Raw genomic sequence first — 72089 nt, forward strand, 5'->3', positions numbered from 1 at the left:
TGCCATAGTTAACCCTTTTGAGCCTGAAGCCTGTTCTTTGATAACCCTATAATGACCTATATCCCTGTATTTGAATAGCTGATTGTTTGAACCTATACCTCCGAGAAGCACTTGAATCACTAAGGAACATACAAAAGTCAAAGTGTGGGGTGGTAGGGAGTTAGCGAAAAAAGGGGAATCAGGAATGAATCATTTGAATAGTGCACTGGCATTTAAAAAAAACAAGAAGCCAGTTGCACCTAAAGAAAAGTATGGGTCACCTGTGAAACAAAAATGTAGAGGAATGATTAGGCTGAGCAGGGAAATTGAGATAAAAGGAAGTGTGTATTAAAAGTCCTTAAGGAGGTTAGTTACTACATCCAAATGTATCCTACCCGGCCCTTAGCCTACATTACAACCAAATAAAGACCTCTTGATCTTTGACTAAAACAGCTCGATTAGTAGAGTACTACACTATGGGCAAGCTTATGGTGTGTCTGTGTGGCATGTGAATGTTCTTTGCTGAGAGTGAGTGAATTTTTTCTATCTTCGGTTCCTTGTGTTTGAATTTTATGTGTGTGGAATTTCTCTCAGACTTTTGATGTGAGGGAATGTGACTCGGGAAAGAAAAGTAAGTCTTCACCTCTGTTAGAGTAACTAGAGTGAGCGCAAGTGTGTCATGGCAGTAGAGTCTGCATCTGAGGTATGACCGGCACATTGCTTAGGTTGTTCCGTCAAAAAGGCGGGTGTGATATACTTGGGGTAATGCATCAAACGGTTAGGCTTAGAAGTATGGTTTAGCTTGCTCGAGGACGAACAAAGGTTTAAGTGTGGGGTGTTGATAATAGGTGAATTTAACTATATTCAGGCCCTAAATAACTGCCTTCTTGCATAGTTTTGATAATAAAAGTGATAACAAAATGCTCTTATTAGTGCTTTTCATGACTTGCAGGTTATATATGACTAAGGAAGGCTAGGGAGTACTTTTGGAGTCAAAAATTGAAGAAAGAGAGGCCATCCGTGAAATATCCCAAGTGAAGCACGCAAAAACAGGCTGAAGAATCAGAGAAATGATTCTGCCGCGGTTCCACCGCGACCGCGGCTGAACCGCGGTGAAGACTGCTCACGGACAGAAGGAGATTCAGAGGAGCTGTTTGGCCGCGGTTCCACCGCGACCACGGCAGAACCGCGGCAGGCGCGAGAAAGTTCAGGGACTAAAGTGCAAAACACGGGATTTTTAGCCCAAAACCCTATTTTAAACACTAGACTTCGCCCAAGAGACGCATGTATTGTTTTGGAGAGTATTTTTGGCAAGAAGAACAAGTGTGAGAGATCACCCAAAACATCTTGGTTTCTTCTTCTCTTTATTTTTCTTGCAAGTTTTATGATGAATATTGTTTTAGTTTATTTACCCATAGTTATGAGTAGCTAAATCCTTTGTCTAAGGTTTTGATGGAACCTATTGGGGGATGAGCTTCTTGTTTATGTGAATATAAATTGCTAGTTTCAATCTTTATTTGTTCAACTATGTTCTTGTTGTAGTTAATTGACAGGATCCTCAATTAGTTGTGCCTATTTAGTGTGCATAACTCGGGAAAGAGTGAATATTTAGGTTATTGTTGAACAACACTACTCCCAAAGTATAAGAGGGATCTATAACTGCGGGTTTAAAGGCGGGATTAGGGATAACAAAGCCTTGAGTGCAATCTGAAGTGAACTGTGTTAATTAAAGCTAGCTAGTGTAACTCGGGATAGTGCATTGAGTATATTACTGTGATTACTCGGGAGAGATTTGCGGTAAGATGAGCGTTCATGATTGATAGAGGTGTGTTGGTAAATTTGTATGAAGCATAAACAGAAGGGATTCCATCATTAGGGGAAATCATTACCTTAGCATTTTCTCATTATTGTTTACAACCTTAGCATTTTAGTTTACAGCTTGTTATTTACTTGCAATCTTAGTTAGTAAAGAAACCATCGACGGTGATTCAAACGTCTGGGGAAGTTGGTTCTCAAGAGTTTAGTTGTTCTAAAGATTGTGATTGATAGGTTAATTCTCTGTGGATTCGACTCTGGGCAGAATACTCAGGTTATATTTGCAACGTCCGCATTGTTCTTTTTATAAGGCATAGTTGGGCGTGATCAACCCCACACAAAGAAATTTGAAAAGTGGCAAGTCTTTGAGGCATGTAGAAGCGTAGTCCCCTTCTCCGTACTAATCATCTTATCACAATTTAAGAATGATAAAGTGGCATTTTTGAACTATTTCCAAGTTCAATCCGTAGCCATTTTCAACCATAATACTTAGCATAAATTGTTGAAAAATATATTTCTCGGGAAATATGGTTGATAGAAAGAAAGAAAATGAACCAAGGAAGTTTGAAAAGTAGTAAGGCTTTGAGGCGTGTAGAACACTATCTTTTGAGAATTATTTGGCCCTGGTCATGCTTTGCTATCGAGTTAAATGGCAAGTATTCTCCCAAGATACAACAAAGCCTAATGAATTCTACAACTAGCAACGTTGAAGAATTCTCTGATACTCATTCTAATTTTGGAAATTCACTTTGTAGATAGGAAATTTACAGCCAAATCTCTCGTTCAATGAACTAAGTTGGATAATTCCCGGTCAACTTTGTAGAATGATCAGATTTATGTAAATTCATCTATGTTGTTAATAATGATATTTACCTTTATAGAATGATCAATACATACTTATTTGAAACAACTACTAAAAGTTACATCTGTTTCAACCTTGGTGCACCTCCTACTGTATTTGCAGGTACGTTGTCTCAAGTGGAAAGAAGAGAAATTCTACATGGAGAATAAGAGACCTTGACCCCTAAGCTGACTTTAGATTTTTGCTTCTCATCGTGCATTATTTATTTATTTATGAAATTTGGTGCTTCTGCTACCAGTAGAACATGCAGGAATGTTGCTGACCTCGACCAAAGTTAAGTATGAAAATCTAGTATTTTCTGCATAGATATGCAAATCTTGATGATATGTACTAAAATTATGGTCTCAGGTCAGTGAGCATCACCTGACAACGTGACTTACATAGAGTATTGGTGCATATATACCTAAGAATTACCTTAAAACTCGAACACAACTGTTCCGAAATTAACTTTTTAGAAAACAAGTTAGTGAATAAATGCAGCAACCATGATATCATATAAGCTTCAGAACAAGTGGCTTCTCTGTGTAACATGACTTGCATATACTTAAGGAAGTGTAGATCGATGTAAGTGTTGAATTCATCGAGCAGAGAATGTAGCATAATCATCCAAGTAATAAGAAAATTTGACAAACATAAGAAGAAACGGAGACTTCGTGTGAAGAGGAAGCACATGAAAAGAGTAGATCATACGATTTGGCATATAATTGAGGGAGTGGATTATACATATGACTTCATATAGAAAAATACTAGGAGATACAACATTATATGAAAACTGATGAACACTCTGAAGACTATTCACTTTAGCTCTTAGGATAGGTTTACAAATGCAGGGAATCCATGATAGCTCTTAAAAAGGTATCCAGATAAACAGTATAGGCATATGAAGGATATCGAAAAACTGAACCTGCTTGTTACCGCATCAATCCTTTCTCTCAGGTTTTGTATGAGAATCGGTAAAGAGCTCGCATGGCTAATTCAGCTCTTATTTTCTTTAGCTGCACAACCACATCTCTCATGTTTATTCTGTCCTCTGGTAACTCTTCCAAACATAAGAATGCCACATGAATGATCGAAACCAACACCTGTTTGATTCCGCTTTGATCAAAGCCAATCTCATTGACGAGGTCTGCTTCTAGAATGTCAATTACAGCATCAGGAAATGAGAGAGATACCCATTTATGCAAGCTTAAGTCTCCTCCAAACATGTCATCTGTAGGCTTCTTTCTTGTGAATGTCTCAAGCAACAAAATCCCAAAGCTATAAACATCACTTCTTGTGGATATTTGCCCATCTAAACCATATTCTGTTGCAATAAACTCCCAATCAAACTATGCACACATATATATACCATGAAAAAATAATTGGAAATTGTTCTAGCCATGGCACTTGCAACGAAAAAATTGAGTTTTTTGGGAGTCAAAATGTACTACAAAATATTGCAAAATGCCACTGTCATAAAGTAAAAGTTTCTTGACTATGTGAAATTCCCAATGCAAAATCAATTATGACAGAGGGGATGAAAATCAAAGTTATGGTAGATATAAAGGAAAAAAGAAACCAGCATAGGACATCTGCAGTTCAAGACATTGTCACACCTCCTTTTTGCGCGCCCGCCCCGAAGGGTAAAATGCGCGATGGGAGTTTTTCCAATTTAAGTGACAATATTCGAAATGGGATTATTTATTTAATTCAGAGTCGCCACTTGGGAAAGGTTTGGCTTTTGGTGTCCCAAGTCACCGGTTTATCTTGAATCCCAAATCGAGGAAATTTTCGACTTTTCCAAATGAAGTTTGCGAACCAGAAATTCTAAGTAAGGAATTCTATTGACCCGAGGGAAGGTGTTAGGCACCCTCGAATCCCGTGGTTCTAGCACGGTCGCTTAAATTGTTATAATGGCTAAATATCTGATTTAAATACATGTTGTGACTTATGTGCTTTTATTAAGTTTAAACCGCTTTCATTATTACCATTTTTATAGAATTGCAATGTCGTGAAAATGCATCTTGAATCACGTCGCAATCAATGCACCCGTAGTTGTTAACACATCTTGACTCCGTTGAGATTTGGATTTGGGTCACATCAATGTACACCCGAATTTAAGAATGTAATTTAATTAAGTCGCACCTAAAGAGCCTAACGCGTTATTATCTTTGGGGAAGGAGTGAACTTTTCTAGACGGTCCATCCCAAACCTATGTGTTTATTATGATCAATTATTGAGGGCCTCGCAATGTGTATCTTTGTTTGACGAGGCTCGTCTCATTACTTTTTTTAAAAAAAAAAAGGACGTCCTAAAGTGACTACATTTCTATTATGTTCGTCTCTAATAAAAGAAAGAAAAATGTATGTTGATTAAATGGCCTGCTTAACTAATCCTGGCCTCTTATTAATAATCTGATTGATTATTTACAAAAATGAAGGATATTAGACTTCATGGAACATACTTTATTTTTGATGAAAATTACATACAATATTGGTGAAACGCTACAACTACTACAAACGCTCCTTGAATTAAATTTAACTCATTTAAAACAGGATTAATCAAGACCACTTACTAAAGGATGCTACTAATGATATTTGAAACTCGTCCTATGAACTGCCTAAAGAAGTAGAAACTCGAGAATCTAGAATGGTATTGTATTTTTTGCGAAATTAAAGAGAAATGTCCACCTTACATAAAAAATGCTAAAAAAATGAATTAATAATTATACTAAATGATAGCGCATTTCATAAATTATACGGCTATATCATGTGTACTGCTAAACCAACCATATCGCAATATTAGACCAGAATAGTTTCAATTGAGTACAAACTTACTAATGTTTTTCTATTAGGCTACAGATTAAAGAATTTATACAACTTTGACAATATTTGCAAAGCTGTAAACAAAGCAACAGACTATTAAAAATTCTTCAGATATTTCAATTCATGCCTTTCATGGTTACATCAGTAGGAAATGTGTACCTGGATGTTGAATATAATAGAAGAAGAGGAGAAATAAGTGGAGTAACAATGGCGACAGAAACAGCAGCAGTAACAACAGATAACAATAGAACAAATCCCAGTGCAAGATGCAACTATAGACGATGGAACAAGCAGTAACAAAATAAAAGCAGCAAACAGTGCAGTAGAAACAAGGCTCCAAGACAGACCAAATCCAGGAGAACAACCAATGCAAACCAACCAATAACTTAGTTGAGACTTGGAAGAAATCAGAATTGATTGAACAGGTTGAACAAATGAAAACCAAATAACAGTAGGAAGAAACAGTTTCTGATTTTTGTATATTTTTCTCTCTTGTTTATGTGTCTGTATACGCCTCTCTGCCTTTCCTCAACGATGTTTTCCTCTCCTTTCAAAATCCAGTATCAATTTTCAGTCTCCAAATCTGTCTGTGCTTTTTCTTTTTTAAAATTCAGTCTCTCCCCCTCTTTCAGTCTGAGTTCTCTCCTTTTATAGCCTAACTTCAGCCCCTTTTAGTTTGTTAAACATATCAGAAACCCCTTCCTTTCTTGCTGTTTTTCCACTCAACATTAAAATATGAAAACCTCCCATGAGATTCTTGACAGCCCTTTTAATTGGCTTATTAAACTAAAAGCAGACATGGGCAGCAAGAACATAATCTGACAGCATATGATGTCAAACTATTTTAATCTTAACAAAGGCCTTTATGCACATGTTGTGCACAAGTGCACATGCCCCCCAATTCAGACTGCAGTTACAGACCAAAACCCTTAAATTTCTGATTCAAGTACAACAACTATAAGTAGTTAAACTCAATTCCTAATTTGATTTAAGTAGGATTTCAACAAAAAAACCAATCAAATTATTATCATTCAAAGCTTTGAACTTATTGACGATGTGTATCGAAACCCTAATGCTGATTGAAGGAAAGAGTTCAGTTTAGGATTTAAAACCCTAATGCTGATTGAAGGAAAAAGTTCAGTTTAGGGTTTAAAACCTTAATGCTGACTAAAGGGAAGAGTTCAGTTTAGGGTTTAAAACCCTAATGCTGACTAAATGGAAAGAGTTCAGTTTAGGGTTTAAAACCCTAATGCTGACTGAAGGAAAAAGTTCAGTTTAGGGTTTAAAACCCTAATGCTGACTGGCTGGGGACAAAGTTCGAGGATACTAACTGACCTCTTTTTTTGAATTTTCTTGTTTTAGTAGAAGATAAAAGGGAATCTCTTGGAAACTTACCTTTCGAGTGAATTCCTTATTGCCAAACTGTTTCTTGTACTCATGTACCTTCTTCTTTGGGTGACACCTGCTTCTTGCACGGTTGTCTTGGATTATGCCTGTTTCAACTTCTCAAACAAAGAATAATTGTTAGTTCGGAAATGGCGGTTGGTTCGGTGACCTTGATTGTTCCCACTGCTCAGGCTTGTATTTCCAGATTCTGGGATGATTTGCCTCGTAAGGCTCTTTATGGTCCCGTTTTGCTCGGGGATTTTATTGGGGATACTCTGTGGGGATTTGTACAAGGCGGTCTTGCCGGGGATTTGTTGCAAAGCGGACTTGCCGGGATTTGTTGGGAAAGCTCGCTGGGGAATTTTACAAAAGTATGGCGCTGTGGGGGATTTGTACAAAGGGAAGTTCTGTGGGGATTTGTACAACAGAAATAAGTTCTGCGGGGGTTTGTACAAGGCGGACTTGCTGGGGAAATTTCTCTCCCTTTTTTTTTTTAAATGTAGTCGAACATCATGATTCATCAGGTTCGGACAAACATATCAACGAAACGGGGCATTTCCTTCGCGAAACGGAATTTCGTGAAACCAAACCTGCCACCTGTCCTTTCCGGTATATCTGAAAACTTAGGGTTAAAAATGAAAGGGATTTGAAGAAAAGCAAAGAAAGGAGAAAGCAAACTTCAAAAAAAAAAAGTGTCCCTTTCGGGACGAAAAGACTTATCTGAGGAAAACAATGCTGACTTTAAATGGACATGACATGCTCTTTGGACTGGACGTCTGACCTTCAATGAACTTGCATTCCCTCCCAAACCAAAATGGGTTTGTGTTTCAAACCGGTGGAACTTTGCCGAGACTTCCTGGGGTGAAGTCATCTTTTCGGCCAACAGTGCCCTTTGCGGGTTTTCGCTAGTTGACCTCTCTCGTTTCCCTCTTTGCTATCGCTTGATAGCACTCTTTACGAGTTTTTACTACACAAGCTCTCTCTTTTTGATTTTTCTACTCCCGTCGCCTCGTGGTGCCCGGAGGTTTTCACCGACGAGACTCTCTCATTTTATTTCTCTCAATTTATAGGGTACCGGTCTCCATTCGTGACGCTTTTTGGCTTCCCGTTACCTTTGGTAATTGATCTGAAAGGCTTGTGCTTGGCAAAGAAAAGTAGATGATACTAGCTTCTAAACCGCTTGACATGCCTCGGTTTCAATTTCAAGGTAAATGGGATTTTATTGTTGGTGTGACTGAACCTCAGGGAGAGGCTGCCTACGTATCCTTTCGGAATCAAGTCAGACGTAGTTCAGGCCTCAATCAATGTTTTGTTTTGTTTGTTTTTTTTTCTTTTTTTTTTTTGTAACCGGCTCAAAGGCTTGTAGAGAGAGTTGATAGTGGGAATAAAACCTTCAGCATTTCAAATGTGTCAGGATCGCTGGGGCATCACTCAGACATAGTATCTTTTTACTGCGTCCGCATTCACTGCTATTTCGGGATCATTTCCTTCAATGTCACCTAGGTACAATGCTCCTCTTGGAAATATCTTCCTGATGATGTATGGGCCTTTCCAGTTTGGAGCAAATTTCCCTTTTGCTTCCTGGTGATGTGGCAGAATGCGCCTCAGTACCAGTTGACCTACTTCGAAATTCCTAGGTCTGACTTTCTTGTTGTAAGCACGGGCCATTCTTCATTGGTACAACTGTCCGTGACAAACCGCGGCCATTCGTTTCTTATCAATCAAAGTCAACTGCTCCAATCGAGTCTTAATCCATTCGCTGTCCTCGATTTCTGCTTCAACAATGGTTCGAAGCGAAGGGATTTCTACTTCCGCTGGTATCACAGCCTCGGTCCCATAAACCAAAAGATAAGGAGTTGCTCCTACTGACGTGCGTACCGTAGTGCGATACCCCAACAATGCAAATGGTAACTGCTCATGCCACTGTCGGGAACTCTGGATCGTTTTTCTCAAAATCTTCTTGATGTTTTTGTTTGCCGCTTCTACAGCGCCATTGGCCTTTGGCCGATAAGGAGTAGAATTCCTATGCGTTATTTTGAATTGCTCGCATACATCTCCCATCAAGTGACTGTTCAAGTTTGCTGCGTTATCTGTAATGATAGTCGTAGGAATACCGAAACGACAGATAAGATTTGAGTGTACAAAATCCACTACAGCTTTTTTAGTGACCGACTTGAGAGTGACAGCCTCTACCCATTTTGTGAAGTAGTAGATGGCAACCAGTATAAATCTGTGTCGATTTGAAGCCTTTGGCTCGATTGGTCCAATGACGTCCATGCCTCATGCAACAAATGGCCAAGGTGCAGACATGAGATGCAATTCCGTAGGAGGTGCATGAATCAAATCACCGTGCACCTGGCACTGGTGACACTTCCGAACAAAGCTAAAGCAATCTTTTTCCATGGTTATCCAGTAATAACCTGCTCGAAGGATTTTTTTTGCCAAGACGTACCCGTTCATGTGGGGTCCGCACACTCCTGCGTGTACTTCGTGCATGATCTTTCTTGCCTCCTCGGCGTCAACACATCTTAGTAGGTTGAGGTCCGGGGTCCTCTTGTATAACAATTCACCGCTCAGAAAGAAATCGCTTGCATGCCGTCTAATGGTTCTCTTTTGATCTCCAGTAGCGTGCTCGGGGTATTCTTGCGTCTTCAGGAACCTCTTGATGTCATGGTACCAAGGCTGCGTATTTGATCCTGCCTCGATTACGTTGCATTAACCGTGTCTTTCCCTGATTTGGATTTCCAAGGGATCGACATGGGCGTTGCCCGGGTAGGGTAGCATTGAAGCCAGAGTAGCAAGTGCATCCGCTAGTTCATTGTGACACCTCGGGATATACCTGAACTCTATTGATTTAAAACGCTTGCCGAGGTCCTCCACGTGCTGTCGGTAAGGGATAAGCTTGACATCCCGAGTTTCCCATTCACCTTGGGCTTGCCGGATAATCAGGTCAGAATCTCCCATAATCAGTAAGTCTTCGACATCCTGATCGATCGCCATATGTATGCCTATGATGCAGGCTTCATACTCAGCTGTATTGTTTGTGCAAAAGAAACGCAGTCTAGCTGTGGCCGGATAATGCTGACCGGAGGGCGAGATCAAAATTGCCCCAATCCCTACACCTTTTACAGCTCCATCAAAGAACATCTTCCAAACATGAGCGTTCTCCGAGACCACTTGTACAGTGTTTATTTCTTCATCTGGAAAGTAGGTACTCAATGGCTGGTATTCCTCATCGACTGGATTTTCGGCCAAATGATCTGCTAGCGCCTGGGCTTTCATTGTCGTGCAAGTGACATAGACTATGTCGAATTCAGTAAGCAAGATTTGCCACTTGGCCAGTTTTCCAGTAGGCATCGGTTTCTGAAATATATACTTCAAAGGATCCAACCTGCTTATGAGGAAAGTAGTGTGAGCTTGGAGATAATGTCTCAGTTTCTGAGCCACCCACGTTAAAGCGCAACACGTTCTTTCCAACAGAGTATACTTGGCCTCGTAGCCGGTGAACTTCTTGCTCAAGTAGTAGATTGCTTGCTCCTTCTTTCTGGTTATGTCATGTTGCCCGAGGACGCAACCAAAAGAGTTTTCCAAGACCGTCAGATACAAGAACAGTGGTCTCCCTAGCTCTGGCGGGACCAAAATTGGGGTTTGAAAGATATTCCTTGACTTTGTCAAAAGCTTCCTGACATTCAGCCGTCCATTTGATCGCCGCATCTTTCCTCAACAGCTTAAATATGGGCTCACACGTGCTTGTCAGCTGGGCAATAAATCGACTGATATAGTTTAATTTGCCCAACAAACTCATCACGTCTTTCTTCGTTCTTGGGGGAGGCAGATCCCTGATAGATTTTATCTTTGTTGGATCTAACTCGATACCTCTCCTGCTCACTATGAAGCCCAAAATCTTGCCCGACGGAACTCCTAAAGCACATTTGGCTGGGTTCAGCTTCAAGTCATACTTCCTCAATCTCTTAAAGAACTTTCTCAAGTCTTGGATGTGATTATCCTGCGTCCTGGACTTAACTATCACGTCGTCCACGTACACCTCTATTTCTTGATGCATCATGTCATGAAAAATGGCAGTCACGACCCTCATGTAAGTAGCCCCAGCATTCTTCAGACCAAATGGCATGACCCGATAACAGTAGGTGCCCCAAGGCGTGGTGAAGGCAGTTTTCTCAGCGTCTTTTTCATCCATCAATACCTGAAGATATCCAGCGTAACAATCTACGAAATACTGTATCTCGTGTTTGGTGCAATTATCAACGAGGATGTGGATGTTGGGCAGTGGGAAATTATCTTTGGGACTTGCTCAATTCAAATCTCGGTAATCTACACATACCCGAGTTTTCCCGTCTTTTTCGGTACTGGAACCACATTTGCCAACCATGTTGTATACTGGACTACCCGAATCACTCCCGTTTTCAGTTGTTTGGTGATCTCTTCTTTAATCTTGTCACTAACCTCAGTTTTGAACTTTCGTTGCTTTTGTTGAACTGGAGGACAATCAAGGTGAATTGGCAATTTATGAACCACTAGATCGACACCTAGTCCCAGCATGTCATCGTATGACCAAGCAAACACATCTTTAAATTCAAAAAGAAGTTGAATTATCGCGTCTCGCGTTTTCTTGTCCGTGTGAATGCTTATTTTGGTTTCCCGGATTTCTTCAGGAGTTCCTAAATTAACCGGTTCGGTGTCATTCAGATTTGGCTTAGGTTTATTCTCAAAATGTTCCAACTCTCGGTTTATTTCCCTAAAAGCCTCTTCTTCATCATATTCTAGTTCTGGGTTCATTATTTCGCAGTTAAATAGCTCATTGTGATCTGGGTGTGAAGTCCGCAAGCATGTCATATTTAAAGCCGCATTATTATAACTGAAAGAAAAAGATAAAGGAAAAAATAACAAAATCAGAACAAAGGAAAAAAAAATGGGAAAACAATGATGATTTTTTTTTCATTTTCTTCTTGAAATCTGGAAGACAACAATGTTTACAAACTCAGAAATTCAGAACAACAAATAAAAGAAGAAAACATCCAAGTTATATCCTGGAGATAACTTGTGATGCAGGAAAGGTGGCAGGACAGGTCTACCCAGACTTCCGCCTAGTCGGGAATGGCGTGGCCTCCCAGTTTCGGAGTTTGGCGTTTTGCCCCATATATAGTATTTCGGCGGTGCTGGTGCCTTCTCCTGGCTGAACCATATGAGCCTCGTAGAGCATTTCTCTCATTGCCCCACATATCTCCTCGATTTCCTCAGCCGTGAAAACCTCGTCGTCTTCTTCTTCAGTGTATCTTGGTCCGACGAAAGTTTCATATAAATCCGGCAGTGGCCAAGGCAATTTCCACCCCTTATTCTTCCTTTTCTTTGCCCATTCTTCATCTTCTGGAGTGGGTTGAAAACCTATCCCAAAACGTTTTTTGGCGGAAGGCGGGGTGATGGGTTCCGTTATTCCCTGCAATGTTCGTCTGAGCCCTTTTCCTGGCCTAAATCCGTGCCGGATCATCTATTTAGCCACCATAACCGAGGCGTTAGACAAGAAAGGTTGGGGGCAAGGTTTTCCCTCTTCATGCTGCTCTGCTAACACAATCTCAAAAGCTTGATAGATCGTGTGTTCACTCCCTTCTCTTGGTTCAAGATATGGGATGGATGGGTCCCGATAAATAGCATGCTCGTCTTCTCCATGGACCACAATCTCTCGGTCTTCGTACTCAAACTTCACCATCTGATGAAGAGTGGAAGGCACAGCTCATGCCGCATGAATCCAAGGTCTTCTAAGGAGGAAATTGTAGGACGTATCCATGTCAAGCACTTGGAAAGTTACCTCAAACTCTACTGGCCCTATGGTAAAAGCCAAGTCTATTTCTCCAAGGGTGTCTCTTTTGATGCCGTCAAAAGCCCTCACGTAGACATTATTAGGGCGGATTCTTCCGGTCCCAATTTCCATTCTCTGTAGCGTGGAGAGCGGACAAATGTCAACACCTGAACCCCCATCCAACATCACTCGCTTGACGTAGTAGCCTTCGCATTTAACTGTTATATGCAAGACTTTGTTGTGTGCTACTCCCTCTAGGGGTAAATCGTTCTTGCTGAAAGAGACTTGGTTGATGGCAAAGAACCTCTCCGTCATCCGTTCCAGTTGTTCAACTGAGGTTTCAGCTGGTACGTATGCTTCATTCAAGGTCTTGAGTAAGATCTTTTAATGCTCGGTTGACCTCATTAGCAGAGATAGCATGGACACTTGCTCAGGGAATTTGCGCAGTTGATCTACTACTTCGTAATCTGGCATTTTCATTTGTTGGAAGAAAAATTCCGCTTCTTCAATGCTTACAGGCTTCTTTGGCGGGAAGCGTCTCCGTGTGGCATTGTTCAGCTCTTGGGTGTTTAAATACCTTCCAATGAAAGTACTTTCCGGAAGTTCCCCGTGACTTCTTTACCTTTGTACGTTACCAACGTCCTTTGATAATTCCACGGCACTGTGGACGGGTTGGTCATCGGCTTTTGTGGCACGCGTCCGATAACCACTGGCTCACTCAGCCGAGGTGGTTGAATCGTTCCCCGGACCACATAGTCCCCTTTCGGTATGTACATAGGTTTTGCCTTTTTGACCTCGAAGCTCTGCGGCTTTTCTGCTCGATCTCGTGGGATGTAAAGAACTCTATTCTTCACAGGCACCGCTTTCTTCTCCACCTTCTTTTCGGGCTCGCATTTTATAGTATTGGCCTTTTCCCCTTTTTCTCATTTCTGGGCTGTTTCAGGCTTTTTCCCTGCGTCAACAATGGCGATTATAGCTTTCAAAGCAGGGTCAAATTCTTTGTCTTCGCAAATCATTCCGATCAGCGGCCCATTATTGTGAGCAGGTAATGGATTGTTAGTCACATTTGGGACCTCCTCGTCCCTTAGCACTATTTTCCTTTGCTCTATTAAATTCTCGACCACTCTTCTCAATGACCAGCAGTCATTTGTATCATGCCTCTCGGCCCCTGAATGATAGGCGCATCTGACACCGGCTTTGTAAGAAGGTGATGCCGGGTTGTGCCTTGTCTGAGGGACTGGCAGCAGGAAACCCAACTGGACTAGCTTCGGGAACAAAGTAGAGTATGGCTCACCGATAGGCGTGAAAGTTCGCCTTCTAGGTGGTTCCTGAAGACGGAAATTATTTTGCGGAGGCTGTGGGTTATAGTGGTTGCGGTATGGAGGCTGATTTCTGGGAGGTGGAGCTTGGCCTCGGTTGGCTTGTTGTGGCGGATGGACATAAGGATGGGTGTTCATAACCATGTATGGTTGAGGAGCATATGCCATGTTTTGGTGAGGGTAGTAGTGTTGTGGAGTCCTTTCTGGAAAACGGGGCCTGGGATTACGATATTCCCTTGTTTCTGATGCCGCCATAGCCGTTTCCTCCTTTTTCTTCCCTCTTGCCATTCCTCCAGACCCGCTTTGGACGGCTTGGGAGGTTGCCCTTATGGCTGCTTGACTCAAAATCCTACCCGTTTTTAGCCTATTCTCCACCATCTCTCCAATCTTAATCGCTTCTGCGAACGGCTTTCCCATAGATGACATCATGTTTTGGAAATAGTCAGACTCTTGAGCCTGGAGAAAAGTAGTGACCATTTCCACCTCATCCATGGGAGTATTCACCCTTGACGCTTGCTCGTGCCACTTAATAGCATACTCTCTGAAGCTTTCTGAAGGTTTCTTTTCAAGTTTGACAGAGAATTTCGGTCTGGTGCGATGTCGATGTTATACTGGAATTGTCTCACAAAATCTCTAGCGAGATCATCCCAGACATGCCATCGGGACATGTCCTGGTCCATGTACCATTCCGAGTCTATTCCTACCAGACTTTCCCCGAAATATGCCATTAGCAATTCCTCTTTTCCGTCGGCTCCCCTTAATTGGTTGCAATATTTCTTGAGATGAGCAATGGGGTCACCGTGCCCGTCGTACTTCTCAAACTTTGGGGTCTTGAAACCCACTGGTAGGTGCACGTGAGGGAACATGCATAGGTCGGCGTAAGAGACGCTTTTCTGTCCGCTCAAACCTTGCATGTTCTTCAAACTCTGTTCAAGGCTTCTCATTCTTTTGGCCATCTCATTTTGTTCAGCAATTCTGGGGTTCTGATCCTGCCTAGGTGCAAGATCGCACTGAGGCTGTGGAGGATTAGTGCTGGTAGCAAACCTAGTTGGTTCCATCGAGAAAGATGGGGCTTGGAATGTAAGCGAGGACGAATCAAAAGTCGGCTTGTATGCAGCAGGTTGTGCCGTGATCGGGCAAGGTGGTGCAGTAAAGATATTTGTGTTTACATCTGTCGTTGACACTCGAGGATAAGATTCAGAGGGCGATCCAGCAGAGAAGGCTGAAATGGCTGGGTATCCGAATGGGGTAGCAGGATAACTTATGGGGACATTAGAAGTCCCGCTTGTCCTGGAGAATAACTCAGGGAATCCAGGGACGATGCTTGGTGGCTCTTTTCCATTATTCCAGTCATCAAGCATTTCCAGCATGCGTAGCCGCAAGATTCTATTTTCCTCCGTAGTTGCGGATTCGGGCGTGAGGACGGCCGAGATAGAACTTTCCTCGAAAACAGGGATTGTTGGCAACGGAATCTCCGAAGACATTTCTATACTTCCTTTTGACCTTGTGAAGTAAGTGTGAGCACTGCCTCCTGTCTTAACAATAGGTAATTGAACACTCCCTTTCGACCTCGTAAAGTATGAGTGTGAGGCCAGACTTTCACCAAACCAACCACCTTTTCCAAAAACCTAGAAGGAACTCAATGACAAACGAACGGTTAATTCGAATCAAATAACAGATAGGCAATCTCACGTTGGGTCATGATGCACCTATACAGTTAAATGGATTCCTACATGTTTGCGATGAAAGCATGTGTCATTCCGGCATTCTTTTAGGCTTTTTATTATTTTCCCCTCTCTTTTTTTCAATTTTTCTATTTGGTTAAACCGCGACCGGATCCGATGAGGATTGCCTACGTATCACGATGCCACGTGAATCAGATCATTACGTAGTTCAAAAACACAAATGAGCGTAAAAGAAGCAACCTTTTTATTGTTGAAACGGTCTATTACAAACTACATTTTGCAAAAGAAAGAGCAAACTTTGAAAATAAACCTAGACTCAAATAGACTAAAACAAACTGATGGGAAAAAACAGGCAGAAGATGCTTGACTTATGAGTACATTATGGTTTTGAACATTGGTGGCCGCGGGGCATCATTCGGCCTCGCCGCGGTCCTAGGTGTGAGATCCCTTTCAAGTTGCTCCAACTCGTGCATGGTCTGCTTGACATAACCCATCACTGCTGAGAGAACGGTAATGCTGGTCATGTTCTCACACCGTAAACACCGTCTGATGATGGCGTGGGCAATGGCCCTGATCCTATCTCTGGTCTGTTTCTTCTCTATGAGTAGGCGTCTTATCTGATCACTGCACGTCTTGAATATCTGAGAATCCTGTATATGCTGATTCTTTAGTCGCCGCACTTCTAGTTTCATCTGGCTTAACATGTCGTAACAGTATCTGCTCTCAATTTGGAAATCCTTGGCCTGATTAGCTGCTTTGATTTCAAGTGTAGCCATCTCTCTCTTCATTTTAGCAACAGTTTTCTCGTGGTCGCCTTTCAATTGATTCAAGTATCGGCGATGCTTATTTGCTCTTGTATCCCACTGTGCCCTGAGCTCTGCTGTGACGTTTTTAGATTCCTCTAAACCCTCTTGCCATTCCCTGACTTCACTTTTTAGACTTTTTATCAACTGCTCGTCTGATCGACGCCTTGGCTGTTTATCCGCATCCATCCTAATCTGTTTGATCTGGGCTCTGAGCATTTCATTTTCCTGAATCAACCTGTTCCGCTCTCCCAGATCGGTAGCAACTTGCACGTTGTGCTCATATTTCAAGCTTTCCACTTGTTGCTTTAACCTGCTGATTTCGGCGCAATAGCCTCTTTCTTTTGCTAACCAATCCCACTGCCTTTGCGACGATTCGGCGAAATTCAGGATGTGAGGTCTCTTAGCCGGCCTTTCATGCTCAAGTTCCCTTCTATACCATGCAAGGTAACCTAGCGCCGTCTCACCTTTGGCTCGATCCCGCACGTAAGTATCTGATTTCAAATATTGACACTCACTCCAGATTTGGCGAATTTTCGCTTCTGGAAACTGTCCGTCAGGACTTATCTCAATTTTTGAGCGCTAAGATCTTCCTCATGCGGTACTGTCTGGTATCTTCCGAGCTGTCTCAAAACTCGGCAGGGCGCGTAAGGTTGAATGCTCTTAAGCCCCATTAGTAAGAAATGAGTTCTAGTTGCTGGCATATATATGACTTCGTCAACAGGCAACCATCCCAGTGTCCACCGTATTTGACTGGCAGTAAGAGCTTGAAGGAATGAGGTCCATGCCATAACTCCTTTAGGCAGACTGATCTTTTTGGTTCTCATGTAAAATTCTTCTATGCAAGTTTTCTCCGAGGAACTATGGCTCAAGAGCTCGGAACGATGGCAAAGATGTTCAGTCATCCACATTTGTAGCAGCAAGTTACAACCTTCGAAGAAATTCCCCCCGGCTTTGCAGGCTGTGAGAGCTCGAAAGATATCAGATACTATCATAGGCGCGAGAGCACTATTGTTTTGAGTGAGCAAAGTACTGACTACCCCAGATATTTTCAGATCAATATTCCCGTCTTTCCTCGGAAATATCAGAAGGCCCAAAAACATCACCATGAAAGCTACCCGTCTGTGCTTGTCCCACTTCTGACGAATACCTTTGCTACACAGTTTGTTGATCGGATTGTTGAATCCTCCTTCATGACCGTACCTGTCATATATGAAGCATGGAGTACAAAAACCGGCAGCCAGATCCGGGTTGTGGACCGTCCTGGGTATCTTTAGTGAATCTAAGAACCGATGCACCATGACGACCCTTGGGGCGACCAGGTATTTTTGCTTTAATGGAAGTTCAGCATTTCCGATGTACCCAGCCATTTCTTCCAGAGTCGGGGTGAGTTCAAAATCGGAGAAGTGGAAAACATTGTGCGTCGGGTCCCAGTAGGTGACCAAAGCTCTTATGATATCCCCTCGAGGCAGGATTTCCAGTAAACCCGTGAGACCTTTCAGATACTTCTTGACCTTGTCTTGCCCCTCAGCACCTAAATCATTCCACCATAGCCGTAACTTGACAGGGATTTTGGTCATTATTGAAAAATGTTCATTTTGCATCGTGCTCATCCTGCACATTTATTAAGGTGATTTTAACAAAATAACTTGACTCAAAATATTTTACAAGGAGGATCAAGTTTTCGAACACGGCCTTTCAGCACTTCGGGGGTGAAGATTTTAAGGCTGTGTGGGTCAATTGGACAAAAATCCTAAACATGACCCAAAAGGTGGCTGTTTATGCAAAGTCAGCCTTCCGGCGTCCCTTTGGGAACATTCGGCTATTTATGATAAAACAGCACCACCTGACTTATTTTGACACATCATTTTTTTTGGTTTTGGCTATCTTAGCAAAAGCGGGGTTGAACCCGATGGGGGTTGCCTACATATCTCACATCCGGTGAGAATCAAACCGGCGTAGTTCGGTACATCGTGAATAGAGAAAATCAATTAAAACCCTTTTGAATAAATTTTTTTTTTTGGGGGGGTTTTAATAAATCAAACTAAAAGACAAATTTTATTTTTTCTTAGAAAATACCGGTGAGGTTTTGACATTACTTGGACATTGGTTTTATTTTTCAAAATAAGTACTTATCTCCCTACACTGCTATTTTTTTTTTTTAAGTTTTCCTTTTTTTTAGGAACCGGTCAGCACGCAGATCCGAAGCAAATAAATGCGCAAAACAAAATGGGATGCAGCAGGATGGTCTTTTCGTTTCAGGTTGCCTGTCTTAGACGGACCCAACCCCTGTGTTGAGTCCCCTATGTCAAATGCAACATGATGCAAATAAACGTTCCTACTAGGGATACGGCATGAAGTTTCGTTATACTAGGTTTATAACCTGGGTATATGTTCTAGACTGTGTACCCGAGCGGACAACTCGAGTCGAGGAAGGGGCTACGTACCGGGGACCCGCGAGATTGTCCGGCTTTGTAACTTGTCCGGCCTCTTTCTTATTTCAGGTATTGACACTAACAGAATAGGGAGTCTCGACCAGCGAGCTTCTCCCCGGAGGTAAGAAGAGAAGGGTTTCGGTACAGTTTATATATAGTTCAAATAATATCAAAGCGGTAAAAGCATCATTTAGCACCTTGAGTTAAAACATGTAATAAAATCAGATAATAAATAAAGCCAAATAATAACAATTATTCTAAGCTCGAATTCTTAACCCTAAACCAGTGGTTCTGGGTCTAGAAAATCCCCAGCAGAGTCGCCAGAGCTGTCACACCTCCTTTTTGCGCGCCCGCCCCGAAGGGTAAAATGCGCGATGGGGTTTTTTCCAATTTAAGTGACAATATTCGAAATGGGATTATTTATTTAATTCAGAGTTGCCACTTGGGAAAGGTTTGGCTTTTAGTGTCCCAAGTCACCGGTTTATCTTGAATCCCAAATCGAGGAAATTTTCGACTTTTCCAAATGAAGTCTGCGAACCAGAAATTCTAAGTAAGGAATTCTGTTGACCCGAGGGAAGGTGTTAGGCACCCTCGAATCCCGTGGTTCTAGCATGGTCGCTTAAATTGTTATAATGGCTAAATATCTGATTTAAATACATGTTGTGACTTATGTGCTTTTATTAAGTTTAAACCGCTTTCATTATTACCATTTTTTATAGAATTGCAATATCGTGAAAATGCATCTTGAACCACGTCGCAATCAATGCACCCGTAGTTGTTAACACATCTTGACTCCGTTGAGATTTGGATTTGGGTCACATCAATGTGCACCCGAATTTAAGAATGTAATTTAATTAAGTCGCGCCTAAAGAGCCTAACGCGTTATTATCTTTGGGGAAGGAGTGAACTTTTCTAGACGGTCCATCCCAAACCTATGTGTTTATTATGATCAATTATTGAGGGTCCCGCAATGTGTATCTTTGTTTGACGAGACTCGTCTCATTACTTTTTTTAAAAAAAAAAAGGACGTCCTAAAGTGACTACATTTCTATTATGTTCGTCTCTAATAAAAGAAAGAAAAATGTATGTTGATTAAATGACATGCTTAACTAATCCTGGCCTCTTATTAATAATCTGATTGATTATTTACAAAAATGAAGGATATTAAACTTCATGGAACATACTTTATTTTTGATGAAAATTACATACAATATTGGTGAAACGCTACAACTACTACAAACGCTCCTTGAATTAAATTTAACTCATTTAAAACAGGATTAATCAAGACCACTTACTAAAGGATGCTACTAATGATATTTGGAACTCGTCCTATGAACTGCCTAATGAAGTTGAAACTCGAGAATCTAGAATGGTATTGTATTTTTTGCGAAATTAAAGAGAAACGTCCACCTTACATAAAAAATGCTAAAAAAATGAATTAATAATTATACTAAATGATAGCGCATTTCATAAATTATACGGCTATATCATGTGTACTGCTAAACCAACCATATCGCAATTTTAGACCAGAATAGTTTCAATTGAGTACAAACTTACTAATGTTTTTCTATTAGGCTACAGATTAAAGAATTTATACAACTTTGACAATATTTGCAAAGCTGTAAACAAAGCAACAGACTATTAAAAATTCTTCAGATATTTCAATTCATGCCTTTCATGGTTACATCAGTAGGAAATGTGTACCTGGATGTTGAATATAACAGAAGAAGAGGAGAAATCAGTGGAGTAACAATGGCGACAGAAACAACAGCAGTAACAGCAGATAACAATAGAACAAATCCCAGTGCAAGATGCAACTATAGCCGATGGAACAAGCAGTAATAAAATAAAAGCAGCAAACAGTGCAGTAGAAACAAGGCTCCAAGACAGACCAAATCCAGGAGAACAACCAATGCAAACCAACCAATAACTTAGTTGAGACTTGGAAGAAATCAGAATTGATTGAACAGGTTGAACAAATGAAAACCAAATAACAGTAGGAAGAAACAGTTTCTGATTTTTGTATGTTTTTCTCTCTTGTTTATGTGTCTGTATACGCCTCTCTGCCTTTCCTCAACGATGTTTTCCTCTCCTTTCAAAATCCAGTATCAATTTTCAGTCTCCAAATCTGTCTGTGCTTTTTCTTTTTTAAAATTCAGTCTCTCCCCCTCTTTCAGTCTGAGTTCTCTCCTTTTATAGCCTAACTTCAGCCCCTTTTAGTTTGTTAAACATATCAGAAACCCCTTCCTTTCTTGCTGTTTTTCCACTCAACATTAAAATATGAAAACCTCCCATGAGATTCCTGACAGCCCTTTTAATTAGCTTATTAAACTAAAAGCAGACATGGGCAGCAAGAACATAATCTGACAGCATATGCTGTCAAACTATTTTAATCTTAACAAAGTCCTTTATGAACATGTTGTGCACAAGTGCACATGCCCCCCAATTCAGACTACAGTTACAGACCAAGACCCTTAAATTTCTGATTCAAGTACAAGAACTATAAGTAGTTAAACTCAATTCCTAATTTGATTTAAGTAGGATTTCAACAGAAAAACCAATCAAATTATTATCATTCAAAGCTTTGAACTTATTGACGATGTGTATTGACTTGACTATACTAATTACAACATATACAATCGAAAGCCATGATCAGAACTCTAACAGTATCAACATACAATTCAAATTGTACTGACTAAGCAAAAAGTTGTACTGGGGAATCAATTAATCAGTCAATTTCAAAGTTCAATTGATTGCACAGCTCATACACATATACACATTATCAGTGAATGAAGAAGGACTTGACCAAATGCAAAGGCCCGGGCAAGGTGGACAGGACACAGTCGACTAATTAATTCAGAAATAAAAATCAACTAACATTTTGGGGCAATAAGCAAACATTTAATTACAACAAAACTCATGAACTGATAGAAAAGAAAACAAAAATACTTGAAATCTTGAAAAACCAGCAAACCCTAGCTCGGATTTGAATTGATCTTTCTTAGGGTTGAACGGACTTTAATCGAAGTGTTCTCAAATGAGAAACACTTCGATTAAGGTCCACTAGACCCTAATCACTTGGCTCAAACAGACACAAATCAGTCATGAGGAACCCTAGGGCTCCTAAAAGCAGATTTGGGATTTATGTTTCCCTGGTTAGATTCGGACCAAACCAAGCATGGTTTGGTCACGAGGGAGGTCCGGGGACTGCCTGGTGTGAAGCTGGGGTAGATCGGTGTCAGTCGAGGTCCGACTCGAATCTTCAAATGAAGATTCGAGAAGGTGGAAGGGGATTCGAGCTAAGTGGTTGATGGATTTGGGTTCAGGATGGTGAGGTGCATCTATGGTGTTAAGGTGGGGGTCACCGGCGTCCATGCCGCCGGGATTAATGGTGAGGGGAAAGGGGGCGGCTAAGGTTCTGAAGGGTTTAGGTCTGTTGGAGGGGATGACCTAAAGGCAGGGATGTTCGGATAGGGGGTGGGGTATGAGAGGGAAGCTTATATATGGGATGGATGGCTTGATCTCGGCCGTTAGATCAAACGCGATCAACGGCCTGGATCTGAAGGTCTAACTGAAACGATGTCGTTTAGCTTACTAAGGGTCACGGTTGGTTCGGGTAGAACGGGTCGGATCTGTTCGTGGGTACGGGGTATGTGATCTTGGCCGTTGATCATTCTGAGATCAACGGCCCAGATCAAGCACGACCCAAACGACGTCATTTGGGATACTCCTGGGGCCGAACTGGACTGGACCGGATAATTTAGTTTGGGCTTGTCTTATTGGACTGGCCCAATCCGAAATCCATTTTCCTCTTTAATCCCTTAATTAAATTAAACAATACTAATAAACACATTAAACAAACAATTAATCACACAATTAAAAAATAACATCACTTTATATTTTTACACACGACACATATATTTTGTTTTGATAAAAAATACAAAAGGGGAAGATCACAAATAAATACCGAAAATGTCACGTAAAATCCGAAAAATTGTGCAGGAGGACCAAACTACTATTATTTTGTTTCTTTTGGAGTGATTGTCGCGAAAACAAAAATCACGTGCTCACAGACATTATCATACCTGGAGCAATATAACCAATAGTTCCCAGAGTCTTGGCTTTGAGCAATGTTTCCTTCTTGTGCCAACATTTTTGCAATTCCAAAATCTGCCACATGAGCAATCAGATCCTGATCAAGAAGCAAGTTAGCCGGCTTTAGATCGCAGTGCACAATGGGCACAGTATAATCATGATGAAGATACTCCATGGCCAGTGCTACGTCGATCATTATATTGAGTCTTTCAACCAGGCTCAAACAATTTCTATCGGAGTATAACCTTTTGTCTAAGCTTCCATTAGGCATATACTCCAGTACCATCGCCACGAAATCCATATTTGAGCAAGTTGATACAATCTTGACCAAGTTCCTGTGCCTTACATTGCTCAAAATTTCACATTCTGAATCAAAAAATTTTAAAGCCCCTTGCCATTGCATATCAAAAACTTTGATTGCGAAGACATTATCACCAGACAACTTATCCTTGTATACTGTACCGGAACTTCCACTTCCTAGTAGGTTGGACTGACTGAAGTTTTCAGTAGCTTGGAGAAGCTCATAATAACTGATCTTCTGATGACCAATTCTGAATGAGGAATCTGATCCATTTTTGCTCTTCACATGCTTTTTCCTTGACCAAATCATCCATGTGAAAAACAATGCGACCAATATAAGAAATGTTGAAACAGCAGGTACTGTTGTTCCAAGGATAAGAGACTTTTTTCTTGTTGTCCTGCTGCCTTGAGCTGGACACAAAGGAATATGTAAGTCAGGTGCTCCACATAGTCTTGGATTTCCCATCAAGAATCGGTAACTAAGATTTGCAAATACCCCTTTCTTTGGAACTTCTCCTTGCAAGTTGTTGAAAGAAACATTGAGATACTTGAGATCTCGCAATAGCTCGAGAGACTTGGGAATCATACCAATTAGAACATTACTAGACAAATCCAAATACTCAAGAACTATTAGATTGTTAAATGTATTTGGCATGGGACCTTGAAATTCATTTCTTTACATATCTAGTGAAACTAGATTTTGAAGTGACCCTATGGAATTGGGTATTTCACCAAAAAACTTATTAAAATAGAGGTCCATGATGTTCACTGCTTTCAGGTTTCCAACATCAGAAGGTAAAAAACCATGCAGCAGGTTTTTGGACAAGTTCAGACCGTCAAGTTTTATTAATCTCCAGAAACTTGAAGGTAAGTTGTAGTTGAAATTGTTGGCAGCAATTGACATTTCTCTTAATTCAGTCAGATTACCAATACATGAAGGTATTGATCCTGACATTCTGTTTTCTCCGAAGTGCAAAACACCTAATCTTTGTATGCTGCACAGTTCAGTTGGAAAAGGCCCTTGTAATTTATTTCCAGTGAGGTACAGCCTTTCCAGGTTTTGCAGGCCAACAAAGGAGGGGTGCACATTACCGACAAGGTTATTATTTGCTAATCCCAGGTAAATCAAGCTACTTAAGTTTCCAAGGCTTATTGGAATACTGCCTCTAATCCCACAATTCGCTGCAGGAAGGACCTTCATTTTGCTTGATAAATTTCCTATTGATTCCGGAAACATTCCATTCAAAGGATTAGATTCAAGAATTAGGTACTCGAGATTCCTGCAATTTACCAATGAATTCAGGAAGTCAAGATATGTGGCTCCAGGCTTGTTTCCCAATAAATTGTTTTGCAGATTAAGATTCTTAAGGTGCACCAGGTTACCTAACATCATGGGAATTTGTCCACTAAAACTATTGTTTGCAACTTCAAGATACACAAGCTTTGAGGCATTGCATATTGCAGATGTAAATCCCCACTAAATTGGTTGTGTGAAAGAAAAATCTCCTGCAAATTAGGCAGCCAAGTACCAAGATCATGAGGAACATGTCCATTTAAGTAATTATGCCTGGCTTTGAAGATTTCAAGCGACGAGATATTGAATAAGCTGGACGGAATGGCACCAGAAATTCGATTATATTCAAATTCAAACCAGACCAATTCATGCAACTTACCAAACTCACTTGGAATATTTCCTTGCATATCATTTTCAGTGAACAAGAGATAAGCTTTGATTCATTAGATAGAGAAGCAGGGATTTTCTCAGTTATCCTATTGCTGTCCAGAAAAAGACGCTCAAAGATAGGAAGATAATTACCCAAATCACTTGGAAGTTCCCCTGAGAAGGTATTTATGGACAAATCTACAATTTGCAATCCTGAAATGTTGAAAATTGAAGCAGGTATTGAACCAGTGAATCTATTGCCACGAAAGGAAAGGAAAGGAGCTTCAAATTGGAAAGATCACCTAGTTCAGATGGTATTTCACCCTCCAAATCATCATTTTCATGTAGATAAAAGTATTCTAGCTTTGATAAGTTTCCTAATAAAGATGGAATCTTGCCTGTGAGGTTATTGTTGTTGAGACGCAAAAACCCGAGTTGGTTTAAAAGGCCAAGTTCTTGGGGTATACTTCCTTTGATCATGTTATCTGATAAATGAAGTTGTTGAAGTAAGTGACAACGGCTTAAGTTTGGAGGAATGGTTCCTTGAAGAGAATTCCCGGTCAGATTCAGAAGTCTCAGTTGTTGCAAGAAGCCCAATTCACTTGGCAAATTGCCGTTCAAGTCATTGCTACTAAGATCAAGAACAGCAAGTTGAGTCAAGTTGCCAATGTCTGAAACAATACTTCCTTGAATGGCCAAATTAGGAAGTTGCAAACCTCTAACTCTCTGGTTCAAGCAAGAAACTCCATACCAGCTGCACAAGTGTGTTTCTGAGGTCCAGTTTTTGGACAAAATGTTGTGAGGTTCCAATAAAAGGCTAGACTTAAATGCTAGTAAAGCAGCGTAATCAGTGAAGTTGGTTTGTTTAGCTAAACAAGGTGGACAAAACAAGACCAAAAGTGCAAGAAACTCAATCAGAATGTTCATGATTAGTGATTTCGGATTCTTTTTCTTACTAAGAGAAGGGCTGAAGGTAGAAACTCTGCTGATCAAACTACAAAATACTAGGTTGGTGGTGGACTGGTGATCGGAAGAATTCAACTCCTTTTACTTTTCTTAGATGGAAGAATTTAATTTCAATTGGATCTACTCAACCACAAAAGCAGAAAAGCCAGCTCGTGAGGTGAGCATTATTCAAAGTCATCTAATGACACTAATCAACGTGGAATTCCAGAACTTCCCAACACGAGCGTTACTCTATCGCTATATTCCTAACTGGATCATAAAGACTAACTCATGAGATAAGGATTGTCTAAAACTATATAAAGAGATTACAATTCATACGCTCGTGACTCTAACAGTATGTGGAAAGTTTTTTCCGAAGCACCATGAAATCAGATTTTTCTTAATCCTTGCACCCTATAAGAATTTCTGGTTAACTTTAAAATAGAGTTGTTTCTTTATGCTTAGTGGTAATCGTGTTTATATGCCCAACCCACTATTATGTTTTAGTGGGATGGCCGTATCAATATTATATAACATCAAAGGAAACAAAGGTTAAAGAAAAGGGAAGATCAAGATTAATGGCTATATATTAAGCTATTTTGTGCCAGCATATGTGCTAAAGTTGTGCCATACTCACACAAAGAGGTAGTAAGAAATTCATCATCTATATATTGAAAAAGAGAGAGGTGGAGTGTTATCATATTGCTGTCCAGAAAAAAAAGGCACTCAAGGCTAGCAAGATAATTATCCAAATCTATATCTAATTGTAACAAGGGTTGAAAACTGATTTAATTGAAGGGGTCCATGATGCAACCCATCATCTACATCCGCAGTTAGCTTAAAACCTAAAATCACATTAGATAGATAGGAGCAAAATGGACCATTTGCAGTCTTGGAAATGTATTCTGTCAGAGGAACAGGAAGAAAGTCAAAAACATTACGTATGTCATAGGTTGGATAGTAAACGTCTCATTTTAACTATTATGTTTGACTTATTCATCCAGATTAGCTATTATAAAACTCTATTTTTTTTTGCTATGATATTATACTAAATATAGTATTATTTTGGGACACACATAGTTCTCAACTTGTTTCCGAATAGTATAGTATATAACTTCTCGACCAGCATTCTAAACTATGTTCTAAACTACGCCAAGCCTTTTTTGACCAAGATGCCAAAAATTCTTTTTTTTTATACAGAAAATGCTTATTAGAGAGTTGAGGTGTTTGGCAAAAGCTTTTATGAAAACATCAAGTGCGCTTGAGCAGTAGTAAAGTTGTATTTAAGAAGTTGAAAATAATAACTTCTCCCTAGAAACTCTTTGAAGCTTGCCAAGCACACATTGCAACTCTAATATTGGAGAAGTATTTTCCAGATCGATTAGTCAAACACAACCGACTACTCTCCAAAAGTACTTTTTGAAAAAACACATCACACAAAAAATACTTTTCAAAATAAGCAAAGTTTGAAAGCTTAGCATTAGATAAATTAAAAGTATCTAGCTTGCGCTTCAAGCGGACATATTCTAAAATTTTGCAACAAAGACAACCGTTAGAAGCTCAACTGTCCATATATATCTGTCCATATATATGTATATGTTTTAAACCTTTCCAATAGGCAATTGTTGAGATCCGAAAATTTAAAAGAAACCTGAGTTTAGAGGTTAAAAACTCACTGATTTACCTGTTATTTTTTTCCTTCACTTTTTCCACACACACTTATTCCATTCAACAACTGATGCAGATACTTGACGATCGTTGCTTTCTTTTGTTTTATTCTTTTTCTCTGGAGGATTGATCCTGGATTGTGTATCACTGAACCCGTATAATGAGCTAACTATAACAACTTTCCATCCTTCTACTGATATTATGCCTATATACATGCATACATTTATATTACAAGGTTGGATCGGCCAACTTTAGCAGATGTGGCACAACTCTCACTTATCCAAAAAGCTGCTGCATACTCCTGCTCTATATAAGTGCAAACCAGAAGATGTTGCAACTGTAATGCTGGTGTTTGCTGGTGCAAATAAGACATCACCTTCACAAACAATCTCGTCTGATGATGTGTTCATTGTTCCCTCTCCCTCCATGACCAGAAAAATAGAGGGACCAAGAATAGCAGGGAATTCAGCCGTTGATTTTTCTGGAAGAATACAGCGATCGACCTCAAATTCATCAAAAGGAGGAATGAACCTCATAGTGTATGGATTTACTGCAGTACCGTTCAGAATTTCAGGAAAACCCTGCAGCAAAGAACAAATTTATATGTGTAGATAAATAAGCAGACACCCAATACCATTTTAATTGCACTTAAGAGTCTTGCCAAATATTTAGCCTTCCCACGCAGCCAAAAATGTGGAATAGCCCAATAGAAACTACAAATAGGGTATACACGGAGATGTTCTAAATATAATTGATGCATATTACGCATCAATTGACAAGACAAGTGACTTGAACACTTGAAACATTCTTGATGGAAATTAGACTCTTGAAAGATGCTTAATATATGCATCATAATGCTAAATGTCCTAACCAATTTTATTCAGTAACTCGATGTCAGAATAATGCAACTCTTTCCTAACCTTTGTCAACTCCGAATGTTTTGAAGTACATAAAAAGGTTGCTGCTATACTCAAATTCCAATCAGGAAGTTCAATTTTAAAGAATGACCTTAATGGTGTCTGTGACAGTACGTACCTGTCTGTAAGTGAGCATTGAGCATAGAGTTTTAACATCCCGGTGTTTTGGAGTTAAGCCAGCACGTACCACGTTGTCTGATGTTGCCATGATTTCAACACAATCACCATATATATAAGCATGAGGTTCATTTGCCCCTAAATACAAAGCTTCACCAGGTTTGAGTTTTACATAATTTAACAAGAATGCAGCCAAGACACCAACATCAGCTGGATACTGCTTCTCGAGTCTTAGGACCACTTGTTCTTTCTCAGTCAGCTGCCTTGCCTACAATGTGAAAGATGAAAAAGTCATAATTACCATCCACATGAATAAGTCTCCACCATGCAAAAGTACAAAAAGAAGAATTACAACTAGTGCTGAGATTTACAAACACATACTAACTTATAGCTTACCATGGACTATTATGAGTTTACCTGATTTTTAATGTGTAGGCGACTAATCAGCCTGGCTATCACTTCAGCAATCATATCCTTACTTGCTGACATTATCTCAGTAAACACTGATTGTAGCACTAGTTTAACTTTCTCCTTTTCACCATCCTCATTCAAGTCTAATACTTGCTCTGCACATGCGTTACCAACCACTTCGATAATCTCGGGCACAGTTTGAACAATCAACTTAAGCTCCTACAAAAATTCATAAGTATTGGTTAAATCACATCGAACTTGTCTTTTTGTATTTCAAATACTCATGGAAGTTTAAGTCCATTTATTATCGCAAGCTAAAGAGCACAACAGATACTGCTTCTCAAGTGAGCCAACTACCTAACTAAGTATAAGTTACACCATTCTTCTATGTGCAATATTAGCGCTTATGCTACAATAAGATTAAGGACCAGGATAAAGCAAATGTAACTATGCCAGTTCCAAAGTTGAAAACACTGCAAATATTATAGACCAAAACAAAATTTTAATTTAAACAATTCCATAAACTCCTTTTTCTTTTAAAACAGACAGGTCTATGTACATGGCAGCAGCCAGGTGGGATTTTTATCTACCACACTGAAGCAACTCTTCCTCTAAAACGCAACTCAATGATTATAAATCTAAATAAAACAAGTTGCTTAACTGTGGCAGAGCTCATTTTAAGGGGATTGTAAATTTAAGGGCACCCCAAATGTGCATTACTCTAGAGTATAGTCTAACAAAATTCCAAAATTTTTAACTAGACCTACAAAACAACAAAGATGTTGAGTACCTCAAGACTTATAAATCCACATAAGGCCTCAAATTCTGTCAATGCCAATGCCATCTCCGGTTTGTGATTGTCATCCTTATAAACATCCGGGAGCTCACTATGCAGACGAGTGGCCAAATCCTTGTCTGGATGGGCCTGTATGGACAAAGCTTTTGCAACAGAAAGTACCTAAAAGTCGACACACGTTAGACACTTATCAATGCCATACTGATAGACAACTACTACAAAGGGATTTAGCTCATCCAAAATGTATCAAGTTAACTTAAATAAATAGAATTGTCTCCTTATATGATATTTGGAGTACTCTCAACTCTTGTATTTCTACTTCTAATTTTATATTGACTCCACTACTACATGAAAGAGTGAACTTTCTTCATATGATTTTTAAATATTTATAAATATAAAAAAAAAATCATGAACTGAACTACTTTTAATGTAGTTCCTCCGTATCAAAATCTCTCTTAATTTTTTGCTTAAAAATGAAATCTATGTTCGAATTGAAACCAAATGTTAGATAATTTGGCCCTGAATCAGTAGCTATTATAGAGGAATATAATTATACGGGAGAGCATATAATGAAAAATCAAAACTTGATACGACTCCAAAGGAAACTGGCCAACAATCCAGTAGCTTTGGCTCACACCGTGTTAATAAATCTAGCAAATATTAAATTTCGAAAGCAGTAACTCAGATGGGTAGAGTTGCAACAAAAAATAGGAATTCTTAGACAAACGATTGAAGGGAGCAAACCTTGAAGAGAAAAGGAAGGTTGGAACCCCACTTGTTCACAATCTTATCTCCAACAACACTTGGGTTGCTTTCAATCCAATTCTTCAATGTCAACGCCAATCCATTCTCAGCTGCTCCTTTCACAAGATAAGAAGGCCCAGAATCGTGAGTACCCATCCAAAATTCCGCATAAGGCTTGTCCTGCTCAATAGTATGGTCACCAGTATTGCGCGAATATAGGCGCGCCACACGAGATTCCTTCCCCGGTCTTCCCCAATCGTAATTCTTCACACAACCCTTCAACCTCACCACCCCTCCTCCTTCCTCCATTAAAAAAAAAACAAAAATTCGAGTTACTCTACGAAACTTGTAGTAGTCTCTGTTTATGTTAAAGTGAAAGGAAAGTCTACGAAGAAGGATGAGGATTATGGGGTGCAGAGGAGCAATAAATATTTGCTGCTTCTCTATTCAAAGAAGCGAGGGGGGCTTCTTCTGTTTGAAGGCAAACTGTTCAAAGGAGGGAACGAGGAATAATCAAAGGAGGACGGATTTAATAAATAGGAGTAATTTTTAGCGTTATCACGCAAGGTTGCGGTTTCACACATATAATAAATAAGAGAAAAGATTTAATATTGTCAATTGTCAACCTCTTAATAGTAGTAATACTGTACAAAATCAGATTTTGTCAACTTAAGGATAATCAATACAAAATTATATTTTTTTCAAGCTACTAGGAGTAGTTATTAATGCAAATTTGGATTTTATTTGCATTGAACACGGTAAAGCCCACAAAGTCATAAAATAATTTTATCAGAGTGACTTTTATAGTATTTAATTTAATTTTATATTTTTATAAGAAATTATTTTCACTACTAGTACTTGTAAATTTTTTTGATAACTAAAATATATTATTAATTACCAGTAAATAATACAAAATTACTGCTTAACACATTTTGTTAGTCGGAGGTGTACATAGATCGGGTTTGTTCGATTTTTATCAAAACCAAATCAAACAAAGTATATCAATTTGGATTAGTTCGTTTTTGTTGGATTTTTTCAGGTTTTTTTGTAATATAAATATTATTTCAATCTTACTTTGGTAAATTTTTTATAAGTAAATATATATCTATTAATTACCAGTAAATAATACTCCCTCCGTTTTAATTTATGTGAACATATTTCTTTTTTAGTCCGTGCCAAAAAGAATAATTTCTTTCCTTATTTGGAAACAATTTACCTTTACACAAAGATTTATAGCCACACATAATTATGTGCCTCATTAGACCACAAGATCAAAAGTCTTCTCTCTTTCCTTAAACTATGTGCCCAGTCAAATGAGTTCACATAAATTGAAACGGAGGAAGTACAAAATTGCAGCTTAACACATTTTGTTAGTTGTCTTAAGCAACTGGTGCAAAATATACTAATAGCATATTTGGCCAAGTTTCAAAAATTAGCTTATTTTGAAAGGTATTTTTTTTCAAAAGTGTTTTCCTCAAAAATATTTTTGGTGAGAAGCAGCTCGTATTTGGCTAATTAATTTGAAAAGTACTTCTGAGCAACAATTAGTGTTTGACGAAGCTTTAAAAAGTGATTCTAATAAGTATTTTTTTCAAAAGTGCTTTTTCAAAAAAGGTGTTTTTGCGAAAAAGCTAAAATTTTCTACTTCTCCAAAACAGGCTTCTATTCAAAAGCACTTTTTTCTTCTAAAAACTTTGTCAAACACTTTAACTTTAAAAAAATACTTTTGGTTTTGGGGAAGCTTGGCCAAACAAGCTATAACTCGCTATGACACTACTAAGGGGTCATTTGGTAGGAGTTATATAAGAATAGTGCTAAATGAAATGTATTACTCCATGTTCAGATTACTTTTTATATATCATTGTTTGGTATATTAAAGTATTACATAATTTCTAAATAAATTGATTGCTTACAAAAATATTCTTCACATTCTTAAACTTCCACTTTCACTACCAACCAAGAGGTTGTAAGTTCAAGTCTCCCCAAGAGCAATGTGAGAAGTTTTTGGAGGGAAGGATGCGGGGGTCTATTTGGAAACAGCCTCTCTACCCCAGGGTAGGGGTAAGGTCTGCGCACACACTACCCTCCCCAGACCCTACTAAGTGGGATTATACTGGGTTGTTGTTGTTGTTGTTGTATTCTTAAACTTTGCATACTATTTTTATTGCAAAAGTTTATTACCCTCCACATTCTTTACTCTCTCTAAAGTGAACTTCTTTTTACGGGGAGCACAATTAAAAGAGAAAATTAATGAAATATTAAAGTTAAAATAGAAGAAAAATTTAATTTCTATGACATATAATACAAAATACTAATTATTAAAAAAGGTAGATTTTGAGCAAATAAAAAAAATTCATGCAGTTTATACTTTGAACGAATTTAAAACTAAAATTAATATTAAATATGACATTATTTTGATTAAAGTAAAATGCTAAAGGGAAAAGCTAATTAAAATATCACAATATAAAAATATACAAGATATGGTGGAAAGTATTTGGAATATGTTTTGAGGGGTTGGATTATGTCTTTAATAATATTTATGCAAGTATTAAAAACTCTTTCATTGCTAAGCCTAATACCATGGTTTGCTACGTATTAATTATACGTAGAATAATACCAAATATGATATATAATTAGTTATACATAAATTAAAAAAATATACCAAATAAGTAATAAGTAATGCACAAAACTAATGACTACATTATTTTTTTCTAATAACCTCATGCCAAAGGACTCCTAAGGGGTAGGGCATACCTCCTAGGGAGGTTTCTTTTCCCCTTCGAGTACACAAGATAAGAGAGAAAAACTCAAATCTAAGTAAAGAAAACTCAACGGCCAAAAAGAACGCGTTTGAAGCGATATATTACATGCTAGTTGATGCCCTGGCATTACACATGCATGCAAACAATATCATCTGTTGCTTCGCTTCTCAAACACTCTCACATTTCTCTGATCTATCCCGATAGAATGAATAGTCTCAGCATACACCAATTAAAATGTATTACTTCATCTGTTTTAAATTGGATGATATACCTTTTTTTAGTATGTTTCAAAATAAATAACATATTTTTAACTTTTGAAATAATTTAACTTTAATTTTTCATTTTACCTATTTTATCCTTAACGAGAAGCTTTTATAACCATACAAAATGTCAAGACCTCACAAAACTTTTATCCCTACCATAAGTTTCAAAAAAAAATTCTTTCTTATACTCCATGCCGAATCAAACTACCTCATCTAAATTAAAACGGAGGGAGTAGCAGTAATTGTGCTTTGCCTTCAGCATTATTCTTTAGAGTCCACTGTAAAGCGATGCTCCCATGTAGCCACATAATATTGTAAGGATTCTTCTGAAGCCATATATTATCAGTAGTCTGCTCCACATATACATACATATGTGGCAAAAGTACATTCAACAAATATGTAATCCCTGCTTTCAAGATAAATTTGACAGAATACATAATTTGTATTAACATTGAGTCCTCATTTAGCAAGTCTGTCAGTACTAGTGAGCAGCTTATCCTGAAGGTGAAGCCACGTAGTAAATATAACCTTTGGCGCCTTGCATCATTTTTTGAACATTAATTAAACACTTCCATGATACCCTATCAGAGTTTCCAGGTACATGTAAATACAACTCATGTCTTATCATCCGTGTTTGTATCTTCTTTGGTCACAAAATCAGTATGTCTTGTACTAATAATTTTTCTAACCATCTAACAAGCTTGTTTTGGAAATGCTATCAATATATAATATAACAACAAGAATTCTTTTGAAGAAAGATATGTAAAAAAAATAAGTTATACTCTCTCGATTCCAGTTGTTGCGATGATGTTTGATTAGATATAGAATTTAAAAAAGAAAAAGAGACTTTTGCAATTTATGATCTAGAATAACCTATATATTTATTTGTGTGGCTATAAATTATCTTATTAAGGGTAAATCTAACATTTTAAAGCTAAACTACTGTTGGAGTGCTAAATATAAATGTATTATTATTTTTAAAATTAACTAAAAAGGATATATAGAGTATCACATAAATTAAGTCGGGGAGTAAATAATTGATAGTACAAAAACTTATAGATCACTTTAATTAATTTAAATTTGAAATATAATCATTAATATTGATAAATTGATATGTTAAGTTTAGTGCAGATATCAAGAAAAAGGAAAATGTTTATGTTAAATTTGGGGGCACCAGGGAGAAAAAGGAAATATGCAACTACTTATCTTTTGGGTATATTAATATTGAAATATGCTCCGAATTGCGGAAGAGTCACGCACGCCGTCATGATCTCAAATCTCAAGCGGTGCCTTTCTTTTTTCTGCTTCCACAGTACACGTCATGCTTGGGCACACCTTTACGTATTATAATAAATAAATAAAATATTTGACTTCAAACACGTCACTTATTCTTCTTTTTCATTTTTTTTACGATATAAATTGGTAACTGAAATTCTACCGTTCTAATTAACGGCGTCTAATTAATCGCCATATACAAGTTTTAATCTTATTAAGTTTCCTAGCCACTCTTGTCTAGCTGGATTGATCATGTTGTTTTGTTGAATTTTTGTTTTTTGTCTTTTAAATGCTGGTATTTTAAAAAAAAAAAAAAACATTTTAACTGGAGAGGCAGTGTTTTTATATGATACGAAGAAACCAAATTCGAGTATGTCATGTCAAATGTTTTATGTTAGCCGCCTAAGGGGATATCGATATCTCGGGATTGGAGAACAAGAAATGCGTGAGGTTAAAGAACAGATATATAGGAAAAGAAGTAAAGTGGTTTGCAACTTGGCATAAATATTCTAAAATTGGCTATGCAAAACAAACTTCAGCAATGAAAAATATTTATGAGCTGATAACATTTATACTTCAAAATAATCTTTATCAACTTCAATTGTTACTAATACTTTTTTTCTTTTCTCAACCTTCAATCAAATATATTTCATATGTTAAAATTTGTAAATTAAAGTGATAATACATCATATTTTCTTTAAAATATGTTGTTTAAAGTATTGAGGCACTTATCATAAAAATATTTGATACGTAACATTTTTTTATGAAGGGTATTTAACAAGTTCGATAAGGATTTCGAATTCATTTTTTTTAACTTGCTTCAATGATTTTGTTATCCATCTTGCATGATTTAATCGTATAATCAGTAATCTGTATGGTTTTGGCATAAAATAAGTACTTCACAAATACAAACCTTTGGTCTTAGTAGCTAGGTTCTAGTACTTCATTGTTGGAAGACCAATCTCCCCTAATTAACTAATAATATGTCATAATTGGAAGTGTTTTACTTAATACTTGGCATTAACTTCCCAAGGTGTCAATATGCCAAGAAACTTTAGCATTAGCGCCATGAAATACAGTAGATAGTATGCGGTTTGTTACTTTAATTTGTATTGAGACTTGGCCGTAAGCAATAAATTTTTAGCTCTATACCGTAATCGACGGACAATTCCGGGAGAAATTTGTTTATGATTGTATACAGTAGAAATCGGGCTCGGCTATGACATGATAGATCCGGCTCAGAACGTGAGGGACTAAAGATCGACCCCAAGTCCCACTGGGCCAGAACCCGAAATCGAAATATCTGTCTTCGAGAACATTGAGCCCGTGATCCCGGAATCGACCCTGACCCCGAACGAGCTTGAGGAAACATTGTTAGCGTAACCAACAGAAGACCGAAATAACATAAGGCTGAAATATCCGTGACTAGACGGATATTAAAGTGAAAATCTCGGCACGTATCAATAAGGAACCGGCAAAACAACAAATCAAAAGATTTTTACCTTTTATAGAATTGCACCTAAAGTAGGATTCACTTACTATATAAAGGGGGTCTGATTACTTGTAAAGGACATTGTAACACACATTCCAAAGTAGTATATTATTAATTTCTTTCTTTAAGCTCTTGTTCTTCTGTATCTTGATTTTGATCAAATTGCATCCAGTTCAAGTGAGACTTACTTTCCAAGACTATAACTGTTCAAGTTGTGCGGTTTGAATTTACTATCATTGTTCACTTTAATTGCAATTTAATTTATCGATTTGTGTCAAATTAATTCATGTATCTTTAAAACCACTTACAAATTCAATTGTTATTGATTTTGAGGGTAAACAGTTTGGCACCCACCGTGGGGCTAAGGATAATAGTGGTTATTTGATATAAATTTCTATAACACACGCTACTTTACACTTGTTCTTTGAAGTGCCTCTAATTTCAGGTTAAAGCTCAAAATGTCAAACTCACAATTAGCACCCCGGCCTGTTGACAATGAGTCCGGCCACCACGGTGAAAATAACAACATAGCGCTCGATAATGAGGTACCGCCCGTTGATCCCATCGGAATTCCAGTCGCGGACCCGTTAGATGCTAACTCGCATGTGGCTATCAACACAAATCTGCCTACCGACCCTAAGCATAGAATCTATGGTGGAGCCTGATTGATAGTGCAAAATACTCAAAACAATGGAGGGGACGAGATTAATTTACGGATGATCTTCGAAATGTTATAGGCTCAACATGTGACTATAGCTCAATTACAGAACCAAAGCCGTACACCGAGTAGAATTGAACCCGATCCGTCCCAGGAAATCACCCGTAGGGACGAACCAGTCGTAGAGAGGTCGAATGGAAATGAATCGGGGACTAACACCGAGATCATAAAAATGCTCGAGGAGCTGACAGAATGGATGGAATCAGGAAGAAAAAAATCGAAGCAAATGACAAAAAGGTAGAAACCTACAATTCCAGGGTCGACCAAATCCCGTGAGCCCCGCCGATACTGAAAAGCCTAGATTCCAAGAAGTTCGTGCAAAAACCATTCCCTTTGAGTGCGGATCCAAAACCGATCCCTAAAACATTTTGCATGCCCGATATTCCTAAGTACCCGAGCCGAATAAGCATGTTACCTCCTACACATGCGCCATCAAAGGGAACGACTTAGAGGATGATGAGATCGAGTCTGTCATGTTGAAAAAATTCGGAGAAACGGATGGAACGGATGGACCTACCACTAGTCGCTGATGATTGAGTAGTTCAAGTTTTTACCCAGGGACTCAATGTTTGAAGCTCGGTGGCTTCATAGTAGTTGAAGCAAAATATGATATAATATCCGGGTATTACTTGGGACAACATGCATAACCGGTATCAATCAAAAATAAGAGTCGAAGATGACCAAATTGGGGTCCGTTTATCCCGTCAGAACCGTTGACGGAGTCAAGAGAGATATCGATCGTGAACCTATCGTCCTTACAATAGATATCAAAGAAGTAGTGGGTCCATGAGGAATTCTATGCGAAATGAAAGGAGAAGTGATCTGGTCAGAACAACTGGGGACTCATGTGCAAGAACAGTTTCGACAGGCATATCGAGCCTAAGGAAGCACCAAGGTTATCCGAATATAACTTTAATGTTGATGTTGTCGCCATTGTATCAACTATCGGACGCATCAAAGACACAAATGGCCTTGACCCCTACAATCTGATCCTGCCCAAAGGGATCCTAACCAGATGTGCAAATATCATGGCACTCATGCCCATAGGACAGAGGATTGCCGACAATTGAGAGAGGAAGTAGCACGTCTATTCAACAACGGGTACCTTTGAGAATTCCTTAGCGACTGAGCCAAGAACCATTTCAGGAATAGGGAATCTAATAAACAAACTGAACAAAAAGAACCTCAACACATCATTAACATGATCATTGGTGGGGTCGATATCCCTCAAGTGTTGAAACACACTAGGGTATCCATCACAAGGGAAAAACGTACTCGAGATTACATACCGGAAGGAACCTTGTCTTTCAACGACGAGGACACAGAAAGGATCGTGCAGCCCCACAATGATGCACTGGTAATATCTGTACTCATAAATAAATCTCGAGTTAAGCGTGTGTTAATTGATTCAGGTAGCTCACAAAACATCATCCGATCGTGGGTCATAGAACAACTCGATCTACAAGATCAAATCGTACCTACAGTCCAAGTTCTGAACGGATTCACCATGACATGTGAAACCACTATGGGGGAGATAACATTACCAGTGCATGCCACCGGGACATTCCAAGAGGCCAAGTTTTATGTGATTGAAGGAGACATGAGGTACAACGCCTGTTCAAGAGGTCGTGGATCCACAACATGAGGGTAGTGCCCTCACCTCTTCACCAAGTGTTAAAAATCCCAATGCCAGGTGGGATTAAAACAATCTACAGGGAACAATAAGCCGCAAAGGGAATGTTTGCAGTCGAAGAGGTGATTCCAATATCAACACTCGCAACGTCAAAGGAACCAAGTTCTAGTACAAAGCAAGAGGCTAAATAGCAACTACCGACACCGGGCACAACCCAATTGGATAAACAGGGGACTGATGAAGACGATAATTACGGGGTTCCCAGATCTTTTATAGTCTCCGATGATTCTTAAGCCACTAAATCAACGGTCGAGGAGTTGGAACATGTCATATTTATCGAGCATCTACCCGAACAGAAGGTAAACCTAGGCACGGGGTTAATTCCCGAGCTTAGGAAAAAATTGTCACGACCTAGATTTCCCACCCTCGGGAGTCGTGATGGCGCCTACTCGTAGAAGCTAGGCAAGCCACGAAATTTAGAAATTTGAACTCCTTCATTTTAGTCTTTTTTAACAATTTGTAATAACAGGTGATCAATGTTTAAATAATAGTGGAAGACGAAAATATGCGAATGACTTAGACTAATATAATGCCAAAATCAGTACGAAAATATCAACATACGTCTCTACCTAGAAACCAGTGTCACAATATTCACGGACTGTCTATGAATACTACATATAGATATCTGAAGAAAAGGAAAACAATCTGTCATGAATACAAATGAAAACAGAACATATAGGTAGATAGAAGAGACGTCGGGCCTGCGGATACCTACAGGACCACCTCGGGGTCTCTATGGACTGAAGGCTGGCTCCCCAAGTGTTATTGTCCCAGTGCTGCTCCGGTATCTGCACAGAGTGTAGAATGTAGTATTAGCACAACCTACCCCATGTGCTGGTAAGTGTCTGGCCTAACCCCGACGAGGTAGTGACGAAACAGGAATAAGCAGTTTAAATGGGAGGGGGTACATGCTTCAGGGAACGTATCAAATCCAGCAGAAATAAAGAGAAATATGAGAGAAACAGCTCAAAATATACAACAAGTAATAATAACACTGTTGCGGCGTGCAACCCGATCCAATATATATCTAACATAGTTGCGGCGTGCAACCTGATCCAATATATACAGTATTGTTGCGGCGTGCAACCCGATCCAATATATATAACATTATTGTGGGTTGCAACCCGATCCAATATATATATAGCATTGTTGCGGCGTGCAACCCGATCCAGTATATATAACATTGTTGCGGCGTACAACCCGAACCAATATATATATAGCATTGTTGAGGCGTGCAACCCGATCCAATATATATAACATTGTTGCGGCATGCAACCCGATCCAGTATATTTATATACCTTAAACTCAATCGTACCATGAGTCCAAGCAAGGGATTAACAATAAACTACAATATCCCGGCAAGGGAATTCAACAGTGAAGTATATACGTCCTATCAAGGGAGAATCAGTTATAACCAATCTTAACTCAATCCCTACTCATCTCAGCTAATACCAATACTCAACCTTAATTAATTTCCATGTAAATAAACTAAAGCTTTGCTCAACATCGAGAATCACCAGTCAGAACATCCGTAGAATCATTCAAGAACATAACACATATCAATTTAAGACTTACGGTCATGCTCGACACCAACGTATAGATACTCGTCACCATGCCTATACGTCGTGATGTTCTAATCGTCAATACCACACAAGAGGGGGTACCCAATTTTCGCTCTAAAAGAACCTGGTTCTTCTAGGTGTTCTAACTATTACTGTTTGCGGAATAATAAGTACATAAAATAAAGAACACAGAGATTTTACGTGGAAAACACCTGGCTCAAAAGGTGAAAAAACCACGACCTACTACTCAGTAGGATTTTCCCAAATTTCCACTAAAATCACTGAGCCAAAACAGCATTTACAAAACTCTTTGTAAACCTAAGGATTAACTCTAATTCCGTTGTGGCACACAACCTCAACTGTTGCGACAACTTCAAGTTAGCTATAACTTGAATACTCTAAGTACCTAATACAATTACTTCTATGAAAGCTGAAAGGTACAACTTTAAACCACCTACTACAATTGAACTAGAATAAAAGAAAGACACAATAGAACTGGTTCTTCTATCTCGTTCAAGTAGCTTCAGGAGTGCACACTCAAATCTCACATAAATTGCTTGCATAATCGCCTTGCTCTTTTGCTCTCAATTTAGTTTAACTTATGCGTTTGTGCAATACCTGTAAAAGAGAACAATCACTGTCATTATAGGTTAGTAATCAGAGTTTGATTGGGACTCAATTGCTGATCTTCTATCGTAGTTGAGTCCTTGAAGATCTCAAACTCCAACACTATCTTTATCCTGAATTGTGTTCTCTTCGTATAAGGAGACTTTCTCCCCTTATCCAATATGTAACTTTTTTCGATCAGATCAGGAGATATTGTTGCTTGATCAATATGACTTATCTCCTTCACGTACACCTCACATGTATAGGTTGATCATGATTGTGCTTCATAAGATGGACCTGGTCCATGACTGAGTTCATTTGTCATTCTTCAAAACTTCACCTGTTCTTGAGCCAACAAATTCCCCCTTTTGATGATGACAAACTCTGTGCTTTTTATTGATCAAGGGACATGTAAGAACTCAGCTTAACCATCAACACTAAACTTAGAAAATTCACTTATCATCAAGGACCAGGTTAATTAGGTTATAAATATCACTTATTTCAGAATAATGAGTAAAGCACAAATCTCTTCCCCCTTTTGGCATCATTGAAAAGTTGCATACACCATGTGAATCCCAGATTTTAATAAGTACTCATGGCCTCTGGGGCAACTGCAAGTGCAATCATCAGTAATCAAACAAACATATTTAAACTATCAAGGTCAGAATGATCATTGAACAATAGAAAACAACATTTGTCATTGATAGAGATATGTTGCCACTAAAAATCCACAAAAAGAAAGAAAAACATTCAAACCATGAGAAAAAAAACAGAAAAATCCCTAATCTGGGTCACTGGGGGTCGTAGACCAGTTCAGGAGACAGAGGCTAGGAGTCCTAAGGCTTGGAGGAACTGGAGGGTTGAGTTTGAAGAAGATTCAGCATATTCTGAAGAATTCCATCATTCTTCTCCTTTTCTTTGGCAAGCTCAATTCTGAGACCATCCCTCCCGGTTTCCACTTCAACCACACGAGCCTTGAGCCTAGCAATTTCAGCATCCTTAGCTGCACATTCCTGAACCAGAGTCCTAACTTTGCTGTTGATGGGTGTCTTTAGAGATGAACCAGGTTCAACTGGGATGACATTGACTAGATAGTCATAAGCAAGAAAAGTTTTGATGCCAAAGTGTTCCTTTCTCAAGGCCATTTCCCATTTCTTCAGAGGCACATTTAGCATGTCTAGAATTGTGTTTAGTTTGAATCCATATGGAGTAGCATGAGCCTTGGAGCAATTTATGACCCTGTCTAGCAGTTTGATAATGAAGGCAGACCAGTTGATTTACTTTCCTCTCTCAGGCACTCCATAAGAACCAGATCTATATAGTTAGCAATGTGCCTTCTCTCCTGTCTAGGCAATAAGCACTTGTTGAAAAATTCAAACACAACCTTGTGCTCAGGCCTTATCTCACTTTTCTGCATAGCCCTGGCTTCATTCACCTCCTCTGAATCACAAAACCTCTTGGTGATTTGAAGGGCAGTAGGGAGGGAGTCCAGGCATGGCCACCTTTGCCTAGTATAGTCACCAAATGCTTCAAAGGGTATGTCCAGGATCTCTCCCAGTTTCTCTGCATCAAACTGCACTTGGACTCCCTTCACCAGGCTACTAACAACTCCATCCTTAACAACAGCATTTGCCATAAATTCAATCAGCTCATTTCTGGCTAGCCTACCATCCATCTAAAGGACCATATCCTTCCATCCCTGAGCAGCTAAAGCATCCACCAATCTCATCATCTCTGGTTCCACCAGGTCCTTCAACAATCTACCTTTTAAAATATTTCTTCTGCCAAAAATGACAAGCTTGTCCTGTTCCTTCTCAGAATCATTTTCTTCTTTTTCTCCACCCCAGTCATCATCATCAGAAACTTTTGTTTGTTTAGCTTTTACTGCAGATCTTGTCCTCTTGGCTAGTGTGGGTTCAGTAGCCACAGGCACAAAGGAAGACTTCTTGGAGGAAGTCTTGGGCTTTTTAGGCTTGGGTGTACGAACCTCCACTGTTGTACCCCTTTCTTGATAGACCAGTTCCATCTCCTCTTCCTCAACAGCCTCTGAGGATTCTGCAATCTTTCCCTTTCCCTTATCTATTTTCTTTTTCTTACTTTCTTCTAAGGCTTTTTATAGATCAACTTCACTCTATTTTACCCTGCTTCTTGTGGCTCTACCCCTAGGCACTGAAGAGGCAGTAGGTGTTGGGGATGGAGCTTTTCTTTTCTTGGAAAGCTTGGGAACATTTGGGGATTTTGTTGTGGGAGTTCTGCGTTTCTTTGGGTCATAGCTTGCCCCAACCCTTTTCAGTAGATCAGCCAAGGTCTCTTCAGTAGATGAAATAGGTTCATCTCTCTGTTTGCTTAGATGAACCAACCCCTCAATAGCTTCCGCAGAACCACTTCCCCCTGACATCAGGCCACTCGCTTCTACCCTTTCATGTTCAACCCCACAAATAGCGGGTACTACACTATTCCCAATTCCCCTCTCTTCACCACATGCACCTTCTCTCTCTTTTTCTTTTTCATAATTCTTTTTACCTCTACTCCTACGTTTCTCAGGCAATTCAACATCCCTAATTGGTCAAACCAGAACAAACCTAGTCTCTAAGTTTTCAATCACAGATGAACTTACCTCAGTAGGAAATTCTTGAGTCTTCTCATAGTCAGAAGACCCGTGCCTTTCCCCCTCAATCGCTGATTAATATAATTCAAACTCAGAGCTGGAGTCAGAATTTGGAGCTTGGCTTTCTTTCATTTGGCTTGCTTTCAACCTTTTATTTAAAGTCTTTCTCAAAGCCCCGGATGTTATAGTCTTTCGAGCAAGCATTTTCTACCTTCGTAGTCTAGGTTTTGGGGATACATGGGGGAGTAGATGAGGATGAATTTGAGGGAGGTGGTGGTGGAGGAGTTCTAGAATTTTCTTGTGGGTTAGACATGATTGTCAATTTCTTGAAAGAGTTTGGGAATTTTGGAGAAGAGGGCAGGTGATAGTGAAGACGAGTTTTTGACGGTTTGGAGCTGTGATGAAGGCTGTAGAATTGATGTGTATTTAAAGTGAATTCCACATTTAATAAGTAACGGCAGCCTTTTGCAGTGGTCAAATAGGAGTCTAATCAATCTGAAATTCCAGATTTTGAATGATCTATTTAGCTTCCCTAGATATTAGGCAAAAATTATGATTTAGAGTTCTAGATGGACGAAACTGGTTCAATGCTAACGGATAGAATTTTCTAGGAATTTGACAAGTATAGGACTTTTGCTCATGATTGAATTATCAATCTTTCTAATTGTGCAGAGTATAGAAAACATACCTGAACTTTCATATGAACCCATACTGATGAACCAGGTTCTTCATTTAGAACTCTCTTGAACATGCCTCAAATGCCATAATAGAGAAAAAATTTTAAGAGATCAGTGAGTCATATTAACACATGTCACAGGAGTGTACTAATTAAAGTATGACGCTGAGTAAGAGTTAATCTAGATATTTACACATGATTAGAATTCCTAGCCAATTTTTTTTTTATTTTTCATTTTTTTTCATTGTGCATTCTGAGCTGGACCTATTAGGTGATCTTAATCATCCCTAATTCTAATCTGTTCCTCTCAAAGTTTTCTCTACTCAGTGCTTTAGTGAAGATGTCAACTATTTGTTTATCAGTAGCACAGAATTCTATGGAGATCAATCCTTTCTCATAGTTATCTCTCAAGAAGTGGTGTCTAACATTTATGTGCTTAGTCCTCTTATGATGAACAAGGTTCTTTGTCATACTTATAGCACTAGTGTTATCACAGAATATAGGAATGCAACCAACGTCAATTCCAAAATCTACCAGCTGCTGTTTGATCCATAGCAATTGAGCACAACAAGATGCAGCTACAACATATTCAGCCAGTAGTGGATAAGGCCACTGAATTTTGCTTTTTAGTGGCCCATGATACAAGACATGAACCAAGAAAGTGAGCCATACCTGAGGTGTTTTTCCTATCCACAAGGAAACCTGCATAATCAGCATCAACATATCCTACTAGATTGAAATTACTACCTTTAGGATACCAAAGACACAGATCAGTGGTGCCTTTCAAATATCTTAGTATCCTCTTGACAACAGTCAAGTAAGACTCTTTAGGATTAGCCTAAAAGCGAGCACAAAGCCCTACACTAAAAATAATGTCAAGTCTGCTGGCAGTAAGATATAAGAGTGAACCAATCATCTATACAACTTTTGATCAACTGATGAACCAAGTTCATCAATGTCTAATTTAGTGGCAGTTGCAATGGGTGTGCCTATTTCTTTTGATTCTTCCATTTTAAACTTTTTGATAAGCTCTTTTGCATACTTCTGCTAATGGATCATGGTTCCATTAGGACTTTTTTTGATCTGTAATCCTAAAAGAAGTTAAGCTCACCTATCATACTCATTTCAAACTCACTCCCCATTAGTTTTGTAAAATCCTTACTTAGCTTATCAGTGGTGGCCCCAAAGATGATGTCATCAACATATATTTGTACCACAAGGAGATCCTTACCTTTTTTTCTTAGGAATAAGGTACTTTCAATTTTACCTCTTTTGTAGCCATTTTCAAGAAGAAATTTGGATAGTCGTTCATACCATGCTCTGGAGCCTGCTTGAGTCCATAGAGAGCCTTGTCTAATTTGTACACATGCTCAGGACATTCCTTGCTCTCAAACCCTGGAGGTTGTTTCACAAACACTTCTTCTTTCAGGTAGCCATTCAGGAAGGCACTTTTGACATCTATCTGATGAAGAGTGAATTCCATGTGTGTTGCAAAGGCTATGAGGAGTCTTATTGCCTCTAGTCTTGCAACTGGAGAAAAAATCTCATCATAATCTATTCCCTCCTCTTGGCTGTAACCTTGGACCACTAGTATTGCCTTGTTTCTTGTAACTGTTCCATCTTCATCAAGTTTGTTTCTGAAGACCCATTTTGTACCAATAACTGATCTGTCTTTGGGTCTTGGAACTAGATGCCAAACTTGACTCCTTTTGAACTGATTGAGTTCATCTTGTATTGCATTCACCCAATCTGCATCCTGAAAAGCCTCAACAACATTTTTAGGTTAAATAAGAGATAAAAAGGCATCAAAAGCACACAGATTCTTTAATTGTGATCTAGTTTTGACTCCAGATGTTGGATCAGTGATGATGTTCTCAATAGGATGAGAACTTTGATACTTGTGAGGTTTCACAATCAACTGGTTTCTACTAGATACTTCTCCCATGTTCTGTTGCTGAGGGACAGGGTCATGAACAAGTTTTTTTAGGGGATTTATTTCAATTCCTCTTTGACTAGTTCCCTCTGTGAGGTTGCCCTGAATGGAAGAACCTGTTCCATCACCTGTTCCTTCTTTTGGTGCCACTTTGACTTGTGCTGAGGCTTCAGTCAAATCTTTTACCAACCCAATGGCTTCATCTTCATGTTTCTATCTCTTAGAAAGAATGTTAGTTTCATCAAATACTACATGTACACTTTCTTCTATACACAAAGTTCTTTTATTGAACACTTTATATGCTTTACTATGTGAAGAATATCCCAAGAATACTCCCTCATTACTTCTGGGGTCAAACTTACCTAGGGAGTCTTTTCCATTATTGTGCACAAAGTACTTGCATACAAATGCCCTAAGATGGGATTTATTTGGTTTTCTCCCTTTAAGTAACTCGTAGGGGGTCTTCTCTACAAGAGGTCTAGTCATGTATCTATTGATAATATAACATGTAGTATTTACAACCTCTGCCCAAAAGTTATGGGGCAACTTACTAGAAAGAAGCATAGTCCTAGCCATGTCTTCAAGAGTCCTGTTCTTTCTTTCAACTACTCCATTTTGTTGAGGAGTCCTAGGGGCAGAGAAGTTATTATCTATACCATTTTCATTATAGAATTCAGCAAACTTAGCATTTTCAAATTCAGTTCCATGATCATACCTAATGGATGCAAGTTGATTTCCTAATTATTTCTGGATTTTTCTAGCAAAAGCAGTAAACATGTCAAATGTTTCATCTTTAGATGTTAGAAATAGTACCCAGGTAAATTTAGAATAATCATCAACAAGTGCCATTACATATTTCTTTTCACCTCTGCTCATGGTTCTCATAGGACCACAGAGATCCATATGGACCAGTTCCAACGACTTGGTTGTGCTTACCATTTTCTTGCTTTTGAAGGATGATCTTACCTGCTTTCCCCTTGCACAGGCCTCACAAACTTTGTCTTCCTTGAACTTGATGTTAGGTAACCCTATCACCAAGTCCTTAGAGACTAATTTGTTTAGCTGATTCATACTGGCATGACCAAGTCTTTTGTGCCACGGGAGGGGATCATTATCCAGCACACTTAGGCAGGTATGTTCATTTTATGAGAGAGTAGACAAATCTACAATGTAAATATTGTTAACTCTTTTTCCCTGCAAAACAATCTTGTTAGTGGTAAGGTTAATCACAAAGCATTTGGTAGAGGTGAATGCTACAAGGTTACCTCTGTCACACAGTTGTGACACACTGATCAGGCTGTATTTCAAGCCATCTATCAAGTAGACATTCTCAATGGAGTGAGAGTCTGTCTTACCTACCTTTCCAATCCTAATAATCTCACCTTTTTTCCCATTTCCAAAGGAGACATTACCTCCCTTTAAGTCCTCAAGTGAAAGGAACTGGTTCTTGCTTCCAGTCATATGTTTTGAGCAGCCACTATCCATGTACCATATTTGGCTACTTCCCTTCACTTGGACCTGCAAAAAGAAACCAGGGGTTAGTCTTAGGAAACCAAACTAGTTTGGGTCCCTTTCTATAGGCAAAGGGATAAATCAAATTCCTTTTAGCCCACCCAGGTAGCCTATTTTTTTCTTGAACAAAAGTTTTGTTCTTTTTGACTGGCCTTTTCTTTTGCATTACATTCATTTTTGTAATGGCCAGTCTTGTCACAGTGTGTGCAGATTTTGTTCTCAGGAAGAGTGAGGTAATTTCTTTTAGGATCCCATTTAGGTGCTTGAGTCCCATAGCCAAGTCCTCTTTTGTTGCTACTGTGATGTTCTTGTAGCCAGGAAAGTGCATCAGAAGACTTGTTCCATTTGCAAGTTCTGTCTAGTTCATGTTTTACCTTCCATAGATCTTCTTTTAATGCTCTTATCTGCTCATCCTTCCTGTACAGCTCATCCTTTATTTTTCCTAAGTTTTCTTCTAGGGTGAGATGTGTCTGATCAACTTTCTTCTTTCCTGTTCCTAGTTTCAGTTTTAAGTTCTCAGATCTAAGTTCTAGGACACTAGTGTCAAGTTCAAGAACCTGGTTCTTCAACTCAACATTTTTACTTTCACTCTCATTAGCCCTAGACTCTAGATTTTTGCATTTGGCTTTTAGCATCACACATTCCGTAGACAAATCTTCCTTCTCATTGTTAATTATCTCAGACTCATCAATGAAGTCTAGCTGTAGCTCAGACAACCTTTCTTTAGATATGAATTTAATCTTGTCTTTGAGATGAAGAATACTTACCTCTTGTTCATCATCTGATTCTCCGATGGCCATAAGTACTTGTTCATCTCCAGCTTCATCTTCTGTGTCCTCATCTGATGTTTCTCCCCAGGTAGTAACCATAGCCTTTGTTGATCCTTTGTTCCTTTTTGGTTGAGCCTGTTCCTTATTCATGTTGCTTCGTTCATCCCTTTCCTTCTTCCACTCAATTTCCCATTGAGGACAATTCTTGATCATGTGATCAGTCTTACCACATTTTTAGCAACCCTCATTGGTCTGTTTCTCAGCCCTTGGTTTGTTGAAGGTTGTACCTCTTGAAGAACCCTTTCTTCTCATCAGATACTTTTTGAAATCTCTTGTGATCATAGCCATTTCATCAACATACAGATCAGAACCTTTAGCAATTCTGAGAGCCAAACTTCTTTCCTTCTTGGGTGCATCCATTTTCATGGTTTGCCTTCTCAGTTCATAGGCAGTGAGGTTTCCAATTAGTTCATCCAGCTTGAGGGTAGCAATATTCTTTGATTCCTGAATAGCAATGATTTTGCTTTGCCAAGAGACTGGCAGAACCCTTGTCAAAATCTTCTCAACTTTGTCTTCTTCAAGAATAATCCTTACAAGATACTTAAGTTCATTTGTCATTTGGTGAACCTTGTATACATCTCTTGGATGGTTTCTCCTTCCTTCATGGTGAAATTCTGATATTGAGAATACAGCAGTGTTCCTCTGGACCTTTTTACTTGAGATGTTCCTTCATGAGCCACTTGCAGAGTGTCCCAGATTTCCTTAGCAGTGGTACAACTTTGAATTTTATTGTACTCATCTGGACCCAGTCCACACACAAGCCATTTCTTGGCCTTGGCATTCTTCTCCCATTTCTTCAAGTCTTCAGTAGTACAATCAGCTCTTGTCTTTGGCACATCCACTCCTTCAGCATTCTTCTTTGTAGTTACTAGACGACCATCAGTGACTATGTCCTAGAGTTCATAGTCTTCTCCTATGATGTGATCCCTCATCATGTTCTTCCACCAAGAATAGTACTAACCATTGAAAAGTGGAGGCCGGATTGCCCTTCCCAATTCCAAGTGGTGCACTTATTTTAATCTTTTCCTAAGGTGTTAACCTCTACAAGGATAACCGGCCCTGATACGTCGTTGATGTTCTAAACGTCAATACCACACAAGAGGGGGGGGGGGTGATTTGTGTGGTACCCAATTTTCGCTATAGAAGAACCTGGTTCTTCTAGGTGTTCTAACTACTACTGTTTGCGGAATAATAAGTACATAAAATAAAGAACACAGAGATTTTTACATGGAAAACACCTGGCTCAAAAGGCGAAAAAATCACGACCTACTACTCGGTAGGATTTTCCCAAACTTCCACTAAAATCACTGAGCCAAAACAGCATTTACAAAACTTTTTGTAAACCTAAGGATTAACTCTAATCCCGTTGTGGCACACAACCTCAACTGTTGCGACAACTTCAAGTTAGCTATAACTTGAACACTCTAAGTACCTAACACAATTGCTTCTATGAAAGCTGAAAGGTATAACTTTAAACCACCTACTACAATTAAACTAGAATAAAAGAAAGACACAATGGAATTGGTTCTTTTATCTCGTTCAAGTAGCTTCAAGAGTGCACACTATAAATCTCACATAAATTGCTTGCAAAATTGTCTTGCTCTTTTGCTCTCAATTTAGTTTAACTTCTGCGTTTGTGCAATATCTGTAAAAGAGAACAATCACTGTCATTTAATAGGTTTGTAATCAGAGTTTGATTGGGACTTAGTTGCTGATCTTCCATCGTAGTTGAGTCCTTGAAGATCTCAAACTCCAACACTATCTTTATCCTGGATTGTGTTCTCTTCATATAAGGAGACTTTCTCCCTTTATCCAATATCCAACCTTTTTGATCAGATCAGGAGATATTGCTGCTTGATCAGTATGACTTATCTCCTTCACGTGCACTTCACATGTATAGGTTGATCATGACTGTGCTTCACAAGATGAACCTGGTCCATGACTGAGTTCATTTGTCATTCTTCAAAACATCACATGTTCTTGGGCAAACACGTCGTACTCAACAAATAACACATAGCAAATAGAACACAACTCCTAATCCCTCAAGCTAAGGTTAGACCAAACACTTACCTCGATGCCACGAACATAATTCACAATCAATTATAGCTTTACCCCTTGAGTCCACCGCCAATTCGCTCGTATCTAATCACAAATTACTTAATTACATCAATAAACGCTAAATAAATCGACCCCAATGCATGAAAATGAGTTTTTCAAAGTTTTATCCAAAAAGTCAAAAATTGCCTCCGGGCCCACATGGTCGAAACCCGAAGTTCGAACCAAAATCCAATTACCCATTCCCCTACGAACCCAAATATATGATTTGTGCGGTTTGAATTTACTTTATCATTGTTCACTTTAATTGCAATTTAATTTATTATTTTGTGTCAAATTAATCTACGTATCCTTAAAACCACTTACAAATTCAATTGTTATCCGATTTTGAAGGTAAACAATGATGTCAGACAGTCAGAGTAATGTTTATTCAATTTTTAAAGGTAGGTGTATAATATGCGACATCGTGTGTCAAAACAAAATAGTAAAGCAAACTAAACACTTGAATTTAAGGTTAACATATGTCTGATTACCTTTCTAAAACATAGGGAATTGGGCATATGCCAGCATAAATTCCCTTTATGAAGAAGGATATGGAGATGTTGTTACGAATTGACATCGATAAGAAATAGGAGTAGTAATTTGTTCACATGACGAGAATAAAGAGATATACTTAGAACTAAAGAAAAAGGACAACTTAGATAATTTTGTTTCATAGAGTTTCTTTGCCGAAATTTATATTAATATACAAAAAATTATTTGCTTATTTCACGAATGAAGTATAAATCCATTTATGCATGTAATTAAATTTTGTATGGGGAGAAAAGTTTCAGCTGTAACAAGTGTATTAACGTACTGAATCCAATAATTGTATGTCTATTTAGCATAGGAGTACTGTTGTCTCGAGAAGAGAGCAGAGAAATTCAAAAATAACCAGATTTATAAGTGGTCATTCAAAAATAACCATAATTTCAAAAGTAATCGAAATTTCGCCACTCTTCATGTAAAGATAAATTTGAACGAAAACACTATTCAAAATCCGAAAAAATACTCTAGTATAATATACCGGTCCAGCATAATATACTGGAACTTTCCGCGTGTTGGAGTTAAATCATAATATGCTGGAAGTTCATACACAAGTGCATCAATCTCCAGTATATTATGCTGGAACTTTCCGTGTTGCAGCAAAATAGTAGCTATTTTCTAATGACTTTGCAAATGTTGGCTATTTTTGAATGACCACTCCGAAAACTTGCTAGCCGTGCTATTTTTACAGAAATGTTGCCAAACAGATCGTGTATACTTGGGCCAGTTTAGTTTAGCGGCCCAGTTTATACAAATCCGAGTGAAAAGGAGCCTGCTTGGCGACTCCCTTGCAAAAATTGCATATAAAAGTCACAAACTAAAATAAAAATACATATGTGTCGCACCTCCTTTTTCCGCACCCGCGGGACGCGTGGGGAGTTTTCTCTAATTAAAGGACAGTCGAAACGGGATTGGTTTATTTGTTTCAGAGTCGCCACCTGGGAATTTTAAGGCGTCCCAAGTCACCGGTTTTAATCCCTGAATCAAGGAGAATATGACTCTGTTTGTTATTCTGCGAACCAGAAATCCTGAGTAAGGAATTCTGTTAATCCGGAAGAAGGTGTTAGGCATTTCCGAATTCCGTGGTTCTAGCACGGTCGCTCAACTGTTTTTATTTTTGGCTTAATTATCTTGATTTTACTAAATACATTTTTATTGCATGATTTTTGTTACCGCTGTCGTTTAGATTGTTTACAAATTAAAGATTTTCTTGAAACGAATCACGCGTACGTATATTCGCCTTATACATTTTTATAGATATAAAGAATCGTGTCACGCATACGTGTACACAATAAGATTGACCATATTATATTTTTTATTAAAAAAAATATGTTCGAGATTTAAAATAAAATTAAGAACATCATCGCCCTTATATTGAAATAGTGAACTGCACATCTCGGGTTATATGAAATTATTTTAACATCCTCGGAGAAATCCCTTTTATTAAATATTCACTTGAAGTTGCGCGAACGCATAATCCGGATTTGCTTTTTTAAAAAAATAATATATAATCAGGTTACGCGAACGCATCCCTAATCACGCAAAATATTCTTAATAGTATTATGGATTTTTCACAAATTATATCCATACATTTTTATGTAAAAATCATGAGAAATTCCCATTTTTGAGATGCCTTTAAATTCATTGAAAAGAATTCACCATTATTGAGTGTTGATTGCAAATTATATTTTTCGCGTATGAATTATATTCCTCCAAACTATTCAAATCTAAAGAAAATAATAAACATATGATTAATACTATTTTTAGTAAATACAACATATGTATACTCAAAATGTGAATAGTGTACGAAACTAAAAAAAAAAAATCAATTCTTGAAAGAAGATGATATTTTCGAAAAATTCTCATTATTCCATTTGCAATGAATGTTATTTTTACATTTTTAAACTTTTTACACATTATAAATCTAATCTCTTTCTACATTGCTTGTTCCTAATTTGATAGGCCTAATTTTTTTTTTGATTTATTAATTGCTATTGACTGTGAACATGACCATTATTATGCTAAATATGAACAAGATACAATCAATAATATCTTAGCCTTAAAAATCAGATGTTTAATAACATAGACTAATAATGCTGTTGTCTTGAAATTTCCACACTAATCTATACTAGCAATTTTAAGAGATGCAATTAATGGCCAGTTTTCTGCCATGTTCCCTATTTTGATGATTCAAATACAACTTATACTGAATGAAAATTCGAAATAAATAACTTTGTTACAACGTTTATACGAACTTCGAAAGGGAATAATTAGCTAATAGTTATCGTATCAAGCATATTGTTATATTAACCAACATGAAACAAAACAGAAGTTTGAGCTACTGAATTTAAACAAGTGGAAGACAAAATTATAATTCTCAAACTTCATCTATTCATCATGTTGGAGCTTTTCACCACATGATTTTAAAAGATATGTACCTGAAAATGAAGGTAGAAGGAGTAAATTTCAGCAGTAATAGCAGCAACAAAACACCGGCAGAATATACCAATAACACAGCAAGTCTGAACAAGACCCGTTAAACCAGATGAAAAGTGACAGAAATTTGAGAAAAATTTCAGATTTGAACCAAACAATACCAATAAAACAGACCCGGACAGATTCAAGAAAAATATGTTTTGATTTTTCTTTTCTTCTTCTACGTCTGTTTTAGACTGTGTATGTGTGTGTGTGTGTGTTCTCTCTTTTTTCTTTCTCTTTCTGTTTTCTTCCTCCTCTTCAGATTTCTATTTCTGATTTTCTGCTTAATTTTCTTTCCTTTTATCTCACTCTATGTGTATTCTCTCTTCAATGTATCTATCTAATTTTCAGATTCTCTCTCTCTTAAAATCTGTTTCTAAAATCTGATCTTTTCTCTCTTCAAATCTCAGTCCAAAAATCTCCCTCCTTAAAATCTGTCCTGCTTCCTGTATTTATACAGGTCTGCCCCTTTCTTTTTAAGTGCTGCCTGGACCCCCCTTTTGTTATCTAAGGCAGATTTTCCCTTAAAATCTGCCACTGAACTGCTTTTTCTTATTCAAACAGCACTAAGGATACCTTTACTTTATTTTCAGCCCCTCCACTTCCTTTGGTTTCCTATTATCCTATTAGATTAACAGCCACTAACATTCCACTTCCAGCACACTAGCACTAACACTGTTTTTTACTGTTTCATTCCCAGAAATGCCCCAGAAATCCTACTGTAATTACTGTTATTACTGCCTTTAAACTAAAATTCAGAATCTGATACAAAACAGATTTTAAAATCTGTCCAGGCTTAATTATCCTTCTGATTTAAACAGCTAGAATCAATCCCAATCAACTTCCTAACATAGTTGTATCTATCCAACATTTGTAAACTTGAATTCAAACTTAACATCACAATAACATTACACTGAATTCAGCACAATAATTCAAACTGAACTTCAACTTTGAACTAAAATCAAACAAACACAGGAGCATTGTCAATATACTGACAATGCCCTGAAACTTAATGTTCAGGAAACAATATATACACAACATTTATTTTGACAGACTCATCGAAATATAAACAAAGGTGATTTAACTGACGAGTATTAATTAAACTGATTATCTACAACATTTTTCAACAAACAGTCTATAAAATAGAAACAGATTGTTTCAATCAGTATTATCATAAACGAGAATTCATAATATAACTAATCGATGAACTTAATCGAGTTGATTATACACATTGTAAATAATCATACTGACAGAAACAATGGTATAATTAGGATCAAATAGACGGGTACAAGGCAGAATCACAGAATTGACTAGAAAAATATGAAAAATTACACAGACTAATGAAACAAACATAAAATACACGTAGAATACACAAAAGAAATAGAAAAAATACCTCTGAATCTTCAAATTTATTCAGACACAGACTCAACTTGGATTCAGACATTTTTGAGACTGAACAGACTTTATTCGAAGTATTCTCAGTTGAGAATACCTCGATTAAAGTCTCTTAGACCTCAATCCTTCACTCGAATCGGAAAAATTCCAAGATTGGAAATTTTTTAGGGTTTCAGATTTTTGGATCTTAAATCCGAACACTTCTGGGCAGATTCGAAGGGAACCAAAGATGACACAAGGGTGAGGGAGGCCTAGGGGTCATTTGGTGTTAGTTTGGAACGAATCTGAGTGAGTTCATGTTTGGTTCGAACCTTCAAAAGAAGATTCGAAGAACTCTGAGGTGATTCGAACCAAACCAACACCAGATCCATAGCTAGGGTAGTTAGGGGAAGCTACGGTGTTAATTTGGGGACCATCGGAGGTGGTTGAGTTTGGATCTGAGTTTGGCTCGAATCTTCAAATGAAGATTCGAGAACCTTCAGGAGGATTCGAGCCAAGTGGCTAACATATTTGGATAGAGGATGGTCAGGGGGTTCCGGGGTGTTAAGGTGGTGACAGGCGGCGCTGTTGCCGCCGGGTTTCAGGCGAGGGGAAGTTAGGGCGGCTAGGGTTAGGGTGTGTTTGAAGACGATGATGAACAGGAGAGAAAGGGGGGTGGGTGTTCAGTTAGGGTGGCCGGGGTAAGGATTTGGGTTTATATAGGGGTGGGGTGGATTGATAATGATCGTTAGATCAAGCAGAATGGATGGCTAGGATCTATTCACTTAACCAAACGATGTCGTTTGGTTTAAGTTGGGGGGACGGGTTGAACCGGGTACTGGATCGGGTAAGGATCACGGGTTAGGGTAATGAGATCTCAGCCGTTGGATGGATTTAATCCAACGGCCCTTGATGAAGGATGATGAAACGCCGTCGTTTTGGTTTGTTTGAATTGGACCGGACATGGGGTTGTTTAGACTGGGCTGTGGGATTTATTATGTTTGGGCCTGGATTTAGGTCCAGGTCCGATTTTTACTTTTACAAATTATTTTTTTTTCTAATTTTATTCTTAATTATTAAAATCTTAATTAAGATTATAAAAAAAAAATTATCATTACAAAAATACTGATTACTTTTAACAAATATTAACACATAGACAAAACATTAATCACACAGTGAAACATTTAAAATAGAACCAATGCACATTTTTGTGATTTTATTTTTGAATCACTTATTAAATGCATAATTAAATCCTAGATATGCATGAAACATATATTTTTATTTTAATTTTGTTTAATTATAACAAAGCAAACATTTACGGACAACACAAATAATTAACAAACACCACACAAATTCTAAAAATTGCACACTAAAAGAGATTTATTTTATTTATTTTTGATTTATTTTGGAGTTGTTTTCGGGAGGCAAAAATCACGTGCTCACAGCTGCCCCTCTTTGCGCGAAAACTCGAAGAGTTTTCGTGCAAAGATAAAGTGAGCGGATACGAGCGATTTTTGCCCGTTGAAATACTCCGTGGGAAGCATTTTTTGAAAGATTTGACCGAACCCCTGCTTCAAAGGTTTCCTACATATCCTTGGCTATAAAGGAATCAGGTCAATGTAGTTCGGGAAGTTTTGGGTAGCTGGGACTACCATGGGACTGTGATGTTACTGCTGTTTCGTGCTGTTTTTACTGCTTGCTGACCTCCTTATTACACCTTGCTTCAAAGGTAATACAAAAAGCTAAACTAGACTATGGTACATGAATTATAAAATCTTATCTAGATCATGCCCTTGCGTTTCTTGTTGTCTTGATATCTTGGTGACTCTTGGGCATTTGGCTTATTCCGCATTCCCTTTCATTGTGTCTCGTATTTTCTTTCTCTGTTTGGGACTCTTGTGTTTCTTGCTGGGGATTTTGTTGGACTCCTCTGCTTTATTGACTCTAAGTGTGCTCCTTTCTTACATGAGCGGGCTTTTGACTTTACCCGTAATGTCAAACTATATTGCCATTCTGTTCTTCAGGTGGGCGCCTGACTGCTGATCCTTCAATGGTATTCCCTTATTCTCCAGGTGGACGCGTGATTGCCATTTCGATTCTTCCATCCTCATTCTCCAGGTGGACGCCTGATTTCTTCTTTAATTCTTCGTCCTCATTCTCCAGGTGGACGCCTGACTTCTTTTTTAGTTCTTCATCCTCATTCTCCAGGTGGACGCCTGACTTCTTATTAAATTCTTCATCCTCATTCTCCAGGTGGACGCCTGATTTCTTCTTAATTTTTTTCATCCTCATTCTCCAGGTGGACACCTGATTTCTTCAATTCTTCATCCTCATTCTCCAGGTGGACGCCTGACTTCTTCTTTAATTCTTCATCCTCATTTCTCCAGGTGGGCGCCTGACTGCTGCTTCAATTATATTCCCTTGTTCTCCAGGTGGGCGTCTGACTGCTTCTTTTCTTTGTCCTTATTCTCCAGGTGGACGCCTGACTTCTTCAATTCTTCATCCTCATTCTCCAGGTGGACGCCTGATTTCTTCTTAAATTCTTTATCCTCATTCTCCAGGTGGACGCCTGATTTCTTCAATTCTTCATCCTCATTCTCCAGGTGGACGCCTGATTTCTTCAATTCTCATCCTCATTCTCCAGGTGGACGCCTGATTTCTTCAATTCTTCATCCTCATTCTCCAGGTGGACGCCTGACTTCTTTAATTCTTATCCTCATTCTCCAGGTGGACGCCTGACTTCTTCTTAAATTGTCATCCTCATTCTCCATGTGGACGCCTTATTTCTTCTTAAATTTTTCATCCTCATTCTCCAGGTGGACGCCTGATTTCTTCTTAAATTTTTCATCGGGTTTTTTCCTGACACAAATGTTGTTTTTGCCCCTGTTTTTAAATCAAAGAAAACTTTGTTAGTTTTAAAACAGGATGGTTAACTGGGGCATTCTTGCCGACGGTGGGGCTTCTCTGTCTTGTTTTGTTTCCTTGAAATGGTTGAAAAGACTGTTTGTCCTTGTAATTGATCCTTAACTATAGGATTCCCCTCTGTATGTTTTCCTTCATATCCTTTTAACCGTAATCATATGTTCTCCTGACATTGCTGATCCGCTTTTGATTCCACTTTTCTTACACCCCTATCTTATTATTTTTTATTATCTCTTGCCCATCATGGCCGTATTTTTGTCCTATGCAATCTTGAATCTTGGTAGTATACCTTGACATTCTTTCTTATTGGAACAAAACTCATCTCAAAAGCTTTAGAAGAGTAAGATTATTAGTGACGAAAATATGATGATTTCGACAATCTAGAATGAAAAGAAAAATCCAAATTTGGATGATTGTTGGAGAAGGAATAAAGGACTTATCTGATTGGAGTCACTGGCGCCAATGATCATGGCATGCAATTTGGATTAATCAACCCAGTCTTTTAATTAATCTCCTTTCAATTGTCTCATTTTTGTTTTCCCCAAAATTTCCATAACCCAACTTCATTTTTCATTTTACAGACCTGTTTGACTTGCAATATCTCAAAGAGTTTTCACCGACAAACCTTCCTCATTTGTTCATTTCTTACTTCCTTTTCGCCTTATGGTGCCTGCGAAGGTTTTCACCAATAAGACTCTCTCATTTTACTTTCTCTCAACTTCCGTCGTCTTATGGTGCCCAGGTGGGTTTTCACCTATAAGACTCTCTCATTTTTACTTTCTTTTCCTGTTTGTACCAGAGTGTTATGAACCATCTTCATTTGCTTGACTCAGCATTCTCTAAGATTGATCGAAAGGTCTTTTTGGCATGTGGTTGAAAATGGAAAGTATCAAAAGTTAAACAGTTTTGATATGGGTTTAAAATTACAACTCTTGAAATCTTTTCTTATTACCAATACAATTCCTGCTCCAGTTTCTTGATTGGGGTCTCTTGATGTAACTTTTTGTGCACATCATGTATATTGTGCACCCTATGACCGAGCCGTGAGGCGCCTACGTATCCTTCTTTGAGGAATCAGGTCAAACGTAGTTCACCAAATAATAGTGATTTTTTTTTATTACTTATTTCATACTTGATTTTTATTGATTCCAAGAGAGGGTAGGAAAGAAACAAGTATGGCTCAAAGGGGAAGCAAAGAGTATAGTGTTTGGATAGCAGAATAAATTGCCTTAGTCATTCCAATCTTCGAAATAATGCTGAATACAAATATTCAAAAAGTTATGCATAATATCTCTTTACCGCGTCAGAATTGATCGCCATGTCTATGCATTTGCCTTCAATATTTGTTAAGCATAGTGCACCATTCGATAATACTCTGGTCACAATGAATGGTCCTTGCCAATTCGGGGCAAATTTGCCTTTTGCCTCAACCTGATGTGGAAGAATACGTTTCAGCACATGTTGACCCACTTCAAACTTCCGTGGACGCACCTTTTTGTTGTATGCTCTTGCTATTCTTCTTTGATACAATTGACCATGACATACTGCGGCCAATCATTTTTCATCAATCAAGTTTAACTGTTCCAGACGGGTTTTGACCCATTCATCATCATCAATCTTTGCTTCGGCGATGATCCGAAGGGAAGGAATTTCAACTTCTACAGGAATTACTGCTTCAGTGCCATATACCAACAAATAAGGAGTTGCTCCTACTGAAGTGCGAACAGTAGTGCGATATCCCAATAACGCAAATGGTAGTTTTTCATGCCATTGTCTTGAACCTTCTACCATTTTCCGAAGTATCTTCTTTATGTTTTTGTTGGCTGCCTCGACTGCTCCATTCGCCTTGGGCCGATATGGGGTAGAGTTACGATGTGTAATCTTAAACTGTTGACATACTTCCCTCATTAAGTTACTGTTAAGATTAGCACCGTTATCTGTGATGATCACCTTTGGGATTTCGAATCGACATATGATATTTGAGTGAACAAAATCGACCACAGCTTTCTTGGTCACTGATTTGAATGTTTTGGCCTCAACCCATTTGGTAAAATAATCAATGGCTACCAGAATGAACCTGTGCCCATTGGATGCTGCCGGCTCAATTGGTCCAATCACATCCATGCCCCAGGCAACGAAGGGCCATGGTGCCGACATTGTGTGCAACTCGGATGGTGGAGAATGAATCAAATCTCCGTGTATCTGGCATTGATGACACTTGCGCACAAAACTGATACAATTTCACTCCATGGTAAGCCAATAGTAACCAGCTCGGAGGATTTTCTTTGCCAACACATATCCGCTCATGTGGGGTCCGCAAACTCCCGAATGTACTTCAGACATGACAGCTGTAGCTTGTCTGGCATCTATGCATCTTAATAATCCAAGGTCTGGTGTTCTTTTATACAAAACTCCTCCGCTTAAGAAGAATCCATTTGCCAATCGCCTAATGGTCCTCTTTTGATCTCCTGTGGCTTGTGCGGGATATATCCCCATCCTGATATACTCCTTGATGTCGTGGAACCATGGTTCACCATCAAATTCTTCTTCAACCATATTGCAATAAGCGTGCTGATTATGGACTCGAATATGTAGTGGATCCACATAAGCTTTGTCTGGATGGTGCAACATTGATGCCAAGGTAGCCAATGCATCGGCGACCTTATTATGGATCCTTGGAATATGCCGAAACTCCACTGATTGAAACCGCTGACAAAGATCATGTAGACATTGTCGGTATGGTATGATCTTCAAATCTCGGGTTTCCCATTCTCCTTGAATTTGATGTACCAGAAGATCCGAATCTCCCATGACTAAGATTTCTTGGATACCCATGTCTGTGGCTAGCCTTAACCCCATAATACAAGCTTCATATTCAGCCATATTATTGGTGCAATAAAATCGCAATTGAGCCGTAACAGGATAGTGATGCTCTGTTTCAGAAATGATTACAGCTCCTATCCCGACTCCTTTCATGTTAGCGGCCCCATCAAAGAAGAGTTTCCAGCCAGGTATTTCAATTCGCTCGATCTCATTGATATGCATTATTTCTTCATCGGGAAAATAGGTTTTCAATGGCTCGTACTCCTCGTCGACCGGGTTTTCGGATAAATGATCGGCCAATGCTTGGGCTTTCATTGCAGTCCGAGTCACATAGATGATGTCAAATTCTGTGAGCAATATCTGCCACTTTGCAAGTCTTCCTGTTGGCATCGGCTTTTGAAAAGTATATTTCAACGGATCCAAACGCGAAATGAGGTAAGTAGTGTAGGACGACAAATAATGTTTCAACTTCTGAGCTACCCACGTTAGGGCGCAACATGTCTTTTCCAGATGAATATACTTAACCTCATAAGCTGTGAATTTCTTGCTAAGGTAGTAGATGGCCTGCTCTTTTCTGCCGGTGAGGTCATGTTTCCCCAATACACAACCAAATGAATTTTCCAAGACCGTTAAGTAAAGAATTAGAGGTCTTCCTGGCTCCGGTGGGACCAACACGGGTGGGTTTGACAAGTATCCTTTTATCTTATCAAACGCTTCTTGACACTCATCGGTCCATTTGACCGCAACATCCTTTTTTAACAATTTGAAAATAGGCTCACAGGTTGTCGTAAGCTGAGCAATAAACCTGCTGATGTAATTTAACCTTCCCAACAAACTCATCACTTCAGTTTTGTTCCTTGGAGGTGGCAATTCTTGGATGGCTTTGATTTTTGATGGGTCTAGCTCGATGCCTCGCCGACTAACTATGAATCCCAGCAACTTTCCAGATGGAACTCCAAATGCGCATTTGGCAGGGTTAAGCTTGAGGTTGTACCTGCGAAGTCTTAAGAAGAATTTCCTCAAATCCCCAACGTGGTCGGCCTGATGCTTTGATTTTATGATCACATCGTCCACGTATACCTCAATCTCCTTGTGTATCATATCATGAAACACTGTGGTCATCGCTCTCATGTAGGTTGCTCCGGCGTTCTTCAAACCGAATGGCATTACCCGGTAGCAATAAGTTCCCCATGGTGTGATGAATGCTGTCTTTTCTGCATCTTCCTCATCCATCAGAATTTGATGATACCCGGCATAACAATCCACGAAAGATCCTATCTCATGCTTGGCACAATTATCGATCAAAATATGGATATTGGGTAATGGGAAATTATCCTTTGGACTTGCTTTGTTGAGATTGCGGTAGTCGACGCATACTCTAATTTTGCCGTCTTTCTTTGGTACGGGAACGATATTAGCTAACCAAACAGGATATCGAGTGACTCAAATGACCTTTGCTTCCAATTGTTTGGTGATTTCTTCCTTAATTCTCACACTCATATCAGGTTTGAATTTTCTCAGCCTCTGCTTGACAGGAGGCACCATTGGATCGGTGGGCAATTTGTGAACCACTAAATCAGTGCTCAAGCCTGGAATGTCGTCATATGACCATGCAAAAACATCTTTGAATTCTATGAGTGCTTTAATTAACTCCTCCCGTATTTCTGGTTCAAGGTGGACACTTATTTTAGTCTCTTGGATATTATCTGTGTCCCCTATATTGATGTCTTCGGTATCACCCAAGTTAGGTTTGGTTTTTTCTTCAAAATGAATTAACTCTTTACTAATCTCTTTGAAAGCCGCATCCTCATCATATTCTGATTCATAATCACAATATATTTCTTGAATTATTATTTCGGAACCAGATTGATTTTTAAGACTGGGCTGAGGATTCCTCATGCATGCCATATCACTAGAGCCAGCGTAAAAAGAACTGTACAAGAAAGAAGAAAAAGAAAAGAAAACTATCAGGAATGATAATAAAAAGGAAACTGCTTTTTATTGGATGATGAAAGATAACAAGGTTTGCACACTTCAAACAAACTGTAAGATAGACATTGGGGTTACAACCCTGAAGTAACCCAAACAAACTGAAGGAAAATCAAAATAAACTACCAAGACCCCTTTCGAACGGGGAGAGGAGTGGTTTTCCAATTATTGAGCCTTGTCTCTGGCCTGACGAATTGCACTTCTGTGTTGCTAGAACTTTCATTGCTTTCCACCATATTCACATCGTCGAACAATTTCTCGAATCTTTCAATTAATTCCTCCTCAGGCTTTATCAAGGATTTAGGAATTGTTGTTATCGGGCGATTTTTAGCACCGATCTTGACAAAAGACTTTGATAGATGTGGGACTAGTTTTGGAAGAACCCATGCCTTTTGTTTCAGCTTTCTGGCCCTTCTCACGTCGGTGACAGTGGGTATGAATCCCAAACCAAATGTTCCCCAGTTCTCGGGGAGCGATACTGGTTGTATGATTCCTTTCAAAGATGAACCCAGACCTTTGCCGGGTATAAAACCATTTTTTAACATTTCATAGGCTATCATGACTGATGCAGAGGTTATCTTTGGATTCGGAATGTACTTCCCCTCTGGAATTTTCTCTACCGACACTGTAACGGACACTTGGTATACCCATGGTCCCTGGTCATTTTCTATTCCCTCGACCGGTACAATGACACTTTGTGAGCATTTAAACTTTCTTCCCCATGCACAACTATTTCTTGATGATCCCATTCAAACTTGACCGCCTGGTGTAGTGTTGACGGGACTGCTTTAGCAGCATGGATCCATGGTCGACCCAACAACAGATTATAAGAAACAGTTATGTCCAGTACTTGAAACTCCATCGTGAATTCAACTGGCCCTATTGTTAGTTCCAACACTATGTCGCCAAATGAATCTCTGCTTCCACCGTCAAACCCCCGTACGCAAATGCTATTCTTCTGGATCCTCTCCTCTTTGATTTTCAATTTGCTTAAAGTGGAGAGAGGGCAGATGTTTGCACTTGACCCGTTGTCAATCAATACCCGGGTTACTATGGAGTTTTCACATTTCACGGTGAGGTAAAGAGCTCTGTTGTGCTCAGTCCCTTCCACATGCAATTCATCATCAGAAAATGTAATTTTGTTCGCCTCAAAGATTTTGTTGGCTATTCTTCCCAAATGATTTACAGAGATTTTATCGGGAACATGAGCCTCATTCAGGATTTTCATCAAAGCCAGACGGTGCTCTCTGAATGGATCAGTAATGACAATAACGAGATTTGAGCGGGCGTCTTCTTCAGTTGATCCACAACAGAATAGTCATGGAGCTTTTTTCTTAAAAACTCTTCCGCTTCTTCTTCCGTCACAGCTCTCTTTATTGGTGCTGGATTATTTTTAGTTTTTCTTAACTCTTTGGGAGTAAAACATCTTCCCGAGCGAGTCAAGCCTTGCACCTCACAGACTTCTTCCTTAACTTCTTTTCCCTTGTACATTACAGTCACCTGTTCATAGTTCCATGGAATGGCCTTGTTGTTGATCACTGGTAGCTGGGTTACAGGTTTGATAATAACCCGATCTATACGGGCTCCTTCCACGAATACAATGGGTTTGCTGGCAACCCCCGGTACTATCACTTTCGGCCTTTCTTGCTTTGTGGCTACTTTGCTCGAAGATCCCTTCTCGACTACCACAGATGGTTCATCACCATTTCTGTTCTGCTTAGATACCGACTTCTCCTCTGTTAACTGCTTATCCGGCTTGGCTTCATGAGACCTGATTATCATGACAGTTTGTGACGGCTTCTTTGTCTCCCCATCTACCTGTACTATTTCTATCATATTGGCCTCCTGATGTGCTGACATTGGATTTCTATTGATATTGGGAGCTTCGGGGGTTTGAACCTCGATTTTATTGGTATCAATCATCTCTTGTATTGCATTTTTTAAATGCCAGCATTTTTCCGTATCATGGCCTGGTGTACCGGAACAATACTCGCAGCTAATGGTGTAGTCCAGATTCTTTGGAGGAGGATTGGGTAGCTTGGATTGTATTGGTCTTAGCATGTCCAGCTGTCTCAGCCTATGGAACAGACTGGTGTAGGACTCTCCCAATGGGGTGTAGGTTTTCTTTTTCTGTTCCCTTTCTCCCCTGAAGGCTGGCCTAGGCCTGAAACCTGGTCCGGGATAGGCTCGTGGGTAAGTACTTGGTATGGCAGGAGCACGCCAATTAGCGTGAACAGGTGGTTGATTGTATGCTTGTGCATGGTTAATGGAAAAATGAGGCTCTGAAGGGTGATAGTAGTGTTGGGATGAATCGTGGTGGTAAGTTGATTGGCGAGGTCGTTGTTTATTATAGTAAGGCGGTGAACCTCTGGGTCCCGACCAAATTCCTGAATCAACTACCGCTGCTTCCTCCCTCTTCTTTCTTCTGATTCCTCCTACCCCGCCTTGAATAGCTTGAGTAGTCGCCTTAATTGCTGAATAGCTCATGATTTTATTTGTCTTGAGGCCTTCTTCCACCATACCTCCCATTTTTACTACTTCGTTGAATGATTTACCTACCGCTGAAACCAAATTGGCATAGTAAGTTGGTTCCAAGGCTTGGAGGAAGTAGTCTACCATTTCACTCTCCTTCATAGGAGGATCCACTCTTGCTGCCTGTTCTCTCCACCGGAAGCCATACTCTCTGAAACTTTCATTGTGTTTCTTCTCAAATTTTGTTAAAGATAGTCGATCTGGGATGATTTCCAAATTGTATTGGAAATGGTATGCGAATGCCTGTGCCAGGTCATCCCAGGTGTACCATCTCCCATGGTCCTGGCGTGTATACCACTCCAAAGCTGATCCGCTTAAACTTTGACTGAAGTAAGCCATCAATAATTCGTCCTTTCCCCCAGCTCCTCGCATCTTGCTGCAGAAACCCCTTAAGTGGGCTACTGGGTCGCCGTGCCCATTATATAGGTCAAATTTAGGCATCTTGAAGCCAACTGGTAATTGTACATTTGGGAACAAGCACAAATCCTTGTAAGCTACACTGACTTGCCCACCTAATCCTCGCATGTCTCTGAACGATTGTTCTAGACTTTTGACCTTTCTGAACATCTCTTCTTGTTCAGCATTTTTGGTTGGCTTGTCAATTTCAGTTGGGAGGTCAAAACGAGGAGTAGTTGAATGGATTTCGGAGGCTTTGAGGGTGGGCTCCAGGGGGTAATATTGGTTGTCCTGGGCTTGGAATGTAGGCTCACTAGGAGATTTATGGAGTGTAGCTGTGGAAGGTGCCACAAAGACAGGAGTTACAGGTGGAGGAAAGTATGGAACTGGTTTAGGAGGTGGAGACTGTGGTGTCTGAGAGGTGGTTCCTCGGTAATGTTGGTAAATGGGGAAATTTGGGGATAATTCAGTGGTAATATTATCCTGAGTTTGGGTCATTGATGGAGCAGGGTTAGTTGGGTAAGATGGGGGTAACTGTCCTGTAGACCAGGCTTGGTACATCTTAGCCATTTGCTGCTTGAGTTTAAACATCTCTTCTTTCATTTTCCCGACATCCATCTCCTCTAGCTCAATACCTGTGTCAACATCTGGGATAGACATACTTTCGGGTATTGGTCCTTTTGATCTCGTGTGATAATGATAATATGCCAGTATATTCTTTAGAGAAACTAACTGCTTGAATTCTGGAAATGAACAAACTTGTTAGTTTTGAGAGTTTAACACATATATAATTACACGTTGAGATGCAATGCTCCTAGACAAGTATCCCCTTTCTATTATGCATTTGCTCGGCTGCTTGTGTCATCCCAGCTTTATTCACTTTTATTTTATTTTATTTTCTTATATATATTTTATTGTGGTGGTCGAATCTTATAGAGATTACCTACGTATCATGCCCCGCATGAATCAGACCTTGCGTAGTTCGGACATTAAGGCAAACACTTTTATTATACAAATATGGAACAGACATTACATTTGAAAAACCTTATAAGCAAATGGTTTGAAACACACACACTTAAATCAAAATAAAAGATACAACTCTTAACATCTCACAACATGACCCACTTTCCACTTTTGTTGTCAATCATTGGATTATCTACTCAATGTGGGGCTTGACCTGGATGACCACCCAGCGTACGATACATCCTTTCCAACTCCATTGCTAGATGACGGGCAAAAATGGGTGCATGCTCTGTAAACCTTTCATAATCCATTCCTTGGCAGTTTACATAACTTTGAGAGGTGTAGACCGCCAGGTCGTGGAATTGTGCCCTGAAATCTTGGAGACGTTGGTCTTGATTCTGCAATTGCTGCTGGCGAGTGGTGGCTATATCTCTGACACGGTCTTCAAGATCTAGAGCTGACTCTAATAGAGCTCGGAGTCTGGCCTGCTCTAATCTTGTCTGCGCTCTTTCTCTGTCGATGTCCGCTTGTTGATGTTCTCTGTTGTATCTTCTTGCCTCTTCTAGTTGTGCACGAAGTTGGTCTTCTGATCGTATCCAATGGTCTTTTTCCTTCTTGAATTGTGCCCTGTCTTCTTTGGATTGCCTTACTTGGCGTTCCTTATTAGATCTGGCTTCTTCGTTTAATTGTTGGATTCTTTCTTTTGCTTTGCTCAACGCCCTTTCGTTTGTAGCAAGAATGGAATCGAAATCTTGCATTCTTTCAAAAAGATTGGCAATGGTTTTTTGATCCTTCCAACTCCTCATTGGTGTTTCAGAAACCTTTTTCATTTTTTGAAATCGACCATGCAGATTTTCATTCTCACAAGCTAGACTCTTCTTCTCGCCTTCGGCTTCTTGTGCTTGCAAATCTTTCTCCAGACTGAGGCTCCTCAGATTTTCCTTTAGGGCATGGATAGTTTCTTTGTACCCTTTTTCCTTTTCTCCCCAGATCAACCGCTCTTGGATTTTATCATTAAAGTTTTGATTGTGGGGTCTTTTTGTTGGCCTTCTTAGCTCAGGTTCTGGTACATCATCCACGCGAGACCGTTTCTCCAACCACCTTGCATATCCAGGATTTATCTCACCCTTTGTAGTGTCTGGGACTTGAGTATCACTTTTCAAGTATCGACATCCATTCCACATCTGCTGAATTAGAGCCTCGGGAATAGTGGCTTCCGTGTGTAATTCGATTACTTGCATACTCAAATCTTCATCATCAGGAACTACTTGGTATCTCCCTAGTTGTCTTAGGACTCTTATGGGTGCATATGGCTGGATGCTTCTCAATCCTAATAGTAGAAAATAACTATTTGAGGTTGACATGTGTATCACTTCCCTCATCGGGAGCCATCCCAAAGTCCACTCAATTTGATTTGCCGTTAAAGCCCTTAGATGAGATACCCATGCTTCTATCCCTTCTGGAGACTTATAATATTTTATTCTTTCCTCATTACTCTCGATGCAATTATCATTTCTTGGCCCATACTGTATGATCTTGGGGTTGTTGTTGGAGATGTTCAATCACCCACATTTGCAACAAAATTTTGCATCCTTCGAAGACTTTTGCTCCTGATTTACATAAAGTCAACACCCGATAAATGTATGAGAGAATGATGGGGACAAGGGTGTGATTTTCCTTGGTGGTGAGGATTTGCACAACTTTTGTGGTACGAATATCAATTGTTCGCTCTTTGTTTGGGAAGACCATGATTCCTAGAAAAGCCACCATGAAGGCAAAGCGACGGTGAATCTGCCAAGTGTCTTTGTTTTGCTTGTTAGTAAGGCATTTCTCATGAATTTCGAATCCATCTGACTTTCCGAACCTTGAATATAAGAAGTTGAAAGAACAACATCCGTTGATGACATTGCTTTTCCTGATTTGATTACTGATGTTCAGAAGACCGAAAAATCGATGTACCGAGGGAGCCTTTGTGAATATCAGGCTTTGATTTCTTAGACTTCTGTCAAAACCAGCATATCCAGCTATCTCCTCTAATGTAGGAGTAAGCTCAAAATCAGAGAAACGAAAGACATTGTGAACAGGGTCCCAAAAAGTTACTAACGCCGCAATCAAATCATCACGGGGTTTAACTTTCATAATATCCGTGAGATTTCCCAAATGCTTGACGACCCATTTTTGACCATCTTCGCCTAATTCATACCACCACATTTGAAGCTGAAATAGAAACTCGTCTGTATTCGTGGATGGGGGGTTTTGTGTGGTGCTCATTTTGTATCTGAAATTTAATTTTAATAAAGTCAAGACTCATTTTGAAAATATACACTAAAAAAAATCATTTTCAATTTTTATTTATTAAACACCTTTATTACAAGATTTAAAACTATTTTTTTGGGAATTTCTTAAAACAACCCATTTTATTCCTCGATTTTCACAATGATTTCAATTAAGCTGGTCAACAAGCATATTCGAGGCAAATGAATGCACAGGTAGCAAGTAGGATGCATCAGGATGGTCTTTTTATTTCGGGTTCACCTGTCCTAGACAGACCCAACCCCTATGCTGAGTCTCCAAGGCCAAATGTACATGATGCAAATAGACGTTCCTACTAGGGATCCGGTACATGACTGAGTTATTCTAGGTAAAAACCTGAGGCATATTGTTCTAAACCTGGCTTACCCAAACAAACAGTTTGAGCCGAAGTGGGGGTAACGTACCGGGAGCACGAAAGTCTACCCGGCCTAGTTACTTGTCCCAACTCCGTCTTATTTGGTATGACTTTAACAGAAAGGTAGGCCACGCACACGTGTACACCATAAATTCAGAAGACTCAGAAAGAAGGTGGTTTCGTAGCAGTTGTATATATATTCACAATTCAAATAATATTAAAGCGGTAAAAGTGTCATTTAGCACATTTGGCATATATCATGTAAAAAAATCAGATAATAAATAAAGCCAACTATAACAGTTATTTTAAGCTCGAATTCTTGAACCCTGAACCAGAGATTCTGGGTATCGTCCCCAGCAGAGTCGCTAGAGCTGTCGCACCTCCTTTTTCCGCACCCGCGGGGCGCGTGGAGAGTTTTCTCCAATTAAAGGACAGTCGAAACGGGATTGGTTTATTTGTTTCAGAGTCGCCACCTGAGAATTTTAAGGCGTCCCAAGTCACCGGTTTTAATCCCTGAATCGAGGAGAATATGACTCTGTTTGTTATTCTGCGAACCAGAAATCCTGAGTAAGGAATTCTGTTAATCCGGAAGAAGGTGTTAGGCATTTCCGAATTCCGTGGTTCTAGCACGGTCGCTCAACTGTTTTTATTTTTGGCTTAGTTATCTTGATTTTACTAAATACATTTTTATTGCATGATTTTTGTTACCGCTGTCGTTTAGATTGTTTACAAATTAAAGATTTTCTTGAAACGAATCACGCGTACGTATATTCGCCTTATACATTTTTATAGATATAAAGAATCGTGTCACGCATACGTGTATACAATAAGATTGACCATATTATATTTTTTATTAAAAAAAATATGTTCGAGATTTAAAATAAAATTAAGAATATCATCACCCTTATATTTAAACAGTGAACTGCACATCTCGGGTTATATGAAATTATTTTAACATCGTCGGAGAAATCCCTTTTATTAAATATTCACTCGAAGTTGCGCGAACGCATAATCCGGATTTTCTTTTTTTTTTTTTAAAAATAAAATATAATCAGGTTACGCGAACGCATCCCTAATCACGCAAAATATTCTTAATAGTATTATGGATTTTCCACAAATTATATCCATATACTTTTATGTAAAAATCATGAGAAATTCCCATTTTTAAGATGCCTTTAAATTCTTTGAAAAGAATTCACCATTATTGAGTGTTGATTGCAAATTATATTTTTCGCGTATGAATTATATTCCTCCAAACTATTCAAATCTAAAGAAAATAATAAACATATGATTAACACTATTTTTAGTAAATACAACATATGTATACTCAAAATGTGAATAGTGTACGAAACTAAAAAAAAAAAATCAATTCTTGAAAGACGATGATATTTTCGAAAAATTCTCATTATTCCATTTGCAATGAATGTTATTTTTACATTTTTAAACTTTTTACACATTATAAATCTAATCTCTTTCTACATTGCTTGTTCCTAATTTGATAGGCCTAATTTTTTTTTTGATTAATTGCTATTGACTGTGAACATGACCATTATTATGCTAAATATGAACAAGATACAATCAATACTATCTTAGCCTTAAAAATCAGATGTTTAATAACATAGACTAATAATGCTGTTGTCTTGAAATTTCCACACTAATCTATACTAGCAATTTTAAGAGATGCAATTAATGGCCAGTTTTCTGCCATGTTCCCTATTTTGATGATTCAAATACAACTTATACTGAATGAAAATTCGAAATAAATAACTTTGTTACAACGTTTATACGAACTTCGAAAGGGAATAATTAGCTAATAGTTATCGTATCAAGCATATTGTTATATTAACCAACATGAAACAAAACAGAAGTTTGAGCTACTGAATTTAAACAGGTGGAAGACAAAATTATAATTCTCAAACTTCATCTATTCATCATGTTGGAGCTTTTCACCACATGATTTTAAAAGACATGTACCTGGAAATGAAGGTAGAAGGAGTAAATTTCAGCAGTAATAGCAGCAACAAAACACCGGCAGAATATACCAATAACACAGCAAGTCTAAAAAGACCCGTTAACCCAGATGAACAGTGACAGAAATTTGAGAAAAATTTCAGATTTGAACCAAACAATACCAATAAAACAGACCCGGACAGATTCAAGAAAAATATGTTTTGATTTTTCTTTTCTTCTTCTATGTCTGTTTTAGACTGTGTGTGTGTGTGTGTGTTCTCTCTTTTTTCTTTCTCTTTCTGTTTTCTTCCTCCTCTTCAGATTTCTATTTCTGATTTTCTGCTTAATTTTCTTTCCTTTTATCTCACTCTATGTGTATTCTCTCTTCAATGTATCTATCCAATTTTCAGATTTCTCTCTCTCTTAAAATCTGTTTCTAAAATCTGATCTTTTCTCTCTTCAAATCTCAGTCCAAAAATCTCCCTCCTTAAAATCTGTCCTGCTTCCTGTATTTATACAGGTCTGCCCCTTTCTTTTTAAGTGCTGCCTGGACCCCCCTTTTGTTATCTAAGGCAGATTTTCCCTTAAAATCTGCCACTGAACTGCTTTTTCTTATTCAAACAGCACTAAGGATACCTTTACTTTATTTTCAGCCCCTCCACTTCCTTTGGTTTCCTATTATCCTATTAGATTAACAGTCACTAACATTCCACTTCCAGCACACTAGCACTAACACTGTTTTTTACTGTTTCATTCCCAGAAATGCCCCAGAAATCCTACTGTAATTACTGTTATTACTGCCTTTAAACTAAAATTCAGAATCTGATACAAAACAGATTTTAAAATCTGTCCAGGCTTAATTATC

The 72089-nt window shown here is 38.8% G+C and overlaps 2 protein-coding genes across 2 annotated transcripts; both read right to left on the reverse strand.

Moving 5' to 3' along the window:
• Window positions 1-3588: 3588 nt before the first annotated feature.
• Window positions 3589-23953, reverse strand: LOC142176436 (putative LRR receptor-like serine/threonine-protein kinase At3g47570). Its single transcript, XM_075244174.1, has 8 exons — window positions 22989-23953; window positions 21109-21205; window positions 20608-20720; window positions 20501-20522; window positions 6121-6246; window positions 5620-5732; window positions 5513-5534; window positions 3589-3984 (listed from the first exon to the last, which is right to left on the reverse strand). The coding sequence occupies exons 1-8, from the start codon at window positions 23951-23953 to the stop codon at window positions 3589-3591; spliced, it is 1854 nt and encodes a 617-aa protein (XP_075100275.1).
• Window positions 23954-27715: 3762 nt separating this feature from the next.
• Window positions 27716-31063, reverse strand: LOC107797458 (mannose-6-phosphate isomerase 1). Its single transcript, XM_016620352.2, has 5 exons — window positions 30560-31063; window positions 29810-29977; window positions 29026-29238; window positions 28610-28876; window positions 27716-28155 (listed from the first exon to the last, which is right to left on the reverse strand). Exons 1-5 carry the CDS (start codon window positions 30866-30868, stop codon window positions 27847-27849), a joined length of 1266 nt encoding a protein of 421 aa, XP_016475838.1. The 5' UTR covers window positions 30869-31063; the 3' UTR covers window positions 27716-27846.
• Window positions 31064-72089: the final 41026 nt, after the last annotated feature.

Source organism: Nicotiana tabacum, chromosome 3 (assembly GCF_000715075.1).
Source record: "Nicotiana tabacum cultivar K326 chromosome 3, ASM71507v2, whole genome shotgun sequence".
Taxonomy (NCBI): domain Eukaryota; kingdom Viridiplantae; phylum Streptophyta; class Magnoliopsida; order Solanales; family Solanaceae; genus Nicotiana; species Nicotiana tabacum.

What these genes read in the sequence shown, in the direction of transcription:
- LOC142176436 (XM_075244174.1), bottom strand. Translation starts at nt 23,953, where the DNA reads ATGCCAAATACATTTAACAATCTAATAGTTCTTGAGTATTTGGATTTG. An exon ending in TATTGGTTATATTGCTCCAG is followed by an intron (nt 21,206 to 22,988) that starts GTATGATAATGT and finishes AAGGGCTGTCAG; the next exon opens with GAATCTCATGGGAGGTTTTC. An exon ending in CTATTATATTCAACATCCAG is followed by an intron (nt 5,535 to 5,619) that starts GTACACATTTCC and finishes CTTTGTTTACAG; the next exon opens with CTTTGCAAATATTGTCAAAG.
- LOC107797458 (XM_016620352.2), bottom strand. Translation starts at nt 30,868, where the DNA reads ATGGAGGAAGGAGGAGGGGTGGTGAGGTTGAAGGGTTGTGTGAAGAAT. An exon ending in ACCTTCCTTTTCTCTTCAAG is followed by an intron (nt 29,978 to 30,559) that starts GTTTGCTCCCTT and finishes GTCGACTTTTAG; the next exon opens with GTACTTTCTGTTGCAAAAGC. An exon ending in GTGGATTTATAAGTCTTGAG is followed by an intron (nt 29,239 to 29,809) that starts GTACTCAACATC and finishes GAATTTTTGTAG; the next exon opens with GAGCTTAAGTTGATTGTTCA.